Raw genomic sequence first — 72089 nt, 5'->3', positions numbered from 1 at the left:
GTCCCTAATTTAGCAGTGTAAGACTAGAGGGAAGGCAGCTTGTCATCACCACCCTCCGCCAACTCTTGGGCTACTCTTTTACCAACGAATAGTGGGATTGACCGTCACTTTATAACGCCCCCATAACGCCTGAGAGGGCGAGAATGGTTGGCGCGACGCGGATGCGAACCCGCGACCCTCAGATTACGAGCCGCACACCTTAACGCGCTTAGCCATGCCGGGCCCAGGTTGCATAGAAACAGCAACTTATCAAGTGACACCACCAGTAGTTAAAGAATAGGCTGTGCGTAGTCATTTATCCCTGTATAATTACCAGAGATTATGTATTATCTTTACAATCGTATCAGAAATGAACATATATTTCTTCCACGTCTTAACAACTAGGAAACCCTTGAGGAGAAAATTGTACAACTGAATTAAAATAACGTGCAAAATAAACTTGCATTCTTATTTCCAAACATTAAAAACTTCATATTAATATTTATTTGTAAAAATATTTTTAGTTATTCCATTTTGTATATCCAAATGATAGTCACGAAGTTCTACTTCTACTGTTTACTTAAGTGCAATTCCAACGGAGTTTGTAATGGTTGTAAATTATTAATTTATCTAAGCGTTTTAAGGCACCTTTGCCCACAAAGCATATACAATTTAGAAACAATGAAGTATTATTGTTTTTTATATTTCTTGTGGTTACAATAATTCTAATTTCCCTTATAAAACTCTGTTTCACTGCCAAAAAAATCTGTGGTGCAATATTGTGGTCCGAAGTTAGATCAAAATACATTATTATCTTTCGGTTCACTAGAGAAAACTGACTTAAAACTAAAGAAAGTAGATATATATTTAGCTCCTTTCAGCTTGCCAAACTAACAATGTGGTATCCTAGTCCTTTAATTTTAAACTGTAATGTTACAGTTTACAGTCAAAGTCAAAAACACCTGCTGAAAGATGATCTCCAGTAGAGACACCAACGTAAAAGCCATCTCACGGCAAAGTTCAACATGAGCGAGACCGATTTTAAGAACATCGTTACCTGATTAATCTTTATACATTTTATAGGTTTAATTTTTAGATGTAAGGATGGACAATTGTTCGTTATGAGCATTTATAAAATACGAAAAATATAAAACTTTGTAAAGTTACGAACAGCAAAATAGGGCGTTTGACTTGTAATCTGGGGATCGTGGGTTCGAATCTTCGTCATACCAAACATGCTGACCCTTTCAGCCATGGAGACGTTATAAGTGAAGATCAATTCCACTATTCATTGGTAAAAGACTAGCTCAGAAGTTGACGGTAGGTTGTAATGAATATCTGCCTTCCCTCTTGTTTTACATTGCTAAATTAGGGAGGGGTAGTCCTCGTACAGCTTTGCGCGAAATTCAAAACAATCAAATAAACCATTATACCTTTAGCAATCAGGACGTACAGCTATAAAATAACCATATTACTTGCATCTCTTTTTAAACCGTTAACATTTAATGAATTTACTCTCCTCCCTTTTTTCATTTGTTACAGAGTTAAAAACCTCGTAATGAATGTTTAGTGGGTTGTTTTAATATAAGTTATTTCTTCACAAATATTCCATTGGATTAAATCTTTCACATTTGTTTGGAAACACGCTTTCAAAAGGAATCGCTTGTTCATAACTTAATCAAATAACAATTCAGATATTTAATTATTAATTATTTAAATAATACCATTTTGCATTTCATGGGAAACTTAAAACGTTTGTCGAGATTATGGGAAAATTACGACGAGAATTTCTGTAACATTAATTTATTAACTTAATTGTTTTAGGCTTTTTAATTTGAACCCAAGTCAGCAACTGCTTACAAAATCCGAGGTATATTTTTACCGCCTAATTTTTTCTAAAGAATTTTGTAAATATAAATCATTTTGCGTTACCTTGTTTTGTTTGTATTAATAATTCAGGACCAGATATGTTAATTTTATGTTTACTTCCAGTTATTTATTACCAATATTTTCTTGTACTAACACTTTTAAAGTTATATTTACGAACTATGCTCGTGATTTGAATTATTGTGTTCTTTTTCGAATTTTAGTTAAGTTGATATGATACAGTAATGCTTAATTAACAATAGTTTTTGGATTATAAGTTTTTGCATGTGTGTTTTCTTATAGCAAAATCACAGCGGAAGATTTGGAAGATTTCGTTTCCCCTTCTTACGGAAAATATTGCGAACATCATTGTGGCCGAAACTCTCGATTTTAGTCTCGTCTGACCGAAGAGTACTCTTCCAATAGGTAAAGGGTTTATCTACATGCTTTCTTGCATATCTCAATCGTGCTTCTAAATGAACAGGCTTTAAATATGGAGTTCTACGAGGACGGCATGCTTTGAACCCAGAAGAGCGTAACATGTTCGTAACTGTAGAGGTGCTTACTTCAACCCCAGTTTCCCTCATCAGTTTCTGTATGTCATTACATGTTAAACGGGGGTTCCTACTAACTTCTCTGAGAACTTTCCTCTTGGTTCTCTCTGGAATTTTGGTGGGGCGTCCAGAACGAGGGAGGTTAGCAGTTGATCTTGTAAACTTAAACTTGGCAATTATGCTTTGAACAGTAGATTTCGGCACATTAAGTTGTGTAGAAATACCGGAAAGAGACTTGTATTGTACAATAATTCGTTTTTTTTTAAATCACTGGATAGTTGTTTCCTGATCGCCATGATGACCAAGCAGATAATGACGGAGACGGTGCTAAAGTGCCGGAAGTAAATTTTTTGTTGGCTGAATTCCGATAATTATAAACCCAGTGTCTAGATCTGGAATGACATAATGTAGTTTATTTGCCAAACTAAACAAATTTTTTACGGGAATATCAGTTTTTTCATACGTTCTGAAGTGTACGAACACTTTCTTCTCCTAATTTTGGTTATTTGTTTTAAACAGTTTATTTTTCGTTTAATTGACATAAAAATTTATTTAGACGTGTGTTAGTATAATATTTATAATATACCGTACGTCTATTTGCCTACTCGTGATACTTTTTAAGTTATGAGCAAAAAACCACTCGGGACGCAGGGGTACGAACACTTTCTGTCGTAACTGTAAGCAGATTGACTGGTTGAACTTGTGGGATCAGTTCAATGGAAGATAAGAGACTTTTTGGATGTGTGGTTGATATTTAATTAGTCTAGCGGTTGGCTTACTTGCTAAGGCTATTAAATTAGCTGTAAGGAAAGTTTTAAACTAGAATTAGACAGTGATGAGGACTAGGACAGACTAAATGCAAAACAAACAAGAGACAGAAAAAATTAAGCATAGCAAATAAGAATAGAAGTAGTTGTAAGAGTAGCATAATTGTTACTATTGTAATACTAGAAGTATAAGAATTAAAAAAGAAATGGCTTTAGGGCACTTAAAGGAATGGAGGATTTCGATATAATGTAAATAACTGAAACATGGTTATACACAATTGATTTGGGTGACAGAAATTTCCTTAAAATACAGGGTTAAATTCTATTTAATAGCAATAGAGTATTAAAGTGGAGGAGGAGTGGCTTTAAATTTAAAATATGAGTTACATCCTGTTGAATTTGGAGATATGAAAGATAATGCTAAGGAAATTGAATTCATTTGAGTTTCTATTTTTGAAATAAAAGGAAAAGGCTCTTAATGAGAATTTGTTACATACCATCAAATGATAAAAATGAAGTTAATGAGAATCTCTACAATGAAATTAAGATGTCAGCTGTTAATAAAATTGTAATTATAGGTGATTTTAATTTCAGGTACATAGATTGGGAAATGCTAGAGTCAAACTATTAGAAGAGAAGGATTGTGGAAGCTGTTTATGATGACTTTCATTACCAATTATATAAGAAACATACCTGAAACTGATATTTTAGGTTTATTCTCAACTTCAAATAGAGAAATAATCAAGAGGGTTGAAATTTGAAAACATCTGGGAGTAAGTGATTATTGCTGTATTTTCTTGTATATGGAGTTAAATGATGTTTTGGTTACAAGTTCCAAAAAAGTAAATTTTAAAGGAATGTAACAGGAATTATCTGCTGTAATATATGACAGCTGAATTATTTGGATAGACTACTCATATCTGGAAAACTTTTAAATATTTCAGATAAACATATTCCTTACAGAAATAAAAGAGTAGCTGTAAGTAAAATTCCAGGTTGGCTTCCAAAGAGTATAAAAGATAACAATTAAATAAAGGAGTAAATTTAAGATTCCTAAATTGACTGGGATGGAAGACTACTTTGGTTAAACAGAAAAACTAGACATCAAAACAGTTTGCTGAAAATGTAAATATTAACAGTTGGACTTTCATTAAACACTTTTAAGGGTAAGTGAAATGTTAGGTTAGAAGTAGGATTATTGAGAGAGTATAAAGAAAGGCTGATGTCATTCCAGTTTTCAAGTACTCTATAATAATAATCTCTACAATCTCTTTCAATAATCTCTACATTATTGAGAGATTATAAAGAAAGGCTGATGTCATTCCAGTTTTCAAGGACTGAAAAAAGTACTAACAAGTGGTTTGGATATCCAATCTTTAAGCTGTTTCTAAACCATTGGGGAAATGTTATCTGACCCTCCGCAGCCTTGTTATTGTTTAACCTTCTCAGTTATTTCTTAGCCAGCTCAGAATTAATGAAGTCAAATTGTTTGATTTCATTTACGTCTACCAGCTGTTTCTGTGAATACAATAGATTACAGTTAAAAAAAGTGTCATAATATTTGAGGTACCTAAATTGACTGGGATGATATTAGCCCTTCTTTATCATCCCTCAAGGGTCATACCTCAACCTAACATTTTAAGAAACTGTAGCCAATGCATAGACTTGACAGGGTAACTTCCTTCTGATCCTTACAAAAATAAAATAGCCAAAAAGCAACAGAAGGTTTGACCTGGAAAAGCTTGTTATCACATTGGTCACTCCAAGTCAATTGCCAAATGCCACGGAGCAAGATTTGAATATAGTATCGTAGCCCATGTGTGGTTCATGCACGATAGAGATAGCATCAGAGAAGACAGACTTATCTGTGGTGTCAGCAAATACCGATACGGTCTGGTATCCAGAGAAACTGGATATAAGTGGAAGATAAAGAGAAATGAGCCAGTCGGTTTAGAATATCGACGAGAACAGGGTGAAAATTAACATGAAGCGATTTCAGAGACAGCAAACAGTTAAGTGAGTCGGTATAAATAGAGCAATTGGTGTACTGCATAGCTTCTACATGGTCCAGAGCACGAGAATAGGCGTACAATTCAGCAGTGAATGCAGAAACTGTAGAGGAAAACCTGTATGCAACCACGGAACCACAACAAACCATGTCAGAGCCCACAAAGTCGCATAATTTCAAATCATCTATATAAATGGGAATGGAAGGATGGTTGAAATGATGTTTGGCAAATAGAAAATGGTACTTCCAATCAGATGAGTCAAAGAAATATCACAGGTGAGGATGGTAATAAGCCATGGTGGGGATTGCTGACAAGTGGAGACAACAACATCATCTACGAACAGACCCAATTTAGTCAGCTGCGCCTGGATTCGAAGACCAAAAGGAAGAACGACAGACCATCTATTACGAAAAAGCTTAGCCCGCTGAGGAAGGAAGACATAATCCCAGGTGGGATGCTGTGGTAAGTATCGGAGTTTTGAAGCATACAGTAAAGAAAGTTGAAAGCAGTGGAGATGAAGAGGAAGTTCATGAGATCTGATGTAAACATTCTGAACTAGAGAAGTACAGAAAGCCCCTGTAACTAGCTAAAAACCCAGATGGTGAACGGGATCCAACACCTTAAATGCCAAAGTCCTGGCAGAATCGTAGACCAGAGATCCATAGTCCAGTTTTGATCGAATGAGGCCATAATAGGGCTCTAGCATAAAACATCAACTTTCTCCCCAAGAGGTGGAAAAGATGACATGGAGGATATTCACTGCCCTTCTACATTTAACATGTAGCTGCTTGATGTGTGAAATGAAGTTCAACATATTGTCAAAGATAAGCCCCTTGAACTGAGATGAGTTCGAATTCACAATAAATACCCTGTTGATAACAAAAGTACATGGAAATGGTTTTAGGGAAAGAAAAGGTAAAACCATTTTCTGTGGTTACTTCAGTAAATGATTAAGAACAGTCTGAAACTGCTGCTCAGTAAATTTCATGCTCAGTGACTGACACGAGATGTGGAAGTCATCGACATAGAGCTCATTTTAAGCAGTAGGAGGAAGTTGATGGCATTAATCTTCACACTGAAAAGTATGACACTCAAGACTCAGCCCTGAAGGACTCCAAGTTCCTGTAGAAAAGAAGAGAAACTATTGAGCCCACACGGACTTGGAATCACCAGTCCATTAAAGGTTCGATTGAGGATAGGGAAATAAAAAGAGAGGGAATTATACTGTCCTGGATTAATTCATGATGCTGAGAAACCGTCTTGAAGTAAGAATAAATTCTTACTCTTTTTGTTAATCTGAAGATGACCTAAGAAGGTTGAAACGTTGTTCTGTACTTTATTGTAATTAAAGTTTTAATACCCATACCAGTCTTTTTTTTTTAGAATACATGTCAAGTTAAAGTTCTGTCCATTTTTACTTTTATCTCATAGGAAACGTAACTAGTAAGAAAGGCAAAGGTCAACTACAAAGGTCACTGAAACATAGATGGGAGAAGAAAGAATAAGGGTGAGCAAATTTTACCAAATAAAATTATAGAAAAGTATAGTCCTAGTACAGAGGTTAATAAAGCTTTGAATTAAAGTTTCACTGCCAAATCAACTGTAGAATAATATGATAATGAAAATAAACTTAAAAGTCCTCTACTGGGAGGTTTGAAACTTGATTAAAAGCCCAATAAAACAGAAATTGTCGGGTATGTGAAAAATACGTACGTTGCATCCTTTTCAAAGAAACATAATTACCAAATAATTGACACTATACTTCACACATGACATGTTAGCAACGTATATTAACTGATGTTTTTTGTATAAGAAAATATTTTCAAATTAATAAATACACCAAAAACTGTTAACAAACTGCTTGCTTATAAACAGTAATTTTTCTATCTGTATTATCGGTCACTTGTTCAAGACTGAGTACTACTGTGTAACAAGTTTTTAGTTAAGTATCCTATCAAGTAAAATCATGCAACTAGCTTCTAATTAACATATTGATCTGGTATCTGGCCTTTACTTAAGGAGTATCATGTAAAATATGCCATGTGTTTAGCTTCCAATTAAATAGCTCATTATCAGTAACTTGTACCATGTGCTCAGATTATAATTAATTCTCTCAACATCAAGTAACTTGCCATGTTTGGAACTAAAAATCAGTCTCTGGGCTAAAAGTAGATGCTATCTCAATAGTTAATGTTCGCCATGACCATAGAAAAGTTCTTTTGAAAGATTTTCTCCAAGTTCAAGATGCTGAAGTTAATCAGTTACAACAAGACCAAAACACTTCCTTAACTGTGATGTAAGTTATTTTGCTATTTCTTTCAATTAATTAAGGTATTTAAGTGATTAAAATAGACTGCATAAAAGAAACTAGTAACTAGAGTATGTCTGAGTATTATTTCCATAGTATATTGATTGAGAATTTACTGAAAATAATAGGTAACTTAATGAGTATTGTGGAAGAATTATTGAAAGAAATAACCAGATATATGAGAAGTTGTATTTTTATAAATAAAGAAAAAATAAAATTGATGTGTTTTTGTGAATCTCAGTCTCAAAATCAATACTTAGTATAACTGTAAGTTTTCTTGAGTTAATGACTTGTGTTCTTCATTACTAACTGCAAACCTCTATGTAATATAAATTTGGTGTGACTGGACCATATACATATGTATAAATCTATAGTTAATAAGTCTTCCCGTGTTGTTGCTAAACACAATATCACTGTTCATTCTTATGGTGACACCTGATGTACGAGAGGTGATGTACATGATTTTAATTTATGGGTTCCTTACAACATTTCTTCTTCTTTTTATCTCTATTCCTTTTGCTGTTAATGAAGTTGTCGGAACAAAATGCACTATTGAAAATTTTGGAATGTTTTTTTTTTTTTTACATAACTAACTGTAGTGCAAGGATTACGATAAAGTTCAGAGAAACACTGAATATATAAACCTTGCTCTTACCGAATCGTAATTTAGCATACATTTAAGTAAATGTTCCGCTAATTAAATAATTCATCTACATAGATAAGTTTGTTTAAAGACCAATTACTCTTAGTGAAAGTTTACTTACGTTAAAGTAATCTTATATTCTAGATTTGAAAACCTCAAAATTAAAGTTGAGAATCTGCTGTAATACGTTAGAAAAAATGGTTAGAGTTTTAACTGATAATTCATTGTTTTTTATTTCAGACAGCATCTTTCTTTCTCTGGAGTTTATTTCTCCATCATATTACATTTTGTGTGACATCAACTGTTTCACTTGTAAATAAGATAGGTCAGAATCAAGAAATTCAAAGAATGTAGTATGTTCTCAGTTACTGTATTTCAGTATCATACTGTTTCTTCATGAATTGTTTCACTAGTAAATTTATTTTATGTGTGATATCAAATTATATAAGTGTGAGAATAAATGACACCTTATTTTCAAACTTTATTGATAAAGCAGTGCAAAATAACTTATAGTTTAATATTTAGTTATAAAACTTTCATATATACCTATCTTTGTAAACAAAAACGATCCCTATTTTAGAAGATTTTATTTTAAAGTTTCTCTTAAGGCTGGTATGACGAAGAAAAATTTTTTTCCATATTATATATAAAGGAAAAAGGTTCGGGTGAAAAAAAGGATTGAGGATGCAGGTCTTATATAGGGAAGGTTATTTGTTCGTTTGGAATTCAAAGTTACACAATGGGTAATTTATGCTCTGCCAATCACAGGTATCGAGAGCCGGTTTTGAGCGGTGTGAGTCTACAGGTATAATGTTGTGTCATACAGGGCGACAGGATACAACTACTACTATATTAATCTACCTATATCTTTTTCTAATATTTAATTTTCCTAAATGATATATATATATATGGACAATGTTTTAACATATTTCAACTGTAGCATTTCCACCATTCCCTTTGTTTAACTCAACTTCACCTTTGACATATTACGTGATAGTCTGTGAAACAAAATAAAAATATTATAAAAATCATTACTTGAAAAGAATGGAGACGTGAGATAAAGAATATTGTGAACTGACGTAATGTTCTAGTTCGAATTTTTATGTTTTGTGTGGTTAAATAATCCACATCAATAAGTTAATTACACGAACCATGCATATTCCACAAATTATTAACAAACAAATGGCACTGTACAAATAAACGACCTTCCAAATAAACATACACATAGTATTCACTCTACCATTATATGTAGCCAAGTTTGTTTTTGCATATCCAGCTTTATTAATGAAGGATGTAGTTCCCTATAACCTGTACAAATCGATCAGAGGTGGAAACAAAATCATAGATTGGATTAATAGTTAATAATTGAAACAGCATTTGTATGATATAATACAGAAGAGTAACTTAGTAGCATCAATACTACAATATCATCAAATTCATATAGATATAAAATTAATGTGTGAGTAGATAACATTTGAAAGCTCTATACATAGCCGCGGAAATTTTCATAGACTTATTGTTTGCTAAAGCTATTTTATATGAATGTTTTATAATCACACCATACAGTGCTATTATAACGTCTTTTCTCGTTGGGAAGGTTTTTGGGTTATTTGGTGAAATTAACCTCAAATACTGTCCACTTAATAATTAAGAATTAGTTTGTTTTCAATAACACTTATTACAATGTACTTTACAAATAATTTTTGAAAACAAAATTCCAAAAATTATGGTATCTACACCCTCACAAATACATTTAATTGTAGAGTTTTCCACTAATTCAATGAATAACAAATACCTTAACTACCGAACGAAATAGGTAATAGTCTGTTGCTTTGTAACACTACACTACACTTTAATTACTCAAGACTATCTGCTTCATTGCCTTTATTATTTACATCATACTAATATCTATACATACCACTCAAAACATCTAAATTATTAAATTTCATCAAATTTAATGATGACCAGAGCACAATGAGCTCATTGTGTAGCTCTGTGATTAAATGACCAATAAATCAATAGACTTGAAATTTCTAGATATTTTGTCATGGAATTTCTAGCAAATAAACGAGTAAAATAAAAAAATAGGTATATTTATATAATAAAACAAATATATATATGCTTTAAAACTCAAAACATGACTACAAATATTTCACCATACAAGTACAATAAGAATATTAGAAATTCCTAGACTTATTTCTAAAACTCGAAATGCTACAAAATTATGTTTCACAAGTTCCTCAAGATATACTGTATATAACAGGTATGCCAGATTTAGTAATTTATATACATATTTTCGACATATTTGTCTAAAGAACAGAAAAACTTTATATAAATAAATATTTTTATTTCAAATAATTATAGAATTTTTTTTGTTTCGATAGTATCCTAGAACAGCAGTGAGTTTGTTTGAGATAAGAATCACATACACACACAAATAAATGTTTGGTCGTCACTAAATTTATAATTTGTTTGTTTGTTTTTGTCCCTAATTTAACAGTGTAAGACTAGAGGGAAGGCAGCTAGTCATCATCACCCCCCACCAACTTTTTAGCTACTCTATTACCAATGAATAGTGGGATTGACCGTAACTTTATAACGCCCCCACGGCTGAAAGGTCGAGCATGTTTGGTGCAAGGGGGATTCAAAACCGTGCCCCTCGGAGTACGAATCGAGTGCCTTAATGTGTATAACCTAAAATATGAAGATTTCTATAGAAAAATAAAGTATCACAGTTGTTGAGAAGAGCAAGCGATATAGTGGAGAAGAGACATCAAAATAAGTATAATTAAAAACCTGTTTGGAACTGATATTTAATAGTTACCATTATTTCACACAATTCCTATATTCCTTCGAAAATGTATCGATATTTGAGATGACGTAAAATGAAATAAACGAATACCTTTTGGTGTCATCTTTTGGTATTATGAAGAGCTAATTTTCTTCTGGTATACTCATACTAATCTAGGTTTATGTTCAATATCTAACCCACATGTATCCGAGGAGAAGTTAAAACATCAAGTTTGAAAATAACGTAGTTTCTTTTAGAGCATGTAATCATTAAGAAGATATATCTTCAATATTTGTGGTCTTTACTGAATTATTCGTTTGATTTGGTAGAGATTCAACGTACGTCCTCACAAACCTAGTGTAATATAATCTGTGCTTGTTTCAATGAAAACTGACACTAATAGATATGTACATATTCAGGTGGTATGTTGTGAATTTACTTTGTAGTCTATAATACCAACAGTAATTTTTTAATCAAATTACTCTAACCTGATTTCACTCTCGTTGTAATTTTTTATACATAAACAAGCAAATCTGTAGAATTCCACCATTAACAGTTGCCATGATTAAAAACAAAACAGGAACACTTTCTATAATTTCATTGATGATTACAAAACCCGAAAAAATATTGAATTTTTACTCATTACTGACAGTGTAAATTGGATTATGAAATAATATTACATTAGTGACGTTGAACAGCATTTGAGGCGTAACAGTAAGTCTGTAGACATAAAACGCTAGAATCTCATTTGTATACTTGTAGAGGGACTACCCAGATAGCGTTTTAACCACAAAAACGAAAAAATATTAGTAATAGACAAAATCCATGGGTAAATAATAACTTCAACTCCCTATGCGATATAATATTTGTATCCTTAGAACAATTTGCTACAATTTAATAGTTAAAATAGTGCTTATCCAATGTAAGTTCTCATGAATTTAATAAAAGAACAATATATGACATAGAACACTATAAAGCTTACACATTTCTAAGAATTTTCTTTCAATTAGGAAATAGTCCCATGAAAAACTAATAACTTTATTCATAAACATGACTTTAAGCCTCAAATTGTGCTTTGTAAGTACCTTAACTTGATTAATGTAAAATATTACTTATCTATGATCTAAACCAATTAACACTGCTTTCAAAAAAATAATGTAAAGGATCTCGTTGGTTTTTGTGATAACTTACTTTCTAGTTAATCATTTGTATTTTGAGTAATTTATATGTGTGTATTATGAAAACGACATCATTTTCCCTAGCGATGACGTACAAATGCTGTTAATGTAGCAGATGTCTATGTAAACTTATTACCATACTACATTGTGTGCCAAATTAATACATAAGTTTTATTTTTACGAATATCTCAAAAAGTATATGTTTGATATACATGAAATTTATTAAGATTAGCTGTCATATTATTATACACAAGTTGAGCAACTGTCATTAAAATCCACTAAAAATAAGAAAGTTATAAGAGGTTTTCTAAAATATCATAAATTTCACAGAGCCAAGTTATTAAGCAAGTTTTATTTGTTGCAAAGTTTGATCGAAACTATGGACAAAAGGAAGAATTTAACAACAGAGAAAAAGAAGACTGTAAGCAGTCTTGCTAAAGGAGAAAAAAATCAACTGAAATTGCAAAAGAACTTGAACGAGACCATATAACTATTATGAAGTAATTAGTCTATTTCGATGCTAAGCCGAAAAGATTTGCTAGAGAAGGGTACGGGTGATTTCAATACATCAACTTTCTTACATTTATTGAGAGTATAGAGATATTTCAGGAGACTGGAGTTCAATATCTTCCAAAATCACCAATATGTAGGGTTCTCCAGAATGTTGTAAAATGTGTTAAGCTTGCAATCCAACTACCACAGGGAGCAAGGCCTAAAATCGAGAGACTTACATGGATTTTTTTGCAGATAAATGTCGTGCAACTCTTGATGGTCCAGATGGATAGACCAGACAATGGTTTGCCAAAGATACTTCAGGCTCAGCTAGTATGAGACACCAGCAATGAGGAGTGGCGTATTGGGCGGGTGTCATTGGTAATGAGCTTGGTGGTACATTTAGAGTACCTTATGGTGTAAAAATGACGTCGAAGCCTATATTATATTTTTTAAAGACAAGTTAGAACCTGTGTTTAAAGCAATAATTCAAAAGAAATGTCATTTTTATGTAAGATAATGCACTATCTCATGCTGCTTGTGGTACACTGGATTATCTTTCAAAGTTAGGCTTCAAACATAACTGGCTAATGCAGTAGCCAGCCTCATATTGAGATTTAAACTCCATAGAGAACCTTTGGAGTCTAGTAAAACGTACTGTGTATGCTGGTGGAAGGCAGTTTACATCAAAAATGATACCTGGAGTGCTGTACAATCATCTTGAAGAGATATTAAAGCAGAAGGCATCCAAAAATTGACTAACTCTTCAATGATAGGCTTATTAAAGTCATGTCAAGAAATCGTAGTTTTATCAGTAAATAAAATAATTATCTTCTGATTCTTACCTACTAAACGGTTACTGGATTCAATTTGGTTATTAAAGATTAATTGTATCAGTTTTATTTGTTATTAACTTCAACGGCTGCTATTTTTGTGCTTTGGACTCGTTTGTCAGAAACTCGCTTGAAAATTTGGCGCTGTGTAATTCCTCACATTTTAAAAACCTCTTAAACATTTTTATTTATTTGTAAATTTTAATCACAATTGCACAACGTGTGTATGATAATTTGATAGTTAATCCGTATAACTTTCATCAAAATGACAAAAATAAATATTCGTAAAAACTTCACTAGCGTAATAATTTGGCATACACTGCAGATGGTGCTCTCGTATCCTACTCTGTGAAATAAATATGCTATTAGAAGCTTCACTATGAGAGAAGAGAGTAACGAGATAATTACCGAAGGGTATAGATACTGTTGTCTATTTCTGACACAGAGAGGAGTTAAAGCTGACCCTGAAGCCACCATTCTTGTCACGAGGCTTTTGTGAAAAGATTTGATAATTTAGTTCGTGAAATGTCTTTTTAAATACACAAACTAAATGTTATAACATTTCATATGTTTATATAAGAGTATTAATGATGTTTTGTCATTAGTGGTAAAGGTCAACATTTGTATTAACAAACTCATTCTTTATATTACAAGTGTATGCGAAGTACAGAAAAGCTTAGAGCAAAAAATAAAAATGATAGCGCTTCTATACATTAGTAATATGTGTACCTATATTTCAAAAGAAATAATAAATATACAACTTCTACAAAGGTTTGTAGATGTTTAGTTGGATTCAAAAACTAAGTAAAATTCTCTCAAAGTTAAATAACTATGGAATAAAAAGTATTTTATATTTGGGACGGTTATATTCAAATATAAATATATGTACTTGCATGAATTTACTGAAACTTGAGTAGTTGTTTTTCTCGAATGTGCAATGATGTTTTTAGTTGGGGAAACAATATAGTTGGATGATGCTTTTAAATTATTAGAAAAGGAAGTTAAACATTTAATACAGGCATAAGTATTATCAAAGGTCTTCCCATTATCAAAGTAGATAAATACGATATTTTAGGGTAAGTGGGAGAAACCATCTCAGTTGGTCGTCAAGATGTATCAGATAAATTGCTCAATAGGAATGATAACGTAACAGATTGCCAGAATTTATTAATTTCTTTGCTTATTTGCACTTGTCAATATTTACTGTTCAGATCCAATGTTAAAAACCCATTTTTCATTCAGATAGAGCATCCGCAATAGAATAAGTTCACAACAGAGTGAAGGGGTCCTTTTTCTGACTGCATTCACCTTCTGGTAGTTCATACGAAACCTTGTGGATCAGTTTTTCTTTTTCTCCTTCACAAGTATAATAAGTGATGACCAGAAAATGATACTTCGCTCAGTTGCTTCTTGATTCTATTTCATCATCTTATTTTGCAAGTGGAAGACATTTAGGTATTTCACATATTAGAGCTACATCTCTAGTATCAGTTGTATGAAATATTTAATTTGTGTCGCTTAAGCTACGAAAATGCTGGAGAAGGTATCTTGAAATTCTATCAGGAAGTGACATAATATCTAGCATTGGTTAACTGGAAGACACTTCTATGTAGCTGTTATAAGTGAGACGATAAATTGTCTTTATGTGAATATTTGACATCAGACTTCCCACGTTTTGTATTAATCGTGACTACTACTAATGATGTCTGATAAGTAGCGATCCTCTCACTTCAGATGCAGAAGTTGTCTGTTGTCAGACGCGGGTGTGTCGACCTCGGGGGAAGGAGTAAAGACAATAATGTCATCCGAGAGAGTGTGTTACTAGGCCGCTATGACAACGAAATGACAGAGATGATTACATAATAGTTCTCCAAAGTCAAACCAGAGGGCTCTAACGCCATGCAATGATGTCTTCAGAAATAGTGCATTCCTAGGGACTTGTTTTCAGGCCACCATGACAGGCACTTATGACATAAAAGAGAATGATGCACACAATATGTATCAACGTGTCTCAAGATGGCTAGGTTTTAAATTGTAACTCATTAGTCCTACATTTAATTACATTTTCTGATCATTCATATATAAATCAGTGGAGAGGGATGCTCATTTAAATATCATGCCATAATTTAAAATTTAATGATTCACTTGTTTGACTTTATGCTATCTGTGCAAAATGTTTGAGACTTTATAGTTTTATTTTACACGAGTTTTACAAGGGTGGGCAGTGTTACTATTCCTTAACATATGATTGTTATCAATATATAGATTTAATTATGTCAGAAACATTATTTTAAGGACAATCTTACTGTCCATAGACTGTCAACAAATCTGCATTTACCAATTCTTTGAAGAAGGTAGCAAGCTTTGGTTTTGTTTACAGTTATATATACATTTACTTGTATTACATGCATTTTGAGAGGTGGGCAATGTTACTAAGGCCTGTATATAGATTTCAACCAACATTTAATTGTTTATATTTGACAAAGATGTTTATGTACTTTCATAGGACAGTGTGCAGCATATAGGCGTTCTTTTTATTTCCAACTGTTTCATTAACATCATTGAAACATTTCACTCTGATTCATTGTAACATATTCAGTCCTTCTTACTTCAAAACACATAACCTGCAAACTTTCTATACACACATAATGAATGGTTCACTAACTTTGGTTCTAACGTCCAGTTAATAAACTTTGTAGTGAATATGACTGCTACATAATAAGTGTGATTGATAACTATTAAAGAATGACAACACATACCGTTTTTCATAAATCTCTGAGGACTACACTTACTTGGACAAATGTCGAGAACAATAAGTGTAACACATAAAATATTGTTCACACACGTACACAGACAAATACAGTTCTTACACTATATCATCGATGTGAGTGTACATTCGATATTTCTTCTTGGTGATTTTCTTGTGCTGGAATTATGTAGATCCAGTCCTAATGTATCAAAATATTCTCCTTTCTTATCTCAACCAAAGTAAGTACAGACTCAATGGCTACAAGATTTGTGATTGTGATGCAGGTTGACGATGTTCAACTGATTTTCTGCATGATCAGGTAGTTGAACACTGGTAAATACACCTGCAAACTTCTGCTGTCCAATTATTGTGAAAGTATCGAATGAATTTCTGAAGTGTTCTCTGCTTCTTTATGACAATGTTCCATAGAACACCTGCTGTTTCGCTGTCAAAGGTCAACGAAACATTTCAACTAACATATACGTTATCATATCTGAATGAAGCTTATTTATTTTACTACAAGTAAATATAATAAATGAATAATTTACTGCTTATCCATTCATTTCCTATTTAAATTTCATAAACATTCTGCTCTCTCAACACTATCATGAAAAAAAATATATAATACCCATACCAGCCGTCTTTAGAATACATTTTTACTTCAAGTAGGTTTCTCGTCATCATGAATTATCATAAAATATCACACGTTTCATTTACATCAAACTAGCTAATCTGTGTCTGTTAAGAAATACAAGGGCCCGGCATGGCCAAGCGTGTTAAGGCATGCGATTCGTAATCCGAGGGTCGCGGGTTCGCATCCCCGTCGCGCCAAACATGCTCGCCCTCCCAGCCGTGGGGGTGTATAATGTGACGGTCAATCCCACTATTCGTTGGTAAAAGAGTAGTCCCAGAGTTGGCGATGGGTGGTGATGACTAGCTGCCTTCCCTCTAGTCTTATACAGCTAAATTAGAGACGGCTAGCACAGATAGCCCTCGAGTAGCTTTGTGCGAAATTCCCAAAACAAACAAACAAGAAATACAAAGATCATCAGGTAGGCAGAGAATAGTAGATGTAGAAAAGAATGAACTGTTGACCAACGTGTTACAAACAGATAAAGGTTACTCCATAATTGGTGAACTCTATTTCACATAAATTAAAACTCAATTATAATACACTGTCCTAAGCTATTTATTTATATTATAATTAATATTAGAAATAAACGGTTCAAACTCTATATAGTCACACATGTTCTACATATATTTAATGATCACCGTCCTATATTTACAATTTTTGTACATCACGGAATTTAAAAATGAACATAGTTCATTCAATTTACACAGTGATACAAAACATTAAATGTATATTCTAAATATCTGATAGGATATTTTAGTTAGTTTACAATTACTGCTTAATTTGTACTCATTACTAGGCCGACAAAGAATCAGATGTTCAAACTGTCAATTTGTTTAAAATACTTTTCAAAAATGAATAATCCATTAAATTATATTTTATGATATTTATATAAACATGTGAAATGTATGAGATTTTATTTTACAGTAATGTCTTATAATTATTTTAAATAACTCATATTATAACGCTTCGACACTAACACATAATTCAATACAGTGTTTATATATATTAGATGAAATTTTCAATTGATGTGTGTTGAGGTCACTGAAACCGCATGACAAAGGTCAGTTTTGATTGATCTAGTAGTAGGGATAAGTTTATTTTATAACACTTTTTAAAGTAATGATTTGTTTCTTTGTTTTGGAATTTCGCACAAAGCTACTCGAGGGCTATCTATGCTAGCCGTCCCTAATTTAGCAGTGTAAGACTAGAGGAAAGGCATCCAGTCATAACCACCCACCGCCCACTCTTGGGCTACTCTTTTACCAACGATTAATGGGATTGACCTAACATTATACGCCCCCACGGCTGGGAGAGCGAGCATGTTTAGCGCAACGCGGGCGCGAACCCGCGACCCTCGGATTACGAGTCGCACGCCTGACGCGCTTGGCCATGCTAAAGTAATGACAGGATGAAGGTTTTATTTGCGTAAGTATTACTATTAGTATTTATTGCACTGAAATTCAGTATCGTAATAATTACGTACAGAACAAACTGAATGTCTGAACTATGTTGTGAAACACCAAGGTGGCTTCCCCCTTCTTCAAAAACATTATGCTACATATTACTTCACAAACTTCATAATAGCTGCTATCAACACAAAAAATGCACTTATCACATATCCTGATAGGTTTTGGTTTATTTTTATTTTCAAGATGGTCCTTCATTCTTTGTATCATTACTCATTACAATGAGTACTACTTGTTATACATTGCACATAGTGAGTGCTATGATCCATCAAGTTGGACTTTTAATATTTAGGATGTCTACTAAAGCTTAACACCTTTATAAACAAGTGAAATGAATAAGATTTTATTATACGATACAACGAATTATGCACTTGAATTGTAAGAGAACTAGTTATTTCTAGTTCACAAGTTAAGACACATCAGTCTACAACAAACAATCTGAATTTTAGTTAAATATTGACAAGCTTACAATCAGATGTTATATTTGTTCATTGATATTTCAGACTTAGAACGTGTGATTTTTCAAACCTGACACAGATTTAAAAAAAAAAACAGATTAACATGTATTAACTTTTATACTTAAAAATCAGTGCAAAAATTAACTTTATGCACATTGTACTATTATTAGTTTAAGAAAGCATTAAATACATTTTTCACTAATAACCAATATCTAAAAAGAGTTGACAGTCATAAGGGTAAAATAACCTTTAATTATAAATCAAGTAATTTGTCTTCAACTATTTCAAAACAAATATTTCTTTACAAATATACTTTAAGCTTTTACCGTAATATGAATTATCTTGTATTTAGACTTTACAGGGGGCCGTGTATGGTTAGGTGGTTAAAGCACCTCAACCCCTAATCCGAGGGTCGCGGATTCGAACCCCTGTCACACCAAATATGCTAGCCATTTCAGCCATTTTACCAACGAATAGCCCAAGAGTTGGCGGTGGGTGGTGTTGACTAGCAGTCTTCCCTCTACTCTTACACTGCTAAATTAGGGACGGCTATCGCAGGTGGCCCTTGTGTAGCTTTGCGCGAAATTAAAACAAACAAACAAACGTTATCAGATTTATTTCTAAATATCATCGTTCATAAACCATGGCTATTAAACTACAGGTAGAATTATTATTACTATATAACATAATAATAAAAGTTTTACATATTTACGAAAATTTAATAATGTTTACTGCAATAACAGGAATAAGTTAAAGTCATATCACACGGTTCTCCTTAAGTTACTGAAGTTCAGATATTAGATAATGTTTAGAATAGGCTTCTGATCACAGGCTAAAACCATTCTTTTGATGGTAAATACATGTACAATACTAAATATATTGACACTGTAGTGATATTTTTGTCGATAAAGAGTGAATATTTCAGGAACCTATTATTTGATTCAATCTCGAAGTCTCATGCCAGATAAAAATTGCAGACAAACACCGAGACAATCCGTATACTCGTTGTACAGAACTATAAAGAGTTTGTATTCAGTCTATACTAAACGTACGACGACTTTCTCAAGTTATGTTGCAACATAAAAGGCTGTCGTTGATGAAAGACAAGACCTTGGGATGAAGGGTCGGCTGTAAATCTCGCATCTAAAGTTAATAAATGGAGTAATGTTAATAAGTGATACAGTGTTTGACCGATAGGTTGATGTATTTCCAGCCAAACGTATCCTACGGAAATATAAAAACATCTTTGTCAAATGTACGAAATTAATTTTACGATTAAACATGTATACAATCCTGAGCAACATTGCAGACCTTTCTGAAAATGAAATACAAACAAATATATATAATTGAAAACATAAGTTGTAATTTAATTGAAACAATAGAAATACAGTCACTTTCGCTCGAGAAAATAGTGACTTGAAAATATATTAAACAATATATCACAGGGACAGTGGTAGTAACATATAAACGTGATTTAAAAAGTCCTTTTCCATAAATGTTATATTAAATGTAGAAGATAACGTAACCTTTTTGAACTGTCTTGTTCTACATGGTTATCCATTGGTGGTGTGTAATTTAACTGAATTAAAGATACAAAGAGAAGTGTAGAAACGTGGGCATTTAAAAACTTGTTTCTTTACATATATATTTTGAATAAATACGAAATTACTTTTGTATTATGTATAAGACAACAAATCACATATCAAAGTGTACTGGTGTCTCAGCGGTAGGTTTCAAAGCTGCTTACAGTCAGTTCTGGGATTTGATGACCGTGGTAGTCATAACACAGATAATCCATGGGCAACGTTAAACTTAATCAGACAATGTGTATTAATCATACTTCAGTAGTTTCTTTTAAGCAAACCTTATATCTGTAATATATGTATATGTATATATACATATTTCTTTTCGAGATGTGTTTAAAACAAGCATATTCGTAACTAAACTTGCTTATTGAAGATACGTTTCGGCAGTGAATAATACGACAAGTTTCCAAGCTTATACCAATAAATGTCGGTACTTAACAATCATAGTGGTGTCAACACAGATATGAAATATTCATCTCCGGGCTTACACAACAATGTATTCATTATATTTCACGATAGGATATTCAAATTGTAAATCTTCAATATTTGTATTGCATATGTTGCTTCTTTTTGAAATGTATATAAATAAAAAAACATATTTGCAAATGCATTTGCTAGAGTAAAAGAAAGAAGTTTTAACAACTAAAAAACATTTCCGTGCGAGTAACAAAAATGTTTAATATTTATGGTATCTAACTCACCAGGTATTGTAGGAAATATCTGGTTTTGAATGCAGTTTTAACTTATTCATAATACGTTCACCAGTTCGTGTCGTTTGGTTTTTGGAATTTCGCACAAAGCTACTCGAGGGCTATCTGTGCTAGCCGTCCCTAATTTAGCAGTGTAAGACTAGAGGGAAGGCAGCTAGTCATCACCACCCACCGCCAACTCTTGGGCTATTCTTTTACCAACGAATAGTGGGATTGACCGTCACATTATAACGCCCCCACGGCTGAGAGGGCGAACATGTTTGGCGCGACTCGGGCGCGAATCCGCGACCCTCATATTACGAAGCGCACGCCTTAACATGCTAGGCCATGCCGGGCCCGCAATTCGTGTCACTGAGAAGTTTTTTAATAAATAGCTTAGAAAATGGTATATATTCAATTCTGCCAGCGTTATTTTAAAATGTCTGATACATATTTTCCTAAGAAAATAAATTAAACTAATAAATAAAGTAATTACTTAAAAACTTAGGCAAACTGTAGCAAGTATGTTATGAGAAAAAATAAGAAATAAGTATAAATTAATACAAATATATTGAATGACAATAATTCGTCACTTCACATCTTATGGGACCTTTCTTTTATAAAGACTAATAAAGCTTTTAAGCACCAGCTAATTTAAACAATCAGTTGGAATGAAAGGTTGCTTAATGTTGTTAAAATTGTATTTTAAAAGGGCAACAAAGTAAAGAGCTTGTTGTTCACTATTCCATTCATTCAAACGGAGCATGATATACTTCCCATTGGAACTTTTCCATCAGTCCACAGGTTTTTCGATTAGGTGATATCATTACAGTGAAGCATCTATAATTTGGAAGAGACTTTGGTAACATCTTGGCTGGATTAGTCCAGGTAGGTTCTATACCCATAGGTTTCTCTCTCTCTTTCTCGAAATTTGATCTTATGTACCCTGGAGGGTCAAATACGCTTAGAACTCTTCCTCCTGCTTATACTTTCGTGGTCATGCAGCATGAGTAGGTATAGCTACTACTTTAAGGTCAGAATAGTCTGAGTTTACTCCGACCCTTTTCAGGGCAATGTTCATGTACTATTTTCGTACATTTGTCGATATGAATTTGCCCTATCCGTAGGATATCTAGTTTAGAAATGGCCTTTTTTCTTTTCTCTCTCTTTAATATTATTTTATTTAGTTTTTTAAATTTATTTTTGTGTTTAAAACATATGTTGATCGGAGAGAGATGTTTAGGACTATCTTCGTCATGTATACGGTACCTGTCTAGTTCGCATAATAATTCATTTCTCATCCTATTTTTATCGAAATACGTTATTGTACTATGTAGGAGTCTAACTACTAACGTTGATGTGTTTGAATATTTGTGTATGAAATCAGATGATGTGGTTCCGGAAATTCTGTATCCTGTTGTAAGAAGTGTGTTTTGTATTGTTTGCAGCTTGGTTTTTATTATTTTGTCACATTAATTCAAGCTGGAGCTGCATAGTCAGTTACTAGTTTATTATATGTTTTGTAAATTTTTAGTGTATTGTCTGTTGATGCTCCACTGTTCTTGCCAGTTAGACTCCTAGCATAGTTGATTCTTCGCTAGAATTTACTTTAATTTAATTTAAATGGTTAACCCATATTAATATTGAGCCATAAGCTAGACCGAGAAATTTTGCCGATATGGCAATCTAAAGTAATGTTCCATTCATATATATTTCAGGCTGTAATTTTTTGTGCTTTGTCAGTTTGGTAAATACGACTAGCGTTTTTGCTGTATTCATTTTGATTCTATATTTTTGGCAGTATTCACTTATTCTATTTAACTGTGGTTGTATGTTTGTGACTACTATTGCTGATGTTGGGGCACTTTTCCAGACTGCCACATCGTCAGCGAACTGTGAAGAAAATTCATGATTAGGATCCTTCGGTGGCATGTTGTTTATGCGTCTAGAGTAAAGTACTCAGAAAAGGTTCCCTCTACATCTACTTCACATTTTCTGTTTTCCAAAAAGTTAAATAACCTCGCGGTAGTCCCGTTTCATGCATACGGAACCTTAGATTATTGTGTCTGAAGACGTCATCAACAGAAATTGTGGTTGCAAACATTGTTTGTTTTGGAATTTCGCACAAAGCAACTCGAGGGCTATCTGTGCTAGCCGTCCCTAATTTAGCAGTGTAAGACTAGAGGGAAGGCAGCTAGTCATCACCACCCACTGCCAACTCTTGGGCTATTCTTTTACCAACGATTAGTGGGATGGCCGTCACATTATAACGCCTCCACGGCTGAAAGGGCGAGCATGTTTGGTGCGGCCGGGATTCGAACCCGCGACCCTCGGATTATGAGTCGAATGCCTTAACACGCTTGGCCATGCCGGGCCCCAAACCAATTATTACCTTCCACAAAGCAGGGTATGTTATTTGCAGCTACTAAGGCCATAAAGGATTTAATAACGAAATAAGGAAGGAGGGGGCGTTATTTAACAATATCGTTTAAACAGTTTTGGTTTGCTTAACGGGTACCTCGGCTAGAAATAACAAATTATGAAGAAATTGAAAATAAATTTTTATTTTGTAATTTTATTGCACAGTATTATTTAATTCTGCAGGTTTTGTTTTTGTGCTTCGGTAAATGTTTATTTGTCACACTATCGAAAAACAACAACATTCTATGTAGTACGTCACTAATAGCGAGAAAGTGACCATCTGTTACGCATCCGGTTAGATTACTGTTTTTATTTTTCTGACTAAAGTGTGTGCTATTTAGTTTAGTTGCCTACAATTCTTGGTTAAATAAAATTCTTTATAACACAGCTATATCTTAAATTACAAATGGCAATCAACGTAATGTATTATAATTAATAAATAGATTTTAGGTAAAACCTAATTTGGGGAAAATATCTGCCAAGTTTGGTCTTTCTGGAGACAAATTATGTAATGATAACAATAATAAAAGAAGATGAAATGATTTTACTGAGAACATAGGGAGCTGGCGGTAAGTTATTACAGTTTTACACAATTTAAATTGGCACATTTGAAACCAGTAAAGTTAGACATTTCTGCAGACGTCTTTTGATAATGAAGGTTCTAGTCTGTCTCACTCTTGTAATTTGCCTTGGTGCCGCCGAAGTTCTTATTCACTGTGGTAAGTGTGACATGAAATTATTACCTTTAATTATATTAGTTAGAAACATTATCTGTTTTCTTTTCCGAAAAATAAATAACATAGGCATCTGAAGCAAAATGTGTGATAGGTCCAAATTACGAAGTGAATAAGTTTGTCAGAATTGTTAAAAGTGGATATTCTCCTTCGAAATATTTTTACAATGTATGGTATATTAAGATACTTAAGATGCAACATGAGCGAAAACATGATGAAAATTAAGATAAGAAATGAAAGTAAAATTAGTATGAAAATAAGCAAGTTTATTTTTTACTGTAATATATTAATTTTTTCGACTTTACTTTTTTTTTCAAAATTCATCTTAAAATCTTTATATGTTTGTCGTTATCATGAAACAAAAACTCAGTTTGTAAAACCTATTGATGGAAGACAGAAGTAAGAATAATCTTCTTTTGTAACCATATTAGCCTAACTACCAACTGAGATAGAAAAAAATATTTTCTAAAAATGTTTGAAATCAAAGTATGCAAAGAGAACATTGTAGTTTAACAAGAAGCTTGAATAAATTACACGTAAGCCTCTGAGTTGCAGTTTCTGAATAATCTCGAACAACTAAAATATTGACGTTAGTTTTTATTCCACCAGTTTTAGTTGACTGTAGTACTAACTATGTTCATCAACCTACAGGTGTAACAGGTTTTGTAAATCCACAGTAATAATTTCTCTTTTATTTCTATGCTTTTCTAGATTTGGACACGGACCAGTTGGAAAAGTATGCATTTTGTATGAGGGAAAGACTCTCAGGCAGAGTAAGTGGATGATAAACCATGGTATTGTTTAAAGTATCAAAATGTAAACTAACTCGTATTGAAGGCGCAGAATTTTTCAAAAGTTTATTTTGACAAAAGGTGAAAAATGAACTCCAAGTAAACAGTATTTATGTAATTTTATGATTCATTACTTAAGGTTTGTTTGTTTCTTTAATTTCGCAAAGCTATACGAGAGCTACCTAAGCTTGTCGTCCCTAATTAGTAGTGTAAGACTCGAGGGAAGGTAGCCAGTTATCACCACCCACCGCCAACTCTTGGGCTACTCTTTTACCAACAAATATTGAGATTGACCGTACATTATAACGCCCCCAAGGCTAAAAGGGCGAGCATGTTGGTGTGACGGAGATTCGAACCCGTGACCCTCAGATAAGTAGAGTGCCTTAACTGCCTGGCCATGCCGAGCCAACCATTATTTAAGGATGAATATGTTATGACCAAAATCATCAACCAAAGGACATTTCTTCTTAATAAATTAAAGATAATCTTCGGAAATCTACTCTGTACTAAAATGTTTATTAAACTCTGGACTTATTTATTCGACTTTATTATTATTATCAGTTTTTAGATAAGCTGGCTGAATGCAAGGAGAAATATTATCCAGACATGACTGATGCTGGAATGTTGACTGATGCATGTACACCTAGCAAGAATGCAGTTCCTGTAAGTTAATAACAACAAATATTACAATAATAATAAGCGACAATTCTATTGAAAATAAGCCGAAAATAAGTGGAACTTCCTTTTGAAACAAGTAAAAAATGAACAATACAATCTGAAAGAGTGCACCAAAAAATATAGAACGCCCTAAGCGAAGTATATGTGCTGTTACATCATAATGAGCTTAATGTAGTATGGCAAACGTATTACGTCATGCTTCACAATATAAGGTGTTCTACACTCTCTAATTTGTTTCATAAAATACCAATTTAAATAGTATTTCAACTAATTTTGTAACACACGTGGCCTGAGAAAACAAATTCTGGTATTAAACGAAAGCCTCTTCGGCATTGACATACTACAAACATGCTATAATTCAAATGCTAGTATTCAGTATTTTAATTAACATGTATTTGACCAGTAAAGAAGGACGTGGGTTGAGCTGTTTTCATTTGTATTTTAATAATATATCTCACATATATTGACAAATAGTGTATTGATTAAACTCGTGAATATAAATAAAATCCTATACTTATAATTAATGCAATTTAAAAATCACAGAAATCATTAACCATATTACAATTATATAAAATGTAAATATCTATTACATGAAAGGAAGGAAGGTATTAATCAATGGAAGCACAGCAAACTGCACAAACGAAGAATAATAATTGGAAAGTTGTATTAATTTTTATGCCTGAAATGTAAATTTTGTTAATATACTATATAGATTACCTACGTTGTATAGTAAAATATGTATAGTATGATTCATATGTTACTGCGTTATGTATTTACAATTTTTCCGTCTCTATTGTTTTCTAGATGGAACTATGCTTGCGGCCTGTACTGGTGAGTGTATTTTGAACTGATGAAAATTTAATCACGTGCAATCTTACTAAAAGTATGTAACTGTATAACAACTACTGAAATACACTTAATTCCCTAATATCCTCCTACTTTTCATACCAAATATTGATTGGGGAGTGACATTATGCTGTGAATTTCTGATAACTTCTACGTCCTCTACATCTATTAAATATCTTTTTACAAATGATAACATATTTGTGTTTATCTAGATGGAACTGTGGTGAAATATATACATACAATCCTTCACTTTGGTTTCGACTAACCTATTGTAAAGAGAAATATTCGACGTTTGTCCAAACAGAATATTAGTTTATGCTTACCAAAGGCTCAACTGATTTTACAGGTCTCTGTGAAATACAGCACATAATATTAAACAGGTTGAAATACGGTTCTAAAAGGTACTTTTATGTTAAGTGCAAAGTTTATTATTGTGAAATAAGAAAGAATAGCAGCTAGGTCTAGTGATGGTACATTTTAAAATGAAAGTAACATATTTAAACGTTTCAACAACTGTATTTTTAGAAATCTTGCATAATTTTTGGAGTAAGGGTTTATGCTAGTTATCAATGTATTCAAATTACTATTCAAACACTATTAATGTTACCAGACGAAAAGAAATTGTAATGTAAGATATCAGTTCGTCAAGGTTCAAAACTTATCAGTTGGAGCATCTCTAAGCCATTGTTCTCAATTTCAACAATAAAACAATATATGTATATATATATATATGTGTGTGTGCGTGTGTGCGATCTAGAACGCTACACATACACTATTTTTCTTGAAGCATTTAAGGTAACTAACAGACAATATAAGATTATTATGGTTTTATATTTTAAAACAAGATTTAAAGAATAAAATGTTAACTAACGGTTATTAATCAGTTTATTAGTGTGACATACACTATTAAGAAAGAAGATTTAAACATAAGTTGTTTTTGATCAATATTCAATAAAAAAACATAATTAATTAAATATTTTCCGAGTCATCTTTGAATCAAAATATTTCGAAGAGGAAAGCCAAAACCATCAACATAAATTATTAAATAACGAAGTAATATCGAAATCTCAAATATACGAAGCTTATGGAAGTTCTATATGAAAGATGTAGAACATTTTATACGTCCAACTGTCTCAACATCAATACAGTTAGTTATACACAGATGGATCTAGCGCCTACTGCTCATACTCTGATCTATGTAGAGAATTACACTTAGAAAATTCGTTACTCTACGTTATCACATTGAGCAATGACTATGAAATCAACAGTAAGGGATATTGCTTTTGTTTTATTTAGTTAATATCGTAGTTATTGTTTAATAAAATGACGTGTGGTAACGAAACTGTTAGGTGTACTATATATGCAAAAACGGCTCGTTTGGGTTGAGAAAATATTTTACATGGAAGAGCGAACAACGTTTCGACCTTCTTCGGTCATCGTCAGGTTCACGAAGAAAGAGGTAACTGACCGGAAGCTGACCACATGTTTGAAAGGGGTTGTGTAACTGTGTGTCGAAATGTAGAGGGCGGTATTAGATGTTTGAATATATAATTTTATTTATTTTATTATATTAATATAGGTATAAAGACGTTCCTTTATATTGATTTATTTTGGGTTTAAGTTGTTGTATAAGTAAGGCTTCTTTAATTTTGTGTTTGTTTATGTTTGTTTCTTTATTTAGTATTTGAGTGTTTTCTATGGTTATGTTGTGTTTATTTGACTTGCAGTGTTCGGAAACGTCTGAAGGTGACTTTTTATGTTCTTTGAATCTGGTTTCCATTTCTCTACTTGTTTCTCTAATATAGAAGTCGTGGCAGTTATCACATTGTATTTTATAAATAATGTTGGTGTGGTGTTTGTCAGTGTAGTTTTTACATAGTATAGACCTCAGTTTTGTCCCTGGTTTTTGAATAAATTTGGTATTAACTGGAATGTCACATTTTGTTACTAGTTTTTGCCAAATGTTGGTTATTTGTCTGCTGATGTCAGGAATATATGGTATACAGCAGTATATGGTTTCGTGATTTTTTGATTCGTGAGATATATTTACTTTTGTTGGTTGATTTTGCTTTCTGTCTAGGTGTGTGCGTGTAATGTTTTCTACGGTTTGTGGAGGAAACTTATTGATGTTGATGAAGTATTGTTTTATTTTGTCTAATTCATCGTTAATTTTATCTGATGAGCATAGTTTTATGGCTGTGTTTATTTGGTTTCTTAGTATGTTGAGTTTTTGTTTTGTTTCATGTGCTGAGTCCCAAGGAATGTATAGTCCAGTATGGGTGATTTTTTGGTGGATTTCTGTTTTGAATTGTGTGTCGGTTCTTGTAATTTTGAGGTTAAGAAATGATATTTGATTGCTTTCTTCCTGTTCACATGTGAAGTTAATGTTGGGATGTATAGAGTTAATGTGATTGAAAAAATTAAGTATGCGTTCTGTAGATGTGAATCCCGCAACCGTGTCATCTACATATCTGTACCAGTATAGTGGTGGAAGTAATGCTGTGTTAATTGCTTGTGTTTCAACTTGGGTCATAAAAATATTGGCTAGAACTGGTGAAACTGGGTTTTCTCGACATCACTGTTAGGTGTACTTCTTTAGGTAAAAATATTTTTGAAAATACGACAGCAGATCAGTAACCCTAAATAATGCATAATACAAGCGTAAGAGTCGTTTTAATGTCCTTACTTTAGTGCAGTTATCATTCGCTGTAGAAGGTACAAAATAATGTACAATATTTCTATGTGTGTTTTTAATATTTAATATTCTAATTTCAACTTTGATAGCTAGAACTTCACATTCTTCTTATTATGAGTGTCCAAAGTAATTTTAAAGTATTATATTCTCTTGGTAGAAAACCATTGCAATAGCTCCTTAGTAAATAGTGTTACGACTAATAACTTTATTTTTTTGCTCTTGTTTTCAGATTATTTTTGATGAAAGTTTGTTTTACTTCTTAATTATTTGTTACAGCTTGCAGAAAAAGAAGCATACAAACAGATCACAGAAGAATGCTTCATATCTGTTCAGGCTTTTTAGGTTTTTTTAACCCTAAGGTATGATTATAAAACAAGAGTTTATGGGCAAGATATGTCCGTTATTTACACTGTCTTGAACCTAATATACTTCAAACCATAATGATGTTCTGGAGTAGCGTTATAATAGGGTACCAATATAAATATATATATATCATATTTAAAAAGAAAATGATTTAAAATTTAAAAAATTGGTTACTTCTGTTTTCCTTATTTATTTGCGTTACATTTTTTGTGTTTTAAACATTAAAATTAACTTAGTCTAAGTATTATTTTTAATTTCTTCAAACTGTGCATGTTTTGTCTCATTTCAGAGATGTTAGAGTGCCCGACCCTTATAATTCATTCCAAGAACGAAAGAAAATCGTTTTATTTGTCCTATTTTAATCCTGGTTTTTAATTCTGATGTCAAAAAGCATAAACTTATAGTATTGTAAGGGGACTTAAAGACAATAAATATGAAATTTACTTTCGTGGATAAATTATGTGCATTTTAAGTCCATTCTTGTCGTATTTTTATAATCTAAATCGAAACATCGAAATTAATTTTTACTTAATGAGCAAAAACATGCAGTAAATCATTTAAGGCGAAGGTTTGTAAGTCTTCACACTCTTAAAGTAAAAGGGTAATAATAGTCCTAAAATAAAATAAATCACCTTTTCTTTACAACATTCTTGTTGGGAGTAGAGAGTACTTCCATTTTTGACTAAGAACCTTTATTCTTATTGCCTATAACACTTCATTGTCACGTTAAATATATATGCTTAATAGTGAATAGTGTCTATTTGTGGATAATAAAAATAGCACTAAATATATACAACACATTTATTAACATCTTTTATCCTCATTAACAAATATATGGTATTATCTGTCAAAATATGTATAATACATGGCTATATTAATGTCTGTCGTTTTCAATTTTTTATTCCCTGTTCTTCCGTTTACTACTCACACAACCTTCGTTACCACACTTTGTGGTTTTGAATGACTTAGTCTTTTACCCTTTCTTGGGTCATTAATACTAATTATCGAAAAATCTTCACACATTCACACGCTAATCCAATTAGAATGTCATCAATACGAAATACTAGTTTTGTCAATATAAAGCACTTTGATTATAGTCAGTGTTTAAATATTGGTAAACAGAAAAAAATCAAAAGAAAAATTAGAATTTTAGTAATTTTCTCATAAACATGAAGTACATGTATGCATCTTTTCTTATAGCAAAGCCCCATCGGGCTATCAGCTGAGTCCATCGAGGATGATCGAACCCCTGATTTTAGCGTTGTAAATCCGTAGACTTAACGCTGTTCCAACGGGGTAAATGAAGTTACATCACAGCTTCTTTTTGTATTTATTAAACAAAGTAATTTAATTTAAAACTCTATAACACCCTTCAGATGCTTATTACAGTAAGGTTTTTACTGATTATTTCAAGACTGATGAAACACAAACCTAGGCAATTGAAAGTAAAAAACAAACACAAAAACATTAAGGTACATATAACATGACACATTTAAATTCAATATTCTGGCTTATTAATACTTGAAATACTTATAATTGTTTTTGTTTTCACACTCGTAACTTCTACAAATACCATATCTAATTTATTTATGAGGTTGAGTTTCTTCTGTTTAAGACACTTTAGTAACACTCATTTTTCGGTCACACTACGCATGAAAATTTTCCATTATTTTCCTCACATTTGTGATTTTCAATATCAGATCATACTTTCACAAATATCTTATTTATAATAAGAAGAAAAACTAGATCTTGTTAATGTTAAAGGTTCAAAACCTTTCACATGAGTACTGTGAGCTAAAAATAATATTTTAATTTATTATTTCTAGACTTAGACTATTTTAAAGCATTACCACATACTTGTAGGTCAAAACTGATTTAATGTGTTTTTGAAATTATAAAATATAACTAAAATTTTAAAAATACTGACAAATTGATAGTAAAAGTAACAAACCTAAAAACGAAAGTGGTATTTGGATATTCACTAACTACTAAACCTTTCAAATGGGATCAAACTGATGTTAGTGTCAATGCCACAGTTTAATAAAATATTCCAAGGTATCGATGCAATATTTCAAATAGCTTCATGCAATAATCTGAATTAGTTTCACCAACTTACGTTTTACGCAACATATACCAAAATACATTAACATCTCAAATATTATATGTAATACATTAATGTTTTTAATTACTATTCTATGAATAATCCAAAATACTTACAAAGTACATCTTGAGACATCATTTAAAAATTAATTAATTAATTAATTAAAAATGTTTGCTCCCATCAGGAGTAATTATTCACTTTTTTTAATAATGGTATTTATATATAGTGGAAATCTGGCAACTTGTGAAAAATAGACATCTGCTTCATTACAAATGATGAATGTTTATCAGACACAGAGAGAGTGTTCTTGGAAGAAGACCATTTACATCAATTAATATCCAGTCTTTGTACAGAGTCATATATTTGCACATCAAACAACATAAACACATGTCCAATGCAACATTACAGTAAATTTGAAGTTTAACATGAAAAATTTCTGACTCTATGACAGAAAATATTACTATTTTTTTTTAGGTGGTAGGGTATTCTGTCAACTCCAAAATATTCTAAAGCCTAAGAGTGAAGTACATGACTTTTGCTGTTTTTTTTTATCTGAGAAATCGTTACAGTGTGACTATCGTACTAAAGTTAATCAACTACATATTATTTCGCCATTGTTTTAGTGATCCTTTTATTTTTGTCTTCCTATTATCCTCACTGATCTGATGTTCAACATCTTCTGGTCTTCTCAACATTTAAAGGCAATCCATTGAATATATCTGTAAGATTAGCGAAATTGTATGCAGACATTCTTTTTTCTGGGGATAGGGGGTGTTTCAGGCTATCTTTAAAGCAACTAGTATGCTGTCGTGATTGTATCCACACTTTACTATTTTGAATTCGAATTTGTTTCCATCTGGACAAGAACTAACACTCCAGAGATTCTGGCTTTTTTTCTCAGTAGTTCTTCACAGGTTTTATAATAATGCCATGACCACTGCCCAAATTAAGGTAAACACGAATCATCAATCAAAAGTCTATCAAAACTTCTTTGGACGTTATCCAGTTATAGATCGATATCCATTTTGGATTTCGCTCAGATAGTCTTTCAGTTTATAAAGTAGTGGATTACTCTATTTTCTGTTAAATAGTAAATATTTCGTCTGTCCATCCGGGCATGTAACCCTTCTTAAACTGAAATTTTACTTTAGTGTGTGGTTTGTAAAGTATTTTCCACACAACTGAAGGTGTAGAGGGATTAGCATTAGCTGTGATTATACGATTGATTATAGATACTGACCAATAGATACTGACCAGATGTTTCGACACACTGATATATTTATATGTTCTACGATGTGTAAAATAGCACCACATTTTAGTTTTAAGAGTGCAATTAAATCTTTCTGCTACAGATGTTTTTGTTGCATTATGGGTAATAGTGAAGTAAATGTCTTGTTCCTTGAGATGTTGAAACAGACGATTAGTTCAAGTTCAATTATGTTCAAGCATCAGTTTATAGTTTACAAGTTCCGATGATGTTCTAAAATATGTTTAAAAGATTTTACAAGGGTTGCACCTTTCTTACCCTTGAGTAGAACAATTCATGCATGTTTAGGAAACAGGTTGATAGACGTGAGTAACTACGTAAACTGATTGTTATATTGACTTAGCTTAAACAGATTCACTAAACCAGCCTGCTATTGTTCGTTAATCCCTGAAATAATAACTCGATTTCTCGAAAATTTATATTTTACTGGTTTGTGTAAAGTGTATATATCTTGTTGGCTTAATAAGCCTTTAACCTAATTGATACTTACGGCTTTACCTAGTGCTTTTACAAATCTTTACTTTTAAAAACTGTAACACACACCATGTGAATTTTCTTCTTTTATTCTCACCAAATAACTAGTTTTGACCTTCAACAAGCAGAAATAGTTTGAATACTCAACAGACATGGTTTAGATACTCACCCAAAACAAATAGTTCAGAACCTTAGCAACTCATTGTGGTTTACATAGTCAACAGTGTTTTTGACATTGTTTTCATTATCTGTACAACGACTGCTATTTTGTTTTCTGTAACAAAGCTATTATTAACTGTCTGTATTTGATATTATTATAAAGTTTGTTGGTTGATACAATATACTAAGTTAATTGTACTAAAAAGATTGCGTACGCAACATTTGTAGCTAAATTATGAAAGGAACAAAATTTCATAAGCCAGTAGTTCCCCACCTTTTTCATGCCCCGCACTCCTCAAAAATTTTAATATGTTCTCGCACCTCTCACAGTAATTATTTATTTAAGAATAAAGTTGAAGATGGCCAAAACAATTTTTTTATAATTAGTTTTTAATGATATATAAACAAAAACGAAACATTTGGAAAAGCAAAAATATTACAACAAACTAAAAGTTGCATAAACCTTACATGGCTTACAAAAAAAATAAATTCTCATCCATGCACGAAATGAAATTTCTTTGAATTTGAAGATTTCGGTCTACGCCGGTGAGGGTGGAAACAGTAGTTTATCGTAACAAGGTAAAAAGCTACGTCTGTAACAAGAAAAAAATAAGAAATAAAAATCGAAATTAATTTTTGAATATATAGGACAGTACCCTTAATATAAACAAAAAAAAAACTGAAATGTTATCTCACACTACCTGGTTGGGAGCCACTGTCATAAGCGAAAAATAAATACCGACCATGAATGTGTGAAGGAAATTCTTTGATGCTTGGTTTAAAGAATCAAAACGGGCCCTTGTTATAATTTGTAACATAAAGGTAGTGCCTTATTTATGATTTCCTGACAGAGAAAACTATTTCCATTCCAATAAATGTAAATAAAAGCTTCATATATTTTGTTACTACACAAGGTTAAAAATACAGTATTTATATTATTCAAGGTTAGAAGTTATACCAGACAAAAAAAGTGTTTTAATAAACTCATCATTTTCAGGTATAACTATTTCGGCCCTGCATGGCCAAGCGTGTTAAGGCGTGCGACTCGTAATCTGAGGGTCGCGCGTTCGCATCCCCGTCGCGCCAAACATGGTCGCCCTTTCAACCGTGGGGGCGTTATAATGTGATGGTCAATCCCACTGTTTGTTGGTAAAAGAGTAGCCCAAGAGTTGGCGGTGGGTGGTGATGACTAGCTGCCTTCCCTCTAGTCTTACACTACTAAATTAGGGACGGCTAGCACAGATAACCCTCGAGTAGCTTTGTGCGAAATTCAAAAACAAACAAACGAATCATTTTTTGTTTTGTTAAGCGCAACGATTTACCAAAAGCTATTCATGGTGATCCTGCCACAAATACCTAAACCCACTTTTCTGTGCAATAAGCTTTCACACTTAAAAGAGGGCCATCCATCGTATTAGGTGGTAGGAAACGTATTAAAACTTCTGAATGTCGCTGCAAGAAAAGTGTTGAAGACGTTTTATCTACATTTTTTAAATGTTTTTAAAATTTTCTTTTTTGCCATAGGTTTTAATAATTTGATAAAAAAACAAACTAACTAAAAACGTTTTCCTTTCTTTTCTGTTCTCCGCTGGTATAGCGCTAAGTATTTGCATTTATAAGACTACAAGCAAGGGTTAGATTCCCCTCGGTGAAGTGAGCAGATAACCCTATATGGCTTTGCTATAAGAAAACTTCTATTTTCTCTCTTGCTTTAGTTGAATGTGGCCAAATATTAGCTTGATGGAGAGTGAACCTAAATATCGTGTTTCGCGATCAGATGTTGGCAAGAAAAAAATAGAAAAATCGCTATGCGATTTTTAAAATCAAATTAAAATCCTAATATTTATTATGATAACATTATCCCAACAATTGGAAGTGGACGATATTAAACCAGCTACCTTTGTTTGAATCTAACGGTTTAAAACTAGGGACGACTTAGGCAGATAGCCATTGAGTAGGTATGCAATAAATTGAAAACAAAAAAAAAAAACAAATTATCTACATTATAGGAACTAAATCCTTATTTTTACATAAGTTATTATGATGAAATTTTTTCCTTCTAGTTATGACCATTTTACATAAATATTTTAACTTTAACTGAACACATAATTTTTCCATACATATTTTTTCCTGTGGTGTGTTTTCCTCGACAAACAAAGTGTGATAATATACTTTTCAAAACAAGAAACGCAAAAGGGATATTTTTTTATTTTAAAGATAAATATATGTAATAACGTTACAAGCTCAGAGTATGTGATGTTACACGTGTTAAGGCACTGATTGTCAGACCAAAATGACAATAAAAGTTGTGCACTTTGAAAACGGAGGAAAACATCGGATTTTTCGCCAAAACACATGCGTGTCCAATAAATTTGTTTGAGAGATCTGCATGTTCTGCAAGTGCAACATGTGCAAAATCCCTATAAAAGTGACGGGTTCTCGGTTTCCATAGCTCAGTGTTAAGCCACCGACGCGCAATACAGTTACACCAAGACTGACTGAAACACAACGCAACAACGCCATTGGTCGCTTGGAAGCAGGCGAATCTCGATCAGTTGTTGCCAGAGCTGTGAATGTCCACCCAAGCACCATCATAAGGCTATGGAATCGTCAACAACAACATGGATCAATTCGTGACCGTCCACGATCTGGCAGACCTCGTGTGACCACGCCCGCACAAGATCGCTCCATCCAGTTACGTCACCTTCGGGATAGGACCACCACTGCGACGTTTACTGCCTCAACCATACCAGGCTGCGTAGGATTTCCGATCAGACCGTACGCAACCGTCTACGAGATGCAGGAATCCGACCTCGACGTCCAGTCAGAGGCGTCATCTTCACCCAGCAACATCGTCAAGCACGGCTGCAGTTGACTCGGACACATCGAGTATGGCCTCATCGACGATGGAGGCATGTTTGGTTCAATGAATCACGTTTAATGCTTCGTAGGCAGATGGAAGGACCCGTGTTTACCGTCGCCGAGGTGAACGTTTTGCAGCAAACTGTGTGCAGGAAGTTGACAGATTTGGTGGTAGTAGCGTCATGATGTGGGCTGCCATCGCCTAGAATGCCAGAACAGACCTTTTGCACATTCGAGGGAATCTTACGGCTCAACGATACGTCGACGAGATTCTTAGGCCCCATGTGCAACCCATCATGGTGAACGTCAACGACGTTTTTCAACATGACAACGCCCGTCCTCACACAGCCCGACTCACCACTGTCTTCTTGAGACACCACAACATCAACGTTCTTCCCTGGCCCTTCAGATCACCAGATTTAAATCCCATCGAACATCTTTGGGACGAGTTGGACCGACGTCTGCGACGGCGACATCCTCAACCGTAGACTCTTCCTCAGCTTGCAGCAGCTTTGAAAGCTGAGTGGACAGCCATTCCACAGGATGTGATTCGTCATCTCATCGCTTCCATTGGCAGGAGATGCCAAGCAGTTATTGATGCTCACGGGGGGGCATACTCGTTATTGACGTTGAATGACGTTAAACTTCAACTAGTGAGCGTGGACTTCGCCTTTGCAGACTTTGGATGTTCAGCAGTGAATGTGCAAAGTTTCACACATGTCATACAGAATTACCCGGAATAAACTTGTTAACAACTTGTCTCAAATTTTGCCTTTTGCGTTTCTTTTTTTGAAGAGTATATATTTTAATGAATTTCTGAGTGTAGTAATTTAAACATTTTGTATGATGAAAGGTGTAACACAAACTCCAGAACAAGGTTATATTTATTTCACTTAAAGTTTTGTTTCTTCCATTTTTATACGAGCGATTACTAAACTCACAAGAGACAGAGCATTACCAGAAGATCAAGAAAAAAACATTAAAAAATTAAAAAAGAAGAAGGAAAAATAAAATAAAATAAGATCAAGAAACGAGATACAGAGGTTTTCAGATAGACACAAAAATAAATAAAACATGAAACGAAAGACAAGAATTTAATAAAAATACTCATAAACCTTAAAGAAAAAAAATTAAATGGGGACATGATCAAAGAAGCTGTTACAAATGTGAAGATAGATTACCACAAAGAAACTGAGCTAATAAAAAATACGAAAATATAGAATGCAGAAAGACAGTAATAATAAAATTGAAGGCGTACAAAAGCACATAAATAGATTCCTAAAAGGCTGGCCCGGCATGGCCAGGTGGTTAAGGCACTCGACTCATAATCTGAGAATTGTGGGTTCGAATCCCCGTCACATCTTACATGCTCGCCCTTTCAGCCTTGGGGGCGTTATAATGTGACGGTCAATCCCATTATTCGTTGGTAAAAGAGTTGGCGGTGAGTGGTGATGATTAGAGGCCTTCCCTCTAGTTTTACACTGCTAAATTAGGGACGGCTAGCGCAGATAGCCCTAGAATAGTTTTGCGTGAAATTCAAAACAAACCAATCTAAACCTAAAAGTTTTGAATAAAGTGGAGAAAGAGCATAATAGAGAAATCAATGAATGGCAGAATAAAACACCTCGAAAATGAGTTGGAAATGCAGGGGTCAAATCAGTTACGCCTCTTTTTGAATCTGCTATAACATTCTGTTCTAAAATACTTTTGATGATAGCGCACTATCTTGGTTTACCAGGAGAACTTCTAAATAATCTCGCTGCATATAGTCTTTTGTTCTAATAACTTGGTTGTTTGTTCGAAGTTGAGCACAAAGCAACATAATGGACTATCTGTGATGTACCAAACACGGGGATCGAAACACAGCTTATAGTGCTGGAAGTTTGCAGACGTACCACTATACAACTGAGAGACATAAGCCAATCGCCCGAATTTTAATAATTTGCAATTTATACCTATAATTATTGAGTCTTACTTGCTTGCTTACTGTTTTAGAGCAAAACCACATTACGATATCGGCTGTGACCACCGAGGGAAATCGAACCGCGGATCTTAGCGTTGTAAATCTGTAAACTTACCATTTAGAAAACACCTGCTCTGCTCATGAGAACAGTGGTTGTAAAGTTGCTCTTCGTGCACGAGACAGATATAACAGATTGCAAATTAAATTATGTCCAAAGGTCACTATCTTTCGTATTTTCTAATAAAAATGACCAACCACGTGGTTAGTGCAGATACTTCTGAGAAAGTATGACGTCATGACCATGTGTTCTATGCAACGTGATGATTTAACTGTCTGACAGAAGATTATGTTAAGTGCAGTTTGAAGTAAAACTTGATGGCAGAAATCCAATAAAATCTATTGTATTTTTTACTAATTAGTAGGTACGTGTGCTGCGTTTGTGTTTTAATAAAGTTTACTTGTTATATTTCTGTACACTTATATCAAGTCTTCTCATTTTTCACAAATTCGGTTAATGTAGAGCTCTCAGAATTATATCTTAACATCTATCTTACTAAATACACTGTTATTCTATGGGCCAGCCCTGATGCTTTTTAGGGAAATCAGTTTAAAATTTAAATACCTCAATATGGCCAGATGCATCACAGTTTCTTGGTTGAATGAATTCTCGTGGGTCCAAAGAATAAATGTTTCATCATTAGAATTACGAACGCCAACAATGAAATTGGAGCTTATTATTGATGTAACACTACCAGATATCAAGTTGTTCTGTCACATTAACAATGCTATCATTATTTAGATTTTAGATATGATGTATGAAGGCAGCTGTCAAATCTTCAACCAACTAAATTTATCATCTCACTTGGAAGAGCCCGATAATCAGAGCTGCAAATGTCTTACAATTTAGCAAAATCATTGGATATGTGACTTGTTGGGAATGTCAAAAGGTCTTCTGTAATGTATTTTTTTACTAAGGGTGAAAAAAACTATATCGGACAACTGATATTGAGGTGAAGATACAATGTATCGGTAAAACACATGAGTTCCAGTGACAAAACAGGCTAAGGGCTTCCAAAAAACAAAACAAAAAAGCCATAAAAGAACAAAAATGTTAAAGAACCGAATGTCAGTCCTTGGGCATCACCCATTATACTTATGGAAACGAAGGATGAATTTCCAAGATTTTGTATAGACTACCAACAGACGAATAAAGTCACAAAGAGCTATCCACACCCAATACCAAAGATAAACTCTACTTTGGATGCTTTATCCAGATAAAATGGTTCTTAATGTTGGATCTACAGAGTAAATATCAGCAGATGGAAGTCGATAAAACAAGCGTAGAGAAAAACCAAAATTTATTGCAGGAAACATATTGTGACAATTTGTTGTTTCACTATATATTCTAGGTAATGATGCACTCGCTACATTTTATTGAATAATATACAGTGTTCTTACTGGACTACCCTGGGTTAGACCATTACAGTCAAACTATTGTTATTCTAGTTACTGACAGTGAACTAGTTTTCAGCATTTACTGTATTTCAAACATGAGCAGAGAAGGGGTTTTCCGTACTAACTCTATTTTAAATACTGATATATAATAACTTTCATCAGTACTTTATTAATTCCAAACAATAACATTAGAGGTTACAGACGAATGCAAACATCATTATCAAAACGAAAGCCATCATAATAGATACTAGTATTAAGTTAAAACAAAATGCTTGGTAAAGTCATAAATATGTTTACAAAAATTAAGCAAACTAAATATTACAGAGGAGAGATTGCACACTATTTCTAGAACCAAACGAAATAGATACTTTTATTTTAAAATCTTTAGGTTTTCATTATTATACACACGCACACGCGCGCGCGCGCGCCCTTCCTAAGTGGCTCAACAGTAATGTTAGACCTACACACTAAAGATCAAGTTTCAGTAACCGCCACGGGCAGAGTTCAGATAATCCATTATATATCCTTGCAATTAATATAAAGAAACATAATTATTACAAATTTGGACGTATATATACACACAACAACTAACAAAACATACAAGCATTGAAATTTATTGTACCAAAGTTTGTTTTGTCATTGTAACGTGTAAAAGAAAAAAAAAAATATTGTTAACGGGTCCAGAAATAAAGATTCTGGTTAATTCAGCCGCTTTGTCTATTACGGTGTTATTGTCTGGTAGTATTACCAAAATCAAAGTCATATGGCCAATTAGAAGTCACTCCAACATTATTCATTATCACAATACAACAACATTTTCTTTTTTTTTCAACAACTAGCCAATCATGTATCAGGTATCAATTTTTCAAATAATGTCCTTGTAACCATGTTTTTTGTGTCTGAACTTTGATAACGATATTGAGTGTCAATACAGCCTTGTTACATCACACAGGAAATTAGTTCATAATACATTAGTCTTGTATGATTGTTATATTTTTTTCCGTATACCTAAAACTACTCAATGATACTGCATAGTGTATATAAATTTAAACGTAACTTTAATATTATTATATAGGTTTTTAAAAACCCAGAAACTTGAGCGCCTTCAAATAGTTAACTAGCCTTTTAAATGAAATAGAAGTAACGAAAGAATAAATACATACGCTTAGAATTTATAATAATAATATCAAACATGGTGACGGAACTAGAGAAAGTATCACGACAAAGTTATTTGTATTTTAAAACACCCAGAAAATCGAGCGCTTTTAAACAGTTGAGTGTTCTTTTTTTCTTAACAAAATATTGTAGTTAACAACCGTTCCGAGATACATTGGAGTTAATTATAATAAATGAAAAATAGAAAAATTAAATGATAAAGTAGTTTTAATTTTGTTGTGGTCAGACTTTCATATTCCTTGTTATGTTGGTCTATTAGTTATAATAGTTTGGCTAAATGTTCACTGATGCTATTTCCAAACAAGGCATGCTCTTTTCTTTCAAGCGTTAAAAGGAGAACTGTTTCAAATATATAAACTACAATTTTCAATATCGAAGGAAACTGCATAGAAAAATGATTATTCATTTTAACACTTAACTGTTTAAAGAATATGACAAACAACATTAAATTGTTTTGGTTTTATTAACTTATTGCAAAGCTATACAACAAGTTATTTGCGATCCATCCACTGCGAAAATCGAAACACGGATCTTAGTGTTTTAAGTCCGTTCACTTACGGCTGATTCACTATAACGCTAACATTAAATTTAAAGGGTATTATGTTGCAATAATAAAGGGTTGTAGCTTTATTATTTACTGTTTATTACTCCCTGTTTATAAAGGTCTTTAAAATAGACTAGTAAATTTAAGTTAATTTCCTACTGATAAACGAAAGTTACAAAATGAATAAAACAAGCTATTCTATGTCTGATTAAGATGAGAATTCAACACTGTTTACCTTAACTCTGAAGTGAGCTATTCATGATATTTGTTCCATGTACACATATCCAACTGATCTATTATAATTCGTTGATAGATATAAAATGTCTTGTAAAGATTTATTGCCGTTTTATTTAAAACAACATGTTAAAGTTTATTTATTTATGATAATTATATTTTAAAGGAGCTTAACCTGTACAAACAATTGTTGAAACTTGTCTCTTTATTATAATTCTATTTTACAGAAGCTTAGACATCCAATTAATTTCTTCAGGCTTGTCTCTTTATGATAAATCTGTTCCAGAGGAGCCCATCTTTCCCAAAGAAGTTTCACTCTAGATTTTGTTATGATAATTGTATTTTAGAGAAGTTTAGCCTATCTAAGGAAATTCTTCATGCTTGTCCCTATATTACAGGATTTTAGCACAAACAACTTCTTCCAGCTTATCTCTTTATATTAATTAATAACTTCTTCCAGCTTATCTCTTTATATTAATTAATAACTTCTTCCAGCTTATCTCTTTATATTAATTAATAACTTCTTCCAGCTTATCTCTTTATATTAATTAATAACTTCTTCCAGCTTTATATTAATTATATTTTATTGGAGCTTATCATTCACACAGAATTTTCTCACAATTGCCATTTTGTGATAATTCAATATTTACAGAAGCTTAGCAGGTCCAAAGAACTTTTCACACTTTCTCTAATGATAACTGTATTTTATGAGAGTTTAGCCTACCCAAGGAACCTCTTTACATTTGTCTTTTTGTGATAAGTATATTTTACAGGAGTTTAATATATTTAACTAAGAAACATTTTGATTTATTTTTAAATTGTTAGCGTTCATTTATTAAAAAGTAAATTGCCATAGATATTACTAATTACAAACATTTAGTCTCAAAGAAAATAATACCCATAATAATACAAAAAGTCTTAAGTACTTTTTTAAAATATTTCCTTTATATTGATACAATTAACAATATGCTTTAAAATTATGCCACAATGCATGCACAGTTAATTTAATAATTGCATTTGAAGGGGTGGGATTCACTTCTGAAGATAGCAAACTCTTCCTTGTTAGTTAAAACGAACAAATATCTTTCAGTCAATTGTAAATGTTGTGGCAGAAGAATTAGCTTTCATGAATATTTAGACACAAACTAATAATTTACTAAAATAAACATTATATTAATTTGATTACTTAAATACCAACCAAATGGTATTAAGCAAAAAAGATACTAAAATATACTTCTATAGTAATAGGGAAAAAACCCCTACTCCTTAGAATACAAAAGGATGTTTTATTTAGCTTTTAATTTTGAAGTTTTATTTTATTCAACCGTCGAAGCCTCCAAACAAGTCAATCAACAAAATATCATATTAGAATATTTTATTGTGAAAAGGCGTCAGATGTTAGTACATCAAATTTTGTTTTATATATATATATATGTGTGTGTGTGTGTGTGTGTGGAAAACACTAACATCACTGCATAAGAATATTTATGTCAATTCAGAATAGATGTTATAACATTAAAAATAAAACGAATCGTTAACATATTTTGTGTTCAGCCATCTTAAAATATAACACGCAGAACAAAGTAATAATATTTCCATAGATATGTAACAGTTAAAGCCAGATAATTTCAATTGCACAAAATATAACTGTTATGAAAGATTACAAACTCAAAATGAAAAGTTACTACAAGAGTACTAATATGTAGTACATATGTAATACACTTACGAACTCTTTTTTTTTCCAAACAAGTTGATAAAAGGAAAGTTAAACAGAACAAACTCAAGCTTTAAATTTCCCTGTATCAAAAATTACAATTAAATCCATTTCAATCCATTTAGAGAAAAAAAAACTACAGTTTTATGCTAGAAATTTTATGTTCCTGTACTTTATTCGAACAGAATTTTTATATTTTAGCTCAAATCATAACTTTCAACTGTAGAATTCAAAGATTAACAGTTCGTAATTTAAAATGACCACACAATACAACAATAAAATATGAACATGTGAAACAATTTACATACTAAAAGCTCATTTATTCTACTATTGTGATGCTTCAGCTAATGTCTTTACCGTGTTTTATTAATTTTAAATTATTAAACTCTAGGCGAGAACTTGTAAATTTTAAAGACAAAAACATGCCTCTTATTTTCATTTCTAAGATTATTCACTATTTCATCTTTCAAAAGCTGTTCAATTTACCAAGAACTACTACTAACTACTGTGATAGGTGCTACACATACTGAAACACTTCTAATACTAATTATTCAAGAACAAAGTGAGTAAATATCGATAATAGCAGTAAGTGATGAAAATAAAATTCTTGTTGTTCAACCATCACTGTCGTAGTTGTCATCACTGTCGTCTTCATTGTTCCGACCTCTATTCCTCCCTGTGCCTCCAGTGAAGTTTGGAAAATTTATTCCACTTCCAGTTCCCGGATTAGAATTTGTTTGACTTGATAACTGTTGTAAAATCTGCATGAAAAGTGCAAAAAGATCGGCATTCCCTCCTGTTTGCCGTTTGATTCTTTCTTTGACTAGCTTATTTACAGGAACACCAAAAACTAAAGAGACCATCGCCAGTGCAGACAAGGCAACATAGACAAACGTTATAACCTTTATAGACATGTTATTGAATGTCTTATAGAAGCACCTGAATCGCTCTGACTCCAAAAAATGTCTGGTGCTAACACTAACTTTATAGTGTTTATATATATATATATATATATATCTGTCGTTGATGATGTAATATCACAGCCACACCCATACATTGGTTGGCAATGCGATACTGTTTGTCAGGCTAAACTATTGTGTTATCGTGAAAATGACGGAGATTATTTTGAATTACAAATCCTCAGTAATTCGAATTTGAGAGGAAGTACATTTAGTTGTAGTTTCGACAGATATAACATGTGATCAGAAACTTGAAAATATGTTTTAAAGAAAGATGAATGGACAAAAACAACACATAAAGACGATCTAGTTATAACACCAAATAAGTAAATAAAAACAATGTATAAATATAATATAATAAATTCCTATAATTCCTTTCTATTATACACTTGTACGTTTCACATGTCTATAGGTATTGCTGATGACAAGGTGAACCGTGAGATAATGAAAGTATGACATTATACTAAGTTTCTATAGATACACAGGTTTAACTGTGAATTGAAATTTATGATAAACAGTTATTCTGTACATGCACGTACATTTGGGTGAAATGTTTATTAAATCTTTTGAAATTCCTAAATAAAAAAGCCGCTAGAATTACTGTGGGCGTTGTTTGCGTTCTTTCGTTTTTTGATATGCGTGAGGTAAACGGCATACACGCGTACACGGAAACAACTTTAAATCAATCGTATTTTCCACAAGGAAGTGAGATAGTGAATCCTGTATAGGAATAAAAGAAATAAGAAATCCATATTGTTGTAACATCCTGATTTACTAGGTAAAACAACAACAACCATATTCCAGAGATAGAGAACAAAGTGTTTTCATTATAATTCATATGTATGCGAGTTTCATAATGTGTATTAACTGGCACTTATTTCCCACCCCTAGAAGTTCAGTAACAAGCAGAATGTTACCCAAGAGAGTTTTTTAGTGTCTTTAGTTAGATCACATGATGATACTTTGTTGAGACAAGTCTCTCCAAGAGAAGCACTCATGTTTCACCATACCGAAGGGTTAAGGATAAAATCAGTTTATCTATTAATTTCAGAAAACTAAGTTTGATATATTACGATTCACAATAACAATATAAATGGTTTAATCATTCTGGTGAGTAGCATAAATGTTTCTTGCTAGTATTATGAAGTATGAATAAAAACTTGAGAACTTTTCACATTGTTCACATATTTACTATTGAGTAATTAAGTATTATCCATTTAAGCTATTTATTAAAAGTTGTTATTCTAAGTATTTATATGGTCCACTAAGAGCGGACTTTTAACGGACACAATGTGAATATGGATTGGGGTTAACATATAACCCTACTCTTCATTCATTAATGGAGAATATATACCACTGTTAGACCTTAGTGGCTTAGCGGTAAGTCTCAGGGTTTATATAGCTAAAATTGTAGTTTTGATACTCTTGGTGGAAAAAGAATAGAGATATCATTGTATAGATTTGTGCTTAATAACAAAGAAATGTATATCATTGTTACTTTTTATTCTTCCTGTGTGAGAGAAATAAGTTCTTATAACACACATATAACATTAAAAATGTTAAATAAATATCAAATCACTTAGTTATATGCTGAAACGTATTGTTGTGACGTTGTTCTTTGACCGATTCTTTTGAATTTTCTGTTTATATTAACTTCAAATTATTTTGTTTTGCACATTACTATTGATTTATCTGTTGCAGATTCAAAATTAGATGTGTAATAATCACACTTCCCACCTTCAAAGTTAGAAATTGTATCTAAAATAATATACTAAAAATATTTTTTGTTTTTTTACGCGATAAAGCTACACAATGGGCTATTTGTGCTCTGCCCATCACGAGTATGAAAGCCTGATGTTTGGCGTTATAAGCCCTCTGACTTACCGTTAAGTTACCTGGGAGCTATAAGAAAGGAAAGTTGTACGCGTAGACTATTGTGGAGGCCTAGAATAATGAAAGTCAATTGTAAGTTGTGCAGTTTAACTATATGATAGTTGCAGTTAATGAGATATACATTTCGACTCTGCAGCTTAGTGTACTTAAATAATATCGATTTCTATGTTCAATAAAATCAGATGCACAGACCTACACATATTTTCTATTCTCAGATTAAATTCTATACGTATAGCTTAAGTCTAAATCTAGTTTTAGTTATTTAAGATTTTCTTCAAAATGGCTGAAAGGCGAGGATATGTAGTGCTATTACGTACGTGAAAAAGATTTCTCCTGTGTGTTATTAAGGTGTAGTAAGAAAGAATCCATAAAGTATAAATAATTCATTAAAGGAGGGCCAGTATTGAGCACTTCATGTTGTGTTAATTTCTTTTATGATAAACATTACATGTAAATTAAAAATAACAAAACAGTTAAACAGATAAACTTTTTTATTATACTTCTCTTTCCAGCTGCCATCCAGTTGACCAAACATGAGAATTTGAAAAAAAACAATGTTAAGTGAGAACTATTTAACATAAGACAGTGCTGGTAACATAAAAAACAAATTATAGACAAATTAAAATTGTTATATTTCAGTTACTTATTTAAATTTAACGATTACATAATTGCCGGTTTTCATACGTATAAGAAACAGTGTTAAAGCTGTTACCAAAGCTCACCGCTAGTACAGCGGTAAGTCTACGGATTTACAACGCTACAATCAGGGGGTTCAAAATACAAAATGACAAAAAAACGTATGTTCAGTCTATACCAAATGTACTGAGCCAGGAATAGCCAGGTGGTTGGGGCACTCGACTCGCAATTTAAGTGTCATTGGTTCGAGTCTCCTTTCAGCCGTGGGGGCGCTATATTGTAATGGTCAATCCCACTAAGTAAAAGAGTAGCCCAAGAGTAGGAGGTGGATGGTGATGACTACCTGCCTTCTATCTAGTCTTACATTGATCAATTAGGGGCAGCTAGCACAGATAGTCCTTTTGTAGCTTTGTGTGCAATACTAAAAACACGCATGTAAAAGGAAGGTATCTGAACTTATATTCGATTCCTCTTTAAACACATCAGATCGAAGGATAAAAAAATACTGCTTGGCTTATCCTACGACGAGTTTATAAAGAGCATTTTATATCAAATTTTATAGTTCTCAATGGATTGTCAAATAAATTATGGAAGTAACGATAATTAAGACAACAATTCTCACACAAAGAGAGTAGAATGTTGTTTTTAAGTATATTTTTATAAAAATTAAGAACATTAAAATTTGACTTAATATACATATTTACTTATGTCAAGTTTGTTCTATACCATGATAATAAGTAAGTAGTTTAATCAAATTGTGAATACAATTCACTAAAAGGTGGTGACATGGGGAATTTAAATATTTGATATATACAACTAGTCTTAGATGTTAGTCATCTAGAAGAGATATTTTTACAAGAAGTTATGCACATATGTATTTGTGAGCACAGTTTACAGCTGAATGACATCCAGCAGCTTCCAGTTCAACTCAGTTCATAACTAGATGATATCCAATAACTTCTTATTAAACCAAACTGCCTTACAAGAAACCATATAATTCCAGCTGATTTATCTATTTGTTGTTATTTGATTTTCTATATTACTGTCATTTGTTGAAATAATACTAACTATGCATGCCAACAGTCTCAAAACAAGTGACTGTGGTTCTTTCCTAGGCAGAACTTATCCATAAATTTATATCTAATAAATCTGAAAACCCATTTTTCAAGTAATAAGTATATTTTATGGATAACTTGCAAAAGCATATGGTCATTGATAATTTACAGCTCAGGCATCTTAATTATGGACATTCCTGAATTGAAACATCAACTGGGAAGCTGTGTATTTGTATAAAAGAATGTTTCACTGAATCCTACAAGTACATCTGCAGCTAATACATATATGGTCTCTAAATGTTTTGTTTTTTTTCTGTTCACTGCATCAGCTCATCAGACTCACTGTTGTCTAGTAAATCCATAAAATAATCTCAGTTCGTCCCAGCTTTGGTGGCTTTTGTTCCTGTCGCAAAATTTTCAAACAGATGATGGAAATCACTGACTTACTGTATGGCAACATATAATAGAATTTTGATGAACAATGTTACCACACAAATATGCAATCAAACACTTCACACATGAATTTTAAGTGCAAAAATCCATATGTTTATCAGCTACAGTCAATAGATGAAGATATAAAGGCTATGTATATGTGCCAGCAGAAGTGAATATGTTAGTATTGAATGCAATTTCATCACAATTAGTGTAGTAAAGAATGAACAACTAAAAGTGATAACTTGTAATCTAAAATTAACATTTAACCAGCAGAATTCAACAATGTAAGTTTATTCCAGTTTTAAAATACTTTATATAAAAGACATCAAACTCAGGTATATGAAGACTATGAGAAGTATAATGCATGACCACAGAGTTCAGGCAGTATGACCACAGAGTTCAGGGAGGCAGTAATAAACCTTCACTTTCTTTACATAATATCTAATTTATCTTGTTGTCATTAAACACAAAGCTATGCAATAGAAATTCTGTGCTATGTTCACTATGAGTATCAAGACCAAAATTTTAACATTATAAGCCTCCAGACTTACCACTGAACCACCAGGGAACATCTAATTCATGACCAATGACTACAAGATGGCAGTAATAAACATAAGTCCTATATATAAAATCATACAATATCATGTAATGTTTTACAAAACACAGAATAACTCAATACAATACACAATAAAGTTTACAATATCCTATAAACAGCATTAAATCATCTTTTTCCTTTGTATAACAGACTGTTACGATGTAGTATTTACTGCTTGGTTATTGATGTATGAAAAACTTTTTTTTTACTGTTTTAGGTCCCATTTGAATTTTGTGCTTTAATTGTTTTTTTCAAATTTACTCAAATAGACGTTTTTTTTTCATAAAAAGGTTATTAATGGTATAACTAGAATTCAGAAATACTTCATCGCACAATGAACATGCACACATTTTAAAAATAATTTCTCCATCAAAGAATTGACTATAGAAAAACATATTCTAACTTCATTAAAAGACACTACAAAAGCAAAAAATGTTCACTTTTGATCTACAGATTGCAAGAAAATAACTTGACTAAACTCATACAATATTTTAAATCATTCTAAAAGAAAACTAAAAATGTTGGTAAAAAGTCAGCTACTAATGACATTTCTTCTTGTATCAGGCTTAAAAACAAGTTAAACACAACTTCTTCAATACGTGATTTTGAGATGTGAAAATTTGTGTTTATCAAAATACAACACAAAATAGTCTAAATCAAAATAAAGCAAAGGAACAATCTTAAATTAAACACTAACTTTTTCATTTACTTGCTTTCTTCAGTAAACAAAGGCAAATGATAAACTGATTAGAAATGTTAGTTCAGAAATTAAGAAATACCACAAATCAAAGTTTTTGATTTAAGTTGAAGGTTTTTAATTTCTAAATTTTGTTAAACATTTTTCACTTACTGAACAACAAACATACATGTCATCATGATTTGGACACTCTCTGCAAACTGAATCTTTCCTTGATTAAAAAAAAACAATGTGTAAAACAATATTTATTTTTTTTCTGACTTTCTTAAAAAACAAGAATATGTACTATACAATCCATACAGTAAGTTTTATTATTCAGGGTATCTGAAGAGTTCATCTTCAAAATTTAAATTGCAAGGTAGAAATCTGCACCATTGATGTCTGGAATCTATAAGAAGAATTTTAAAAATCTAGACAAAATGTTCACTGTGATATTTTTTATTCATTACCTACTAATGAAGAAAACAAATTCAAGTCTTCTACTTCTGAGTGAAAAATGATTGTTGAAAAGCTAAATCTAAAAAAGGTACAAGAAAAAGGTAGACTAGACATTTATCAAAGGAAACTAGCAGTTAATAACTATGAGTATACTATCACTGAAAGTTACAAGAACATTCAAAATCCAATATATACAGAGTAACAAAATGTGCACCTAAGTACTGATATCTTTAACTTTACTCTTAAACCGCTTGTAGTGAATGCTCAAGAATTTCTCCAAATACTTCATATTTCTTTTTTCCTTATCCATATCAGGCTGTGAAATATTAAAATATAATTACTTGTCCAAGAGGGCAAACACTTTTGTTTTTTTACTTGTCTTCAGATGGAAAACACTTGCCGAAATTTTATGAAAATAAAATTAGAGTAAAACTGTATTACTGTAGCTTTAACTATGGCTTCTCTTTATAAATATTAAATCTAATAGATATGTATATTGCTCTGAATATCTATAAAATACATGAAAAAAATATTAACTTTAATTTTGGAAAATATGAAATAAATGCAGACAAATAATTTGATGTGTAGAGCCAACATGAAAACAACAAAAGTTTTCTGACTAGTGTAACAGACTAAAACAGACTATTGTGGTGAGTATTTTGATTTTTAACTTATTGTAATCAGCTAATCTGAAATGTAAACCAAATTTTATGACTAGGCATTTATTCTTAAAATGTTGAAAAAGAATCTGACTAAACAGCAATGTACATATGTAATAATGGCTTTTAAACACAGTTTTCAACTTAAGACAGTTTGGAATCTTCCAGTTTAGTAAGTTACTTCTCAGTCTAAATTAACAACACTTTCAGTGCTCATGAAGTGACACACAATCAATGACCCTGACACTGCATGCCTATCCACATGCCAATGGACAGGACCAGAATCTAACCAATGCTTCACTACAGATAAAACACTGAATTATTTCAAAGATACAGCATTCACATCATTTCCAAGATGGCATTCAATATGTTCTGTTGTAACTTGCTTTGGTTTGTTGATAATTTCATTCAAAGTTACACAAGGGCTATCTGTACTAGTTGTACCTGACTTAGCAGTAAAAGACTAGAGGTAAGGTAGCTAGTCATCATCACTGACCACCATCTCTTGAGATCATCTTTTACCGATGAATAGCAGGATTCACTGCACATTATAATGCCCCTACAGCTCAATGGGTAAACATGTTTGGTGGGATTATTATTCAAATTTATGACCCTCGGTTTGCAAGTCAAGTGCCCTTACCACCTGGCCATGTCAGGGCTGTACTTCGATAAGGTTAGTCTTTTGAAAGATCATATTGAAAATCTCTCTCAACATCTGTTGTGCTAACATGGGTAGCATTAGCTCAACAACATGCAAAATGTTAGAAAATTGAGCAGGTTTTCCTCTGAATAAGTCATCATACACCTGGAGTTGAGATGAAATTCTCATTTCTAATACATGCAACTTGAAGAGTAACCATTCCTCAAAGACAATTCACTCTGTTTTCCCTCAAAAAAAAAAAAAAAAGTAAAGTTGTTTAGGATCCCTTTCATCTCCTCAGTTCCATAGTTCAATAATTTCAGGATGTCCTGTGGCCAGGTTATGAAGTGCAACAATTCAGTAAAATTACTGAATGGTGGAATCTGTAGATCCCATATCTCTCATCAGTATAGACCATAGCTCAATCAATCATTTTACTACACAGATGTCTACTGTCCCATTAAATGCAATTTTCCTTTGAAGTTTACATCTTTGAACTTACCATCTTTGCATTTCTTCAAGAAAGTCTTGAGACTATGACCTGGTTTGGATATAAGGCTTACCAGTTGAAGCAATGTCAATCATGGGGTCACATTAGTGGTGATCATGTATGTAGCTTGCATTGCTTGTGACATGGTATTGAGAGCAGCACTACAATCAATCATAAAGTACAAAACTTGGAAAACTTTGTTATTTGAACATATCCAAGGATTCCTTTCGGTTCAGTACTATCCCTTCAATTACTAGTACTGGTAATATGTTCCATATATATGATAGTTACTTTGAAATTCTGAGAAAGGGCTGTTAAAGCACGTTCCTGACTAGCAAGCCTATTGTATGCCTCGATATTGTAGCAATTTATCCTTCAAAACTGTAGCAATATTATACAATTTTCTTCTTTCTTTTGGCAAGTAATAGTTGAATCTGAATACAAGTTTGAGATTGTCTCTTTTCACATCTAAAATAGCAAGCTTCAGGTTGTGATTTATACTGTAAATGATAAATGTGTGGGACATCATCACATACTAAGACCTGCACTCCTGACTTTTAGCCCATGTTAACATCAAGGTTGAAGTCAATCTATTTTTGAGACATAATGACTGAGTCCTATCCCAATGCATGAAAGATAGGCTTTATGCCTGCATGTACACTTTGACTAGGAGATAAATCAACAGCAACAAAATGTGGTAATTTGATGATTAGCATATTGTTATGAACAAAACATACATACAATGCTTACTGCACAATTATTGCAACATTTGTGTCTAACCATTAGTAAGTACAGAGAAATATTTAGATGCAGGAACCTCTTCCATGGTTTCTGACTTAATAACAGCTGCTATGAAAACCACAAAATCTATGTAGTTACGGTCAATGATGTAATTTCTGCTCAAATGTAAATCATTTATATTTTGAAGTTCACAATAAGTCTTAAGTTTTCAGAATGGCATATACAGTTGTACAATATCATATGTAGTGTTAAACACATAAGTTTTTAATATTGTCTAATTCATATGCCTCAGTAATTTGGCCATAGTAGTTGACTTGGGTACTGCTTTGACTGCTCCACTAGATTTTATTTGTGATTTAATTCTAAGCTGGAATTTTAATGTGTTTTTATTTACATCCTTGATTGGTGATTTAAAAAACTCATTAAAACTCCATCTCAAAATCAGATCACATGTAAAATGTATACAAATTAAAGCTCCAGCTACACACAAGTCAAATACTATGACCAAAGCACTGAGGCACATGAATGGCAACATAACCAAGCAAACATGTACGATTGATAATGTAGTCATCCTGCTTGCCCTTATATGATGACAGATAATTTTTCAAAGTCTTGACATTTTCGTTTTTTTTTGCACCAGAGGGCATCAAAAATCATGCCTAAATTCTTAACCTATTGTTTTCCCTTGTTCATAGAATAATAAAACTACTTTTCTTATTAGGCAGATCCGCTATGATTACCCTTAAATATCCTGTCAATTTACCATTTCTTGACATAGTAGTTATTAAAAATTTGGCTGTACTTGGAGTACTGAATTCTCTTTTGTAGTAGCATTATTAATTTTCATGATGTAATATATTGTAAATGATATTATTATATTATTTTATTGTAAATCCTGGGTGGATAAAGATAGTTGTTTTGGAAGCTGAATGTTCATTCTACAACACAATGAAATACATCAAAGAAACTTATCAAAAATTTAGATATGACAAATAACAGAAACACTTCTACAACTTAAACTATTAATAAGAGTACTATCTAAGAATAATAAGAGTGCTACATACTATCATCTGAAGGAGCCTCATATTCATCAAACTGTTAATGATCACATCCAAACTACCTTTTTTCTTTCTCATGTTGTTGAAAACCATGGATTTTACTTGTTCAGTGCTCTTGGACTGCAAAGAAGAAAAGCAAAACAGGATATATACATCTATAAATAAATGTCAATTCATTAAACAGTTTATACAATATAAAATGTCACTTTAAACTTTTTCATTACTACCATTTTGATGGTTCCAACTGTCCAGTAATCAAAATTGGTTAATTATTATTTTTTATTAATCAATGCTTGTTCATCTTAATTAACAGCAACATGAAACTAATAAATTAATTAAAACTAGGGTTTCCAATTATCAGTAGTTTTTATTATTCTAACTACTTAAATAACAGAAACATTACTATTGTGTTTGTTAGGTGCTAAGCACAAAGCTGAAACAATGAGCTGTCCACAAGTATAAAAATCTGATTTTCAGCTTTTTTATACAAGTATCTCATGATTACACTCAATTAGTTGAAAGTAATCAATTAGCAATTTTCACTAATCAACAGAAATATAGAAAGCAAATAAAGTAACAGTTCAAAAGAACTGAACAAGAATTTTGCAGTGCAAAATTAAAAGACAAAAAAAATTAAAGACTTAGGAATATCAAAAGCAAATCTAAAACCTAGTAAAATTACTCAAACACTTGATTAAGATTCATTATTTTTGCTCAAGTAATATCCATGCCATATCATGCCTGGCAAAAGAGGCTGTCAAGAATAAAGATCAGAAATGAGCAATAGTTCGCAGTTTCAATGAAGGATATTTACAGTTTTAAGATAACCATGTAAATGAAAAGAATTTCAAAATTTGCCAAATTAGTACATACCAGTAGAATTTATTCAGTTTCTAAATATACTCTTCAAAACAAGAAATGCAAAAGGGATATTTTTTTATTTTAAAGAGAAATATATGTAATAACGTTATAATGTATGTGATGTTATACCTGTTAAGGCACTGATTGTCAGACAAAAATGACAATAAAAGTTGTGCACTTTAAAAACGGAGGAAAACATCAGATTTTTCGCCAAAACGCATGCGTGTCCAATAAATTTGTTTGAGAGATCTGCATGTTCTGCAAGTGCAACATGTGCAAAATCCCTATAAAAGTGACTGGTTCTCGCCAAGACTGACTGAAGCACAACGCAACAACGCCATTGGTCGCTTGGAAGCAGGCGAATCTCGATCAGATGTTGCCAGAGCTGTGAATGTCCACCCAAGCACCATCACAAGGCTATGAAATCGTCACCAACAACATGGATCAACTCGTGACCATCCACGATCTGGCAGACCTCGTATGAGGTCTGCACATGATCGCAATATCCAGTTACGTCACCTTCGGGATAGGACCACCACTGCGACGTCTACTGCCTCAACCATACCAGGGCTGTGTAGGATTTCTGATCAGACCGTACGCAACTGTCTACGAGATGCAGGAATCCGACCTCAACGTCCAGTCAGAGATGTCATCCTCATCAAGCACGACTGCAGTGGACTCGGGCACATCAGGTATGGCCTCATCAACGATGAAGGCATGTTTGGTTTAGCGATGAATCACCTTTTATGCTTCGTAGGCAGGATGGAAGGACCCGTGTTTACCGTTGCCGAGGTGAACGTTTTGCAGCAAACTGTGTGCAGGATGTTGAGAGATTTGGTGGTGGCAGCGTCATGATGTGGGTTGCCATCGCCTACAATGCCAGAACAGACCTTTTGCACATTCGAGGGAATCTTACGGCTCAGCGATCGTCGGCGAGATTCTTAGGCCCCATGTGCAACCCATCATGGTGAGCGTCAATGACGTTTTTCAACATGATAACGCCCATCCTCACACAGCCCAACTCACCACTGTCTTCTTGAGACACCACAACATCAACGTTCTTCCCTGGCCCTCCAGATCACCAGATTTAAATCCCATCGAACATCTTTGGGACGAGTTGGACCGACGTCTGCGACGGCGACAACCTCAACCGCAGACTCTACCTCAGCTTGCAGCAGCTTTGCAGGCTGAGTGGACAGCCATTCCACAGGATGTGATTCGTCATCTCATCGCTTCTATGGGCAGGAGATGCCAAGCAGTTGTTGATGCTCACGGGGGGCACACTCGTTATTGACGTTGAGTGACGTTAAACTTCAACTAGTGAGCGTGGACTTTGCCTTTGGAGACTTTGGATGTTCAGCAGTGAATGTGCAAAGTTTCACACATGTCATACAGAACTACCCGGAATAAATTTGTTAACAATTTGTCTCATATTTTGCCTTTTGCATTTCTTTTTTTGAACAGTATATTTGAACCTTCATTTGAACAAGCAGCTCCTTCCAACTGTACATGTTTTCTCAATAGTATTCCTATTGAGTAAAGCCAGAGGAAATAAAAAAAGATATTGTAAAACTTACTTCATGATTTGTCATTTAATAAGGTCACATGTTGCTAGATCAACTTTGGAAATCTTACAGAAGAAGAGTGTTGACCTGCTGAAAGGACTGAGTGTTTCATAGTGAAACAACTTTTTTTTTTGCTTTTGAAAAGGTTAAAATAACAGTTAAAAAATGAACCATAATGAAGATTTTGCACAAAAAATTAAATATTTTCTGTTATAAAATGCAGCTCAAAAATTTCACTGAAACAATGAAAAATTAACTCTTTATCCTTTTGTTACACACCACTGTGTGCTGTATAAACTGCTATAAACCCTTGAGTCTTTGATGCTTTAGGATTGTAAAATATACAACACCACTATTGTTCATGCACTGTGACAGGTCAACCACCACAAACACGAGTTTTCAGACGGTTTAAGACTGTAAAATACACAATACCAGAACTGTTCATGCATTACAAGCCTGTGTTTTATGATGACTTTGGATTGTAAGACACATGACACTATTAATTTTCATTCATTATATGATAAATATATCTCTATAAGCCTGGGTTTTGTGATGATCTCAAACTATCAGACACATGACTCTTGTAATTTATGAATATCAGAATTAACTCCTATGTTCCTCAAGAACAAACATCCTTTACTTTTTCTGAAGAAGATGTAGCAATGTATAAAAACACAAATGATTTTATAAATCTAGTGTTCATAAGAAAACTCTTGAGTAGCTGCTGTATGGCATTCTTGTGATACTTTGAAAGGAAAAAGCAGTAGGAGCAAGTCTTCATTGGGCTCATTATCAATACATAACAATGCCAGAATACTTAATCACCTTTGTACTGGAAAACATTCCCACAATCACTTTTGAGTACATGAAAAAATGCAGTATATCATTGTTAATGGTAAGTTGTTTGTCACATGTCCACAAGTTTCATGAATTTTGTAATTATGGGGTTAACTTCTCCTTTACATGCAAAGGCATTCTACAGTTTGAGAAAGTCTGAAACAGTATTATAAGGGAAATGTTCAATTTCCAAAGCCTCAGTACCTACATCATGTGTCAGTATGACAAGAAATGATTGCTAGGTCATGTATCAAAAAATAGAAAACTAGATGAAGTGAAAGTTTGTTTAACAAACACTTTCTCATTTCATCCTCTTTTTAGTACTGTCAATCAAAACAGTTCTATGATGAATGTACAAGCTAAAAGAAGGTTAGTAAAAGATTTGAAAAGTTGAAACATCATTATGAAACATTTTCAATAATATAGTAATCCACTGCTCCTTAGAATGCAATGTATGAATTTAACCATTTAGGACTCACATATCATTGTAGATGTGTTAAATGCACTATATATGCAAAAATGGCTCGTTTGGGTTGAGAAAATATTTTACATAGAAGGTTGAAACGTTGTTCGCTCTTCTACGTAAAATATTTTCTCAACCCAAACGAGCTGTTTTTGCATATATATTTCTCTACAAGTGGGTTTTCTCAACATCAATGATTGTTAAATGCACTGTTCTAAAAAAATGTACTAAAAAAAAGGTGCGATTCTTTTGTGTGCATATATGTAAACGTATAGACACAAATATGTATAATGCTTGTACCTCAAAGTATGCATTTACCCAACTTGATATTTTGTTACAATCTTAGCTACAATTATAAGTTGCTAAGTAATTGAACAATCCCATGTTCTGAATTTCAGTATGTTCAGTAAAGAAGCTTTGGTGAAAGATCATTAAGTGGTAATTATATATCTAATATAATGTATATTAAAATGATAACTAAGAAACAGAATTTAAGAGCTTTAGTATAAGATCAAACTAGATCTCTAGTTTGAAAAATGTTAAGATGATTTGAAGAAAATCTGATCATTACCATGAAACTAAGAAGATCAAGTTTTCTATGACCTGATCCACCAAAAACAGGTACCTGAAAGTTTGTTTCACACTCTCTCAAAAAATCAGCCTGTGTAAAAACTTCTTCAAATCTAAGGTGATTAGATTTTATCAGTACTTTTATTTAATATGATATGACTCAATACATCAATGTATACTTTTCACAACCCAAAACAAATGTGAATGCACTTTGTAAGAACAGTGTAGCAAAGCTAACAAGAAATATGTTCAGTAGAAAATGAACAATATCTGTTCTACTCACACAAAACATACTTAGTAAGAATGAACAATACACATTCTACTAACAACAAACATGCTCAGTAAGAATGAAAATACCTCTTTCACTAACAACAAACATGTTTGGTAAAAAGTGAGAAATACCTGTTATATTAACAATAAACATACTTGATAAAAACAAATAGTACCTGTTCTACTAAAAAGAAACTTGCTCAGTAAGAATAAACAGTATATTTAATTTGTTAATTTGTCCATTGTGGATTCCATCTTTTATTTCTTGCAAGTCACTGACCAAGAAGCATTTTGTCTGATAACAAAACTCATAATTTGGGCTAGACAATAGGAGACAAAATTTTCTTTGAAATGTTGTTTATATATGCAGTATAATATTTTTAAAATTATGATTTAAACACCTGCAATATACATTTTTTTACACACACACACATTACACTGCCAATGCAGCAAAGTTTCTTTGTAACTCATGAAAAGTAAAAACATACAGCATTTTTGCAAATTTTGCTTGTGAATAAAATGTAAATACTCTTCAAGATTAAGTCTATAAAATACAATTTTATTAATTTTTAATTGTCAAACTTAAACTTCCTTTAAAGGTTATAAATATCAAGTTTCTCCTTAAACTTAGAGAAAAATACTGCAGCTCTATGCTACTACATGTTTCAGATCTTCCAACCATCTTACAACTAGTTTGAAAGACATACCTGTCAAGTTAATAACAGATATGAAGAAAGTTTATAATGAAGTTTGTATATGTTTTCATCAGGTTTGTTGTTCAAATAAGTTCATTGTATTATGATTATTTAGCTATCGATAATAAAAGGCTCTACAAACAAAAAGTAGCAATCTATGGGTTAGGGCAATACAAAACTGGCACCTTACATTAATTTCATCATCTGTTACTAGATGTTTAATAATTTTCATCAATTATTGAGAAACCAGAAGATTCATGAACCTCTTCATTCTTTTATGATCACAATAATCCTTTTTAAGAATCTTTATACAGCTTGGTACATTTCATACCAAACATTAGCAGCTATGGTTATTAAATAACCATGTCCTTTCACTTTACTGGTTTTTCTCATGGAAAAATGAAAATTCAATAAATTGTGAGCTGGTTTTGAAAATAAGTAATTAAGAAAAGCTCACTAATATATGAAAGAGAAACTTTAATTTAGCTCCTACATCATATAAAATAACAGATAATAACTTACTTGACAACAAATTCACTAAGAGTATTTGCAAATGCAAGTGAGAAGATTTCTCTTTTGATCACTGCTGATCAACTACTAAAATCTATAATTCAAGAAATACTAGCTAGATTTAAATCCTATCAATATTTCTTTCATTTCCATAACTGAATTAAGGCTTTATGAATCAGTGATGATAAACAAGTCTGAAAATTAAAACGCCTATAGGTATAGATTAACTATGTCAAATACAAGTTTCTGAAATTGGATTTTTGTTCTTTTTTTAAATAATATTGACTATTGACAGGGTGAAATATTAGAAGTGCATACAGTAACACAATAAACATGTAAGGTTAAACAAGTGACACAGAGAAATACTAAGAGTGACCAGTAACATCTATAATTCATCTAAATCTTTTAATTTAAATTCACTGCTCTTAAAGAAGTCTGGAGAATACAAAAGCAATGATCAGAGAAAGAAAAAACACTTATTCCATTAACTATGATTTTGTACTCATCCAAGCTGAAAGTTATTCTTATTTATTTCCTTACCTGTTATGTTTACTGATGGTAAGTAATACTTAACAGACTTTAACAAACACTGGATGTAGGAAGTGAGGAATTCAGATACCTTCTAGTAACTATAGTCTTTAACTGCCTGATGCTAGCAGAAAATATAAGTTTAAATCTCAAACAGCTGATATAATGTGTAGTTGTGATTTTAAAAATGGTTACAATAAATTACATGCACAAACACACTCACAAATACAAACTTATAAATATCTACTATACAATCCTTGTGCAAGATGAATAACACTTATGATAGAAGTAGTCCATATCTGTTGTTTTTTTTTTATCAGCAGGCTAATTCTTTACTCTGACCAGCTGCTGTGAACTATCTCAAAAGATACAGTTTCAAACAAACTGCAGCGTAGTATATTGTAACATCACATAAGATATTTCTATGTTACAAAAGATTTATTTTGATTACCTTTCCAGTTCCAAAGTTCTTAATGATGTCATAATCCTGAGATTCTTTACGATAAACAGTGCAGGACAGTTTTGTGGTGTCACTCATTATCTGCAAAAATTTCAAAACACAATATGAAAATTATTTATTGTTTGTTTTGTTTGTTAAAGGTTCAGTTTAATACCATTGCAACAAACTTATATACAATTACATTGATTGTTATACATAGCTATCGTTATGAAATATCTTTAAACTATGCTCTCAAATATATCAGTTGTACAAGTGTTCATTATAACTAAAATCATACAAAAGATACTGGACAAAGACATTTGTTTATACTTTTAAACAAACTAATAAAAAATAAAAGTTAAAAATATGCTGAGAACAATAACACTACACTTTTTAAATAGTTAGTATATAGTACACACAGAAAGTTATAACTAAATAATAATACAAACTGATGCACAATAATCTATGCAAACAGCAAATGAAATAAAAAGGAACACTGACAGAGTATAACTGGTACAAAACATGAATATATATTAGTTTCAGATGCAATATTCTTTTAATATCACTATTTTATTTTCTATATTTTTCTCAAAAAATCCCATTAACTAACCTTATGTTTTTCCCAAACTTGACTTTCATAATGCTTTTGATAAGGTTCGACGTACAAGATTAGCTACAAAAATTCATACTGTTATGGGGTTTGGGAAAGGCTGTTCAATTGGATGATAGAATGGTTATGCGGGAGAAAGCAAATGGTTAATATTAATATATGCTTGTTAATAGTGGTTACCTCAAGGATTATTGAACAGGCATTCGCTTTATCTTACTTAATGATATTAACAGCAGTATAATTAGTAAAAACTGCTCATGACGTAAAACTTGAGTATTTTTAGCTGTACTAACAATATTACAGAATAACTTGCATCAATAGGTTAGACTGACAGATATTTAGTAAATGTCCTTATAATTATAGTAAGTGAAATGTAATACATTTGCATTAAGAACCTTTCGATCATACAAATGGAATCCACCCAGTACTGTGATAGAAAAAGAAATCTAAAGGATTTTGTTACTTTTTGGTTCTTTTGTTGGAAGTTTATAGAAATTCATGGTGCATTTATAGGTAAACGAATACAAGTCAAAAGAGGTAATTATTTTTATAAGTACTAGTCAGGCTTCACTTGAAAAACTATGTACAGTTTTGAACTATTTTATCTAAGAAAAAATACTGACTTACTGCAGAAGGTTCAGGGGAGGGCTACTTGGATTATTCTTGGTATAGACAGAGAAAGAGGTAATATTAAAGTTTACAAGATTATATAGGGATTAATAGAATGAAGACCTCTGATTTCTTTGTGTTGTATTTTGAAAATAAGATGAAGGAACACAAGTCTAAAATTTGGAAAGGCAGACTAGGCTATAAATAAGACAGTTTTATTCTTCAAACAGAGTGAGTGGCTTATGGACTTAATCGCCTTAAGTAATATTGGAAACAGGCACTTTATAGAAAGTTTAAGATAGGCATAAATGATTTACTGAAAACTTAAAAAAATGGGTGTGAATTTTTACTTTTCTCAAAGGTGGGTGACTAAGGAACAATAATGAAGAACCAAATGTTTCTTGTTACCCACTTAATGTTACTTAACATATTAAGTATATGATGAAAACTAATAATTAAACATTTAATCAACTGAACAAATACACAAGTAAAATTCTAGGGCTCATTATATTCATGCACAATATTACTCAATAATTAAGTTTCCATTAGCAAGGGAAGGAACCTAATTAAGCATTACTCACTGGAAGGTCACATCCCTCTCATGCTGGGAATATTCTTTGCCAAATCAAGGTGGGAGAGTAAAGTTTATTGTCAAAAGAACATTCTGCATGGTGTTAAAGTATTACAAAGAAGGCAGAAGATGAGATTGTTCAACCAACCGTCACTGTATCTCAGGTAGCAGCTCAGCATAAATGTTGAATGTGAATATAGCAATAAGTCAAGCAGTAAAGTATTTGAGAAATACCTAGGTGAAACACTAGAATTAGCAAGTGTAGAGAGATTTCATATTCCAGATTTGCATCCTGAGAAGAATACAACACCCATTCATGTGGCATAACCATTAGGTGTCTGGTTCTCAGTATAGAGGATGGCCTGTTGGCAGTAGTAGGTAACCAAAACTTTGTAAGAATGTAAGAGGGAAATCAACAATTTAAAAAAAAAAAAAAAAGACGACTTTTCAAATTAATGTATATTTTAGTATCACTCATCTTTCTGTATAATTTTGTGCATTACATTTTAACTCATTATCCCAATGCACTAATGATAAATCTTGTCACATCACTTCTAAGCCAGTTCCAGAAAATTAAGCACCCAAGTGTTTCACTTCATTACACATCATCATATACTGCAAAAAAACATCAGATATTACAAGATGATCACTTTTCCACTAATGTTCCCTCACTTTAACTCTTGCAACCAATACAAAATTGTTTTTGAGTTTTTTATATTATTTTTATTATAAAAAAAATAAAACATTATTTAGACATCTTAAATTTGTTTGTGATCAACCTTTTGCTTACAGTATTAATGATATTTTGATACTTTCCGTAAAGATTTTTTATGCATTATTAAAGAACTACAAAATAATTATTGGGTTTCTATACCTGTTGAAGTGTCTTTTTGATGACAGGGACATTCTCTCGAAGTTTATAACGTCTTTGACAAGCCAAGTAATCAATTTGTTGTAGTGTTAAAATGATGAGTGCATAAAATTTGATACATATGAACAGTTTTAAATAAACTATAAACTTTACGTATTACACCACACACGTTTATGCTACATTTCAGGTTTTTGCACACAAGTTTTTCTCACAGTAGATTTAGTTATAAGCATTTAGAGATTCCCAAAACTAGAAATTATTAATCTTATAATGAAATTGAGTGATATTAATCTATTAATTCTTTCACTGCCAAATTTGACTGTAGTCAATCCTACGGCTTTGTGCCATTTGTGACTATAGTCAAATTTTTATAGTGGCTTCTTTATTCAATAGATACCAGCATTTTTTGTGCAAATGCAAAGCTGGCACTTAATATTCATGAGCCTTAGATGTTTATCTTGGACTATTTACATATTCATGAAGCCTATCACATGATTAGTATTGTTTCAGAGACGTGAAAAAAGGAGAGAATTTTGTCAACAAAGTTGTCAATGGCTTCATCCAGGTATTCAACATTCACTGCAGCTCAAGTTTTAGAAATAATTATCCAAGATTCAGACTTGAGGAGTGACTGTTTTAGGTATGAAAGCTCAGAAGGATACTCTGTAGACTGAGCATACAAAACAAATTAGAAGCAACCAAGGGAATAGACATAGTAAAAACCATGAGAGAAAGGTCAGCGATATCACAGGGAAGAGGGACTGTGGTTCGAGGAAGAGTCTGAGGAAGCAGTTCAGGTACAGTCTGAACCTGAACCAGTTCAAATATCCAGTGGTAGTGGGAAACACTGGAAGATGTTTGAACAGGACTGATTTCCCAACTGTGTACATTCAAACAAACTCTGAAAATTTCATACTTATATGTTCATTTGTAATGAAGTTATAAGCTTTTTATGTAATGCACCCATATTTGGTACTAACAGGCAAAAAGAATGTGGCAATCAGCACAATAATTTGGCAGTGAAAGAGTTAAAACATTCAAGAGGTCTATACTAGAACATATTTAAGATATACATGTTAGAAATTTAACTTTCTATCTGTGAAATCAAACTTTGTATGTACATTTCTATAAATTTCTGCTTCATAAATTTGGTATCTAAATTCATTAATGTACCAATGCTACTTGTTTGGCCATAAAATATTTAATTCATATAGTTTACTGTGTGAACCAATTTTTAAAAGTTCTCCAAGCAGAGCCTAATATTTTAATTTAAAGCCAAAACAGTTTTTAAATTTAACAATTTCTCACAGCACATTTTACTTAAGTGTTGTGATTAATAAACTTAAATAACAAAACACTTTTCTAAACTCACTGGGTATTTCAAGCTTTTCAACCAATGCCTTTGCTTAGGCTATAGCAAAACTTAGAAACTTCTCTGCTGTTGTAAAAGTATACTTTATGTAACATGAAGATTCTTTCAGGTAATCATATGTGGTCATTGCATAAGTCAAAGCAGAGTGCATTAGAGGCAACAGGGACACATGCCTGATAAACTCACTGTGAAACATCTTTGTACACACATTCCCAGTCTCCTCCTGCACGATTCAATGCCTGAAATATGTACAGAATATTTACTAAAACACTTTGATCAACCAGAGATAATATCACTTACATTATCTTGTAAAATAAGAAACCTCTTCAGGCTACTATGATAATGGCATAATGTACAGTATTTTGCATCAGCATTGATTAAAATCCAGGACTCTTGAACAGGTTCCATACAAACTAACTATCAAACCTGAAGCACAGGCTACTTTCTGTTGATACTTTATGGCTATAGTCATCTACTGTTACATCCACCTGTCAATAAACACTATAACATAATCAACACTATAAGGTTAATACCATAAATAATAATTTTTCAATAATTCTTTCAAATGCTTATACATGTGACTAAACACATCTGCTGGTTGTGAAATCTCATCTGATCTACACATTTATATAATGTCATAAACAGCTCTGACCATTAGAAAGGACTTGCTTATATCAGCAAGTTTAGCTGGGTAAAGTAATTGGATCAACTGCTATAATTTAATACTTATGAGCAGCTACCACAATGATTAGTGTCACATGAACTAACTGATTAATCAAAATTAGTTTAATTATTACTGCTTGTCATTAGTGTAAAATAATTGATTAACTAAAATTCTGGTAATATCAATTGTTAGAAAACCATTAAAAATCATAATTAAAGTTTACAATTATTATTATTTTTTATAATTACAAAAATAAATCAAAATTTTTATTAAATTGATTCTCATGAAAGTAATCAAAATTAGAGTTCCATCACTGTTTTCAATTCTTTCTGCCGTCCAGATAATGGAAATATTACCACCAAACTTTCTTTTTAACTGCCAACCAGAAGGAAAGTAACTGGCTGACAGGATCCACTATAAGCCTTTTTAGCTTTGAGGTATAGTGTACTAATCAATTACTGAAACCATCATTTTATTGATTAGCAAATTCAAATATTTGTGGAAATTCTATCATCAAATAATCACTGCTCAATTAGGTTTGATGTCATATAATACATGGATATCAGTAATAATTAGATTTTGGTTACAAATTTTCAGAAAATAAATGTTAAAGATATGTAATAAGAACTGTAAGTTATGAATTGAGCTACTGAATTAAATGTCAATACTTATCAGACATGGAAAACATTTACAAATGTATTTTTATATATTCAAGATAGACATGTTTCTTACAGAAAGAAATGGGTGGCTACAAGTAAAAGATCAGTTTAGCTTACTGAAAATACGAGGAATAAAATTAAAGAAAAGCAATACAAATTCTAAAGTTTAAATTCATAATCATGACAGAATAGTGAGAGCACTGTAAAATGTCAAGACAGTTAAGTAAAACAAGATATTACATAACCAATATGGAAATATGAATAAAACGGTGGTTGAAAATGTAAAGAAAATAATAAGAATGTCTTTAAATACATTAAAGATAAACTAAATGTTAGGATGGAAGTAAAGCCTTTAAGGTATTAAAATAAAAAGTTTGTTTCTAATTATTATGTTACATTTGAGTTCCTAAATTATATTTTTTTCTTTTATCAGATTTTACTAATGTAAATTTAAACTGTATTTTTCATTCTGAACAGTTGCTAGTAAGAAACATGACTGATGAAAAGAAGTATCAAACCAATTGTGAAATTATAATGAAAAAAGTAAGTTTAAATAAAACAGGTAATTGGTTTTAACAACAAGGGACCTCTTGGTCCATAGATAATGCTCCATCCACTAAACTCAATAAATTAAAAAAATAAGTCACCATCAAAGCCAGCCTTTAGCACTACAATATTTATGAAGCATTCTTTTAAACTATCTTGCATGTACTTCATTCACTTTATTGGATAGAAAAATAAAATTATTTTATCTTAAAATGATTTCTACTCTACCAAAATTGTGTTCATACCATTCTCATCATTAATTATCTTAAACACCACAATCACATCCCATTAACTATTCTTTTTTCAATAGAAAATAATTTTAGATGTCTTAATCTGTTCTTGGAAAAAAATATAACCATCATAGCAGCTTTCTTTTAATCAAATCCTTTCTTATGGATAATATTACTCCCATTTTCATGAGAGGTAATAAAGACCGTCCAGATAATTACAGTAGAAGTGATTCAAATAAATTTTAAAATCCTGAAACTTTATTCGAACACAGTTTCAAACATCTTGCCTAACTTTTCTTTTGACATATTTACTGAATATGTTAATGCTTTATGTGGGTAAGGATGTGGATCTGATATATTTGGATTTTCTGAGAGCATTTGGTGCTTTTGTCTCTAAAGTTACCCAACCACTGCACAGATATTATTGCTAATGCTTGGAACAACAGAACTTTAGGTCATATTTACTGAAATATTCAATAAAATTCATTACACAAATAAATGCTTAGACTTCATTTGAAATATTTTGTTAAGTAGTAAACTATTTACCTTAAGGATATTAAATTGTTGGAAAGTGTTTAAAGGAAGGTTACTATATCATACTTGGGATAAAAAGGTTATCATACAAGTAAATCTTGTTAAAAATTAAAATCTATGAAACTAATTTTCTTTGAAGAAAAAGAAAAGCTATGGCTGGAAGATCTGATCAAAATGTTTAATACAGTCTTTTTGTTGTTTTATTTTAAGTGGATGGAACAGCTTGCATGGACCAAAAGGTCCCTAGTTATCCCTTTAATGTTGTGATAAATTCTAGTACTGACCAAAAGAGCACAACATGAAATATATAATTATGTTTCTCACTAAATTTCTTTTATTTGGTAGAAAAAAAAAATTATGTGTCAGAAACATCAAGCTTACTGTTGTTCACCAGTGGATATTAAATAAACATGAAATTTAAGTACTTTATTGACCAATGTTTTCCTAAATCAGAAATTAAATAGAATGTTTTATGGTATTTCTTTGTTCACTTTTAAATAAGCCCAGCATGGCCAAGTGTGTTAAGGCGTGCGACTTGTAATCTGATGGTCGCGGGTTTGCATCCCGGTCACACCAAACATGCTCGCCCTTTCAGCCGTGGGGGCGTTATAAGTGACGGTCAATCCCACTATTCGTTGGTAAAAGAGTAATCCAAGAGTTGGCAGTGGCTGGTGATGACTAGCTGCCTTCCCTCTAGTCTTGCACTGCTAAATTAGGGACAGCTAGCACAGATAGCCCTCAAGTAGCTTTGTGCGAAATTCAAAAACAAACAAACACTTTTAAATGTTCTGACATTCCAATTTATGCTTTAGGTGAATATTCAAGTCATAACCTTACATATATACCAGACATCCACAATCTAATGGCAACCTTTTTAACAAAAGCTTTATAACATGTATATTATTTCAACTGATCTATATAAGTTTTCTTTTATTAGAATAAAACTACTGTGTTCTTCCCAAGTTTGACATTATTCAAAGAATCTTCTTTCCTGATCTATACTCTTTCTCTCTTATAATTTTCATGGTATATATTACAATATATTTTAGTTGGTCTCAACTCATGGTGGTTTTTTTTAGTACTTATATGGGGATTGCAGAATCTGAATTCACATACTGCATTCATAGTAAATTTACTTTTAGTATTTAACAGCACACACTTGTTAAGATGGTAAATTTTTCACATACTCAAAAGAGATGACCATAAGACAATGTGTCCAATGTAACATCAATTCCTACTGTTATCAATCTCATACTCCCCATTGGATACTACTATTAGTGACTATAGTATTAATCTAAGTTATGTCTAAATGCCAAATTAAACAGTTATGTACATGAGTATATCACACTGGATTTGTGTATATAGATTACTCTATTTCTTAAAAATATTAATGAGTTTCATATTGCTAGTTATAACTGTAAGTACCCTAATTTTAATAATAAATAGATTAAATGTAGCCTGAACTTGTGATGAAGTGGATAATACATTACAAAAGTTCTTGCATCAACTAGATTATCATAACTTTGGGTTATCATAATATTTATTAAAATAACCTTAATAATTTTATGGAAGAGAAGGATCTTATGTGTCAGTGCATTAGTCTCTTATTCTTAAGCCTTAAATCAAGTTAGCATGTTATTGCACTCACTAGTAGCAACAGAGTGAATATTGAGTACAAGTCTAAAGAGAAAAAACAAAACAAAAAACATTTAGCATCCAAAGTTTTCAAACAAAAGAAAGGTTTTTTAATGACCTCTTTGTAAAAAAGTTTTCATCTATTTTCTAACAATTATGCTTGTTTTCAAACATAAGTTTTGTTTGATTTTTTCATCAAAACAATACAGAATCTATTGCAAATAAAGAAAATGGGCAAATCAAATCATCTTTTTTGTTTAAAAATGTTTTCACTGGTTCTTTGCATAATAAAAAGCATTAATTCAAAAAAGGTAAAACGTGTGATAAGGCAACTGAAAAAAGAGTGGGCAGGGACACTAAACACTTTTTTGTTCTTAGCTTTGGCCTTATTTTGTTTAGTTCACTCATGAAACTTCTTTGAGTATTGTGTTAATTTTGCTTAAGAACTTAAGAGAGCTACTATAACAGTATAAGATGATACTTGAGATGTTTAAAACGTTTTAAATTTTTGTAACATCAGCCAAGACGTTAACTATTGGTAGGAGTTACCTTTAGATGTGGTAGAAGCAGTAAATTCAATGGAAAGCTCAACTAATTATATCAACGATCAAAGTAGATGCGTGATTTTTAATGTGAATGGGACAGCCTTGCTGACTAACAGACTATATATAATATCCTTAAATTTGGTTAGAAGTTAAATATTACATTATTATTATTAAACTTTAGTTAATGAAAATAAAATACATCCAATCAGCTGGAGTAAAGTCCAGTACAGCTGGTATTACTATTTGTAATCGCGGTATTTCTACTACTATCCGTAATAAGACTTGAATCGTGAACGTAACTTTGATTGGAAGTTTCAGTAATACATTCTTCGTACTCATCTGTAAGTGCTCCTCTCAACAAGCATAATTTATGTTACTTCGTTATCATATCCAGAAGACTAAAGACAAAGTTCATTATGTATCTCTTAATCTTAACATACTTTGAAAGAAAGGACTGACGTTAATATTACTAATAGATACCCATGTGTCATTTATATCAAAAATAAATTTAATCAATGTGACTCAAAACTATAAATATGTTTGCTCACTTTTAATATTGCGAGAATATTGTAGTACACTAAGGTAGCAATTTTCTGTTTTAATCGTAGTTTTCATATTTTCTTTCCATCATTTGCTTAAATCACACATTTCCAACTGGACAAAATGCTGCAATCTCGAACCTTTCTCAATGACATCACTCCTCGCGTATTTAAATTTGAGCACTGAATCATGAATGACTAATACATTACATGTCCTCAAAATCAAGATATTTATGGGAGAGTCTAACGTATCTACAATTTATCCCAGATTAGTCTCTAATTTATTATGTTACGTGCATTAAGTATTACAATTTCAAATAGCCGGAAATTTTAATTTAGAAGTTAGTTGAAGATTCGAAGAAGAATGTCGTCGATTTATATGCAAAAACGGCTCGTTTGGGTTGAGAAAATATTTTTAATAGAAGAGCGAACAACGTTTACCTTCTTCCGTAATCGTCAGGTTCACGAAGAAAGAGGTAACTGACCGGAAGCTAACCACATGTTTGAAAGGGGTTGTGCAACTGACTGTCGGAACGTATTTTATTTTATTTTAAAATAAATTTTATTTATTTTATTACACAATATATTTTATTATACTATATACAAACAAATGGCCTAAGCATGGGCAACCCAGTATCACCAGTTCTAGCCAATATTTTTATGACACAAGTTGAAACACAAGCAATTAACACAGCATTACATCCACCCCTATACCTGTTGCGGGATTCAAATCCACAGAACACATACTTAATTTTTTCAATCACATTAACTCTATACATCCCAACATTAACTTCACATGTGAACAGGAAGAAAGCGATCAAATATCATTTCTTAACCTCAAAATTACAAGAACCGACACACAATTCAAAACAGAAATCCACCAAAAAATCACCCATACTGGACTATACATTCCTTGGGACTCAGCACATGAAACAAAACAAAAACTCAACATACTAAGAAACCAAATAAACACAGCCATAAAACTATGCTCACCAGATAAAATTAACGATGAATTAGACAAAATAAAACAATACTTCATCAACATCAATAAGTTTCCTCCACAAACCGTAGAAAACATTACACGCACACACCTAGACAGAAAGCAAAATCAACCAACAAAAGTAAATATATCTCACGAATCAAAAAATCACGAAACCATATACTGCTGTATACCATATATTCCTGACATCAGCAGACAAATAACCAACATTTGGCAAAAACTAGTAACAAAATATGACATTCCAGTTAATACCAAATTTATTCAAAAACCAGGGACAAAACTGAGGTCTATACTATGTAAAAACTACACTGACAAACACCACACCAACATTATTTATAAAATACAATGTGATAACTGCCACGACTTCTATATTGGAGAAACAAGTAGAAAAATGGAAACCAGATTCAAAGAACATAAAAAGTCACCTTCACACGTTTTCGAACACTGCAAGTCAAATAAACACAACATAACCATAGAAAACACTCAAATACTAAATAAAGAAACAAACGCAAAATTAAACAAGCCTTACTTATACAACAATTTAAACCCAAAATAAACCAATATAATGGAACGCCTTTATACCTATATTAATATAATAAAATAAATAAAATTATATATTCAAACATCTAACACCGCCCTCTACGTTCCGACACTCAGTTGCACAACCCCTTTCAAACATGTGGTCAGCTGCCTCTTTCTTTGTGAACCTGACGATGATCGAAGAAGGTCGAAACGTTTTTCGCTCTTCTATGTAAAATATTTTCTGAACCCAAACGAGCCGTGTTTGCATATATAGATATTTTTTATAATATTATTTTTTATTTTTATTTTTTGTTATTATTATTAATATTTTTTATTATTTCAAGTTTATATATATATTTTTTATTTATTTTTATATTTAAAATATAAGTTAACTGGGGAGAGATATTTAGGACTAGCTTCATCATGTATGAGGTACTTGTCTAGTTCGCATAGTAATTCGTTTTTCATCCAATTCTTATTAAAGTACATTATTGTAATATGTAGGAGTCTATCTGGTATGGTTGGTATGTTTGAGTATTTGTGAATGAATTGAGATGATATAGTTCTTGGAACTCTGTATGCAGTTGTGAGGAGTGTGTTTTGGATTGTTTGTAGTTTAGTTTTAATTATTTTATTGCTTACAGTTATCCATGCTGGAGCTGCATAATC

General features: G+C 32.1%; 2 protein-coding genes and 1 long non-coding RNA gene across 24 annotated transcripts in view; 2 read left to right on the top strand and 1 right to left on the bottom strand.

The window, feature by feature from the left end:
- LOC143250227 (uncharacterized) overlaps positions 1 to 7132 on the top strand; it is a 22622-nt gene extending 15490 nt beyond the window's left edge. The window contains exons 2-4 of the long non-coding RNA XR_013028093.1: positions 2149 to 2271; positions 3761 to 3939; positions 6607 to 7132. This is a non-coding gene — a long non-coding RNA (uncharacterized LOC143250227). The remainder of the gene's footprint in view (positions 1 to 2148; positions 2272 to 3760; positions 3940 to 6606) is intronic.
- Positions 7133 to 23738: 16606 nt separating this feature from the next.
- Positions 23739 to 29987, top strand: LOC143250534 (uncharacterized). 2 transcript variants are annotated; one of them, XM_076501228.1, is made up of 6 exons: positions 23743 to 24142; positions 24869 to 24930; positions 25510 to 25611; positions 26431 to 26457; positions 29444 to 29526; positions 29820 to 29987. In XM_076501228.1, the coding sequence occupies exons 1-5, from the start codon at positions 24076 to 24078 to the stop codon at positions 29507 to 29509; spliced, it is 324 nt and encodes a 107-aa protein (XP_076357343.1). In that variant the 5' UTR covers positions 23743 to 24075; the 3' UTR covers positions 29510 to 29526; positions 29820 to 29987. The 2 variants fall into 2 exon arrangements, with proteins under 2 accessions (XP_076357344.1, XP_076357343.1); XM_076501229.1 differs by lacking the exon at positions 29444 to 29526 and having other exon boundaries at positions 23739 to 24142.
- Positions 29988 to 43126: 13139 nt separating this feature from the next.
- On the bottom strand, positions 43127 to 70408 carry LOC143250531 (uncharacterized). Of its 21 annotated transcripts, XM_076501218.1 has the most exons (6): positions 69364 to 69844; positions 64547 to 64785; positions 62314 to 62665; positions 60526 to 60615; positions 53782 to 53895; positions 50154 to 50503 (listed from the first exon to the last, which is right to left on the bottom strand). In XM_076501218.1, the coding sequence occupies exons 4-6, from the start codon at positions 60610 to 60612 to the stop codon at positions 50402 to 50404; spliced, it is 303 nt and encodes a 100-aa protein (XP_076357333.1). In that variant the 5' UTR covers positions 60613 to 60615; positions 62314 to 62665; positions 64547 to 64785; positions 69364 to 69844; the 3' UTR covers positions 50154 to 50401. The 21 variants fall into 21 exon arrangements, with proteins under 21 accessions (XP_076357322.1, XP_076357325.1, XP_076357326.1 ...); XM_076501207.1 differs by lacking the exons at positions 62314 to 62665; positions 64547 to 64785; positions 69364 to 69844 and adding exons at positions 64847 to 65034; positions 69908 to 70328 and having other exon boundaries at positions 43127 to 50503; XM_076501210.1 differs by lacking the exons at positions 50154 to 50503; positions 62314 to 62665; positions 69364 to 69844 and adding exons at positions 43127 to 50137; positions 69908 to 70320 and having other exon boundaries at positions 64733 to 64785.
- Between the last annotated feature and the right edge of the window lie 1681 nt (positions 70409 to 72089).

Source organism: Tachypleus tridentatus, chromosome 5 (assembly GCF_004210375.1).
Source record: "Tachypleus tridentatus isolate NWPU-2018 chromosome 5, ASM421037v1, whole genome shotgun sequence".
Classification (NCBI taxonomy): Eukaryota; Metazoa; Arthropoda; class Merostomata; order Xiphosura; family Limulidae; genus Tachypleus; species Tachypleus tridentatus.
The sequence above is the reverse complement of the archived record's forward strand: the minus strand, read 5'-3'. Positions and strand labels throughout refer to the sequence as shown.

Bases quoted from the DNA above. Each gene is read 5' to 3' on its own strand.
- LOC143250534 (XM_076501228.1), top strand. From the start codon at position 24,076: ATGAAGGTTCTAGTCTGTCTCACTCTTGTAATTTGCCTTGGTGCCGCC. The intron at 24,143-24,868 runs GTAAGTGTGACA...ATGCTTTTCTAG, and splicing joins CGAAGTTCTTATTCACTGTG to ATTTGGACACGGACCAGTTG. The intron at 25,612-26,430 runs GTAAGTTAATAA...ATTGTTTTCTAG, and splicing joins CTAGCAAGAATGCAGTTCCT to ATGGAACTATGCTTGCGGCC.
- LOC143250531 (XM_076501206.1), bottom strand. From the start codon at position 69,974: ATGAAAACTACGATTAAAACAGAAAATTGCTACCTTAGTGTACTACAA. The intron at 64,786-69,907 runs GTGAGCAAACAT...TACATATTTCAG, and splicing joins ATATTCTCGCAATATTAAAA to GCATTGAATCGTGCAGGAGG. The intron at 53,896-60,525 runs GTAATCAAAATA...TCTTCTTTGCAG, and splicing joins AGAACTTTGGAACTGGAAAG to TCCAAGAGCACTGAACAAGT.